A 71,054-nucleotide genomic window follows, 5' to 3' on the forward strand; every position below is an offset into this window, starting at 1 on the left:
GCAGGGGTCTGTGATGCGGTGTTTGTTCTTTACCTCAGCTGCCCGAATCACCCAGCCATTTACGTTGGAGACTTTAATAGTCATCACCAAGGCTGGGGATATTCCTCCACTCGTGCTGACGGCTCTATCTTAGCCCACTGGGCTTCAGCGAATGACCTCTCCCTATTATACGATCCCAAACAGCCAGGCTCTTTTCACAGTGCTAGATGGAATAAAGACTCGTCACCGGACCTGTGCTGGATTAGCACAGTCAACGGCCAAGCCTTTCCCGCTACGAGACACGTTCTCAAGATCTTCCCGCACAGTCATCACTGCCCAGCTATCATCCACATTGGTCTCCAGCTCCCACTGATTCTGTGCTCGGAGAAACTAAGATGGAACTTTCGGAAAGCAAACTGGCGTCTGTTCAGTGGTTCCGGCTGATCTATTTGACCACTTGTGGTGCCATTCACTCTCTTCTTGATGGACATAGGCCTGGGCTCAGGGAGGGACCCTGTCCCTAAGTCAAGGAGGTTGGATTCACTCTCCTGCCACATTCCCAAGTGTGCTTTCTGCAGCCACTAACAGAGCAGCGGCCACTGTGTCCCCCGGGAGGATGCCCTTCATTGTCCACCAGGCAGGGAGTGGGGGCGGGAAGCCACTGTGCACAATGGAGCAGTTCTGGCACCGGGTTGGGGGGTGGGGGGCTTGGATTCCAGTCTCCAAGTGCGTGACCTTGAGCCAGTTCCTCTGCTTCTTTGAATTTCTGGGTCCGGCTTCTCTTTTGCAAAGTAGCACAGAACAGGTCGACTTCAGAGGCTTGTTTGGAAGCATAAATGCTGAGTGTGGGTCAGAGCTGAGTGTGCAGAGATCTGGCTGGAAGCTGGCTTGCCCTTTGTCCCTGACCTGGAGAGGGAACCAGCCTGAGATGGGAATGATTAGTGAGAATAGGGTGTGGAAGATGTAGAGGGGATGGGGAGACCTGGCCTGGCTTGGTTCCTTTCTCCTCCTGAAGTTGACCTTTATCTGCTGTGAGTAGATCCCAGTTCAGAGGTGAATCCAGGTTCCCAATGAGGTCGGGGTCTTCTCTGCTAGCAAAAGACTTGCCGGGGGTGGGGGTGGGGTGGGGGCTTCAGGAATGAACAGCTTCTCCTAGAGGGCAGCTTTGCTGGCAGGAAAGGGCTCACCACATGTAGTCTCTTCCAGCTGCTCTGGGAAGGCTGCTGAGTCAAGTTCTGCCTGTCTCAAAAACAGGTATGGAGATTAGGCCTTCCAGAGCTGGCTCAGCGAGAAGCCCTTCAGAGTGATGCTGACACATGACACATACATTTCTCTGCCCCTGTTCCTCCCATGAAATTAGCCTTTGGCAAAGACATAATTTAAGGTGGCAGATTTTTTGCTCCCCTATAAGAAGTCTTGTCAGTTAACTGTGTGCACTTGTCAGGGGACAGTTGTCCTTAGATCAATGGGAGAGCCCTGGGGACAATCAGCAGGGGTGCTGCAGGGTGGGAGGGGGAGGGAGGCAGTGTTACCCAACAGCCAGGGACTTGCTGGTTTGGGAGTAACAGCCCTGAGGTACAGAGAGGCAGCAGGCACCCTCAGTTTGAAGGTGTGTGTGGGGGGGGGGGGGGGATCAAGGTGCCCTCATCCTGACCTAGTGAAGCCAGCAGAAGGTCTGGGGATCATATTTATTTATTTATTACTTTGACAGGACAGAGGAAAATTGAGAGAGGAGAGGGGGGTAGAGATGCGGAGAAACAGATACTTGCAGCACTGCTTCCTGGCTCATGAAGCTTCTCCCTGCAGTTGATATATGCAAAGGCCTCAAGAGGGGTGGGGAGTGAGGGCTGTGTGGCTGGAATGGGACGACCAGGTGACCAAGGCACAGGTCCTGTCCGCCCCGACATTTGGGTGACTGTAATCCAGAGGAGGCAGCTTCCAGCCGTGCTGGCAACAGAACAGCAGAGGCTGGTGGGTAGGGAAGCCCCCTTGGTCTTGGAGGTCAGCCTGAGGCCCTGGACCAATGGGGCTCTCTGGAGAGCTGGTCACCAGGCCTCTCTCTGGACCTGAGGAACCTTCTATGAAAGAAGGTTCCTTGCTCTGGAACCACCTGGCTGCGGCCTAGTTGTCCTCTTTGATGCTGTTTATCTTGGATTTCTTCAGGGAGGCTGGCTCCCATTCTAGCAGCCCCAAGGCCACTCAGACAATCAGCCCCTTAGCCTTTGCTCCAACAGCACCCTCAAACACCTCCCCTGGAGGAAACAGAAACACCCCTGGTAGCCTTTGCCTCAGGGGAGGCCTCCACCTGGGCTTGGGTTCCCTGACTCCCTACCTCCACTTCTGCCCTGTGCTCCTTCAGGCCAAGCACACAGCCTCCCAGAACTGTTTTTTGCCCCCAACTGCCAGCCTCCTCACTGTGCTTTCTCCAAACTCTGCTTCACCCTCCAGGTTCTGCTCCAGGCTGCTTCCTCCAGGAAGGTCCTGGAGCTGGGCACAGATTAGGGGCCATGTGCATGATAGCTCAGCCCTGGCTTTGGTCTAGAGTGAGATGAGTGCGTTTGTAGATTTTGGGCACATAGAGTGGGGTCCAGCTTCTGTGCCCATAGTGCCCTGTGGGGAGACGATCCCCAACTTATTTCACAGAAGAGATCAGGCAGCTGTGCTGGGGAGGAACTGGCCCGAATTGAACTGACCCACCCCTACTCCACCCCCCCACACACACACACACACTTGAGGGAGAGAAACTGCTCTGTGGGCTGATAGGAGGAAAGAATTCTCTAGAGCCTTATCACAGCAGCCTGTGGTCAGCAGCGGCAGGTACAGCAGGGAGGGAAAGAAAGGAATCCAAGAATTCCAGGTGATTCTAGTGGAAGCAGCAGGGCAGGCAGTAAGCAGCTAAGGGGCAAAACACATGACGCCCCAAGGCTTTTGAACTCCAGGCCAAGAGCTGTCTGTTTGTTTAATTTGCAGGATGCCTCTCCCCAGCCCCAAAGGCCACTTTCTGTGCTGTTGTCATTTTCACCTTGGAGCCTGGGAGGTAACGTGACCAGTCCCTGACCTTGGCCTCCCCAGGGGATCCAGTGACTTGCTTTCACACATTTCCCAGATGCCTACCTGGCACTCACCAGAGCTGTGGTAAAAGGCAAGATTGTCTCCTCAGGACCAGCCAGGTACAGCCGGTCCCATGGAGGGACTATGGAGGTGGGCTTCTGCACTTCTCAAAGTCTTGGAATTTTTGCATTCCTTGGGAGAGGATTTGTAGATTTCAAATGTCATAATGAGAATATTCCCAAAGCTCTAAGCACTCAGAAGCGAGAAGCATCAAAACCTCCCAACTCTGGGAAGACAGCATGGTAATTCTGTAAGAGTTTCAGGCCTGAGGCTCCAAGGATCCCTGGTTCAATCCCTAGCACAATCATAAGCCCCAGCTGAGCAGTACTCTGGTATCCTTCTGTATCTCTCTCATTAAAATAAGTAAATAAAGGGAGTCGGGCTGTAGCGCAGCGGGTTAAGCGCAGGTGGCGCAAAGCACAAGGACCAGCATAAGGATCCCGGTTTGAACCCCGGCTTCCCACCTGCAGGGGAGTCGCTTCACAGGCGGTGAAGCAGGTCTGCAGGTGTCTATCTTTCTCTCCCCCTCTCTGTCTTCCCCTCCTCTCTCCATTTCTCTCTGTCCTATCCAACAACGACAACAACGATAATAACTACAACAATAAAACAACAAGGGCAACAAAAGGGAATAAATAAATAAAATAAATATTTTAAAAAAATAAGTAAATAAATTATTTACAGATAAACCGCTCTAGCTTTCTTGGTCATGGCTTTCTTAGGTTTGTGTTATAATGGGATAGAGTAGATTAATTAAGGAAAAACAGTATAATGAAGAAATAATGGCAGGGGTAGATAGCATAATGGTTATGCAAACTGACTCTCATGCCTGAGTCTCCAAAGTCCCAGGTTCAACCCCCTGCACCACCATAAGCCAGAGCAGAGCAGTGCTCTGGTAATTAAAATAATAATAATGATGATCTCACCTAGAGAGACTGATAATATGGGAATAATCATATATTCCCATATAGTTGATTGTGGAAAGCCGGTCCTTTTTTCATTGTTATTAAAGCAAGTTGTACAAGCTTTGAACTGGAAGGAAATATTACCCCCAAGATTAGGAAAGAAAATAATAAAGGCAGGATGTGAGAGAATGCATTTGCCATTGTGATGGCTTTTAATTAGTGGGATGCATTAGACAGAAGACAGATTCTCAGGCCTGGAAAAAATAAAGCCTTATTATTTTTACTGCAGAAGTAGAAATTCTCCCTTCTCTTCTCACAAGCATCTAGCACAGATCAGCCAAAATCTGATAGGATTTTTTTCATGTATATATTTATTGTCACCAGGATTATCACTGGGGCTTGGTGCCTGCCGCCAGCTTCCACTGCTCCCAGTGACTACTTCTTTTTTTCCTTTTCTTTGTAAGAGGGTAAGAGACAGAGAAGAAAAAAGACAGACACCTGTAGCACTGCTCCACTGCTCCAGGGAGAGAAACACACACACACACACACACACACACACACACACACACACACACACACACACCCCTATAGTACTGTTCCATTGCTCTTAACAGGTGGGGACTTGGTGCTTGAAAGCTGTTTCCTCAGGACATTTTTTACTGAACATCTATGGTGATACCATGGTGAACTCCTCAACTCAAAATTAGTTTCTTGTTTTCTTTTTCTGCCATTTCTCAACAAGGAGGGCCTGTTTCCCTTGACTCCCGCTTGAACTCCTTTTTCCTCCTTTGAATCTCCATATCACTGAATTCCGATCTCCCAACTGTTTTCTTTCTTTCTTTCTTTTTTTTCCTACTCTGCATCATAAAGACTATTAACTACTCTGTGGATTGATTGACTTTTACATTTTACATTCCTGATTGCAAATTTCTAAGAAGAGTGATTCCAGACTTGCTCTGTAGACCTAGTAGTCCTGCCTGTGGTAGAAGGCTCAGTCATAATTCCTGTGCAGGGTTATTCAGCTTGCAGAGAGCACTGAAAGAGCCAACTGCAGAAAGATAGTGGTGGGGTAAGCTTGCTGAGACTTCTGGCTCCACATCTGATTACCGAAGGAGATAGAAAGAGAAAGGAAAACATGCTCACACTGTCCAAGGTTTCTGTGATCTACCCAAAGCAAGAGTTGCTTTGGTCTTTGTATCTGTTCAAGAACTATTTATTTATTTATTTATTGCCACCAGGGTTATTGCTGGGGCCTGGTCCCTGCATGATGAATCCACATCCACCTCCCCTAGTGGCCATTTGTCTTTCTTTTTCTTCCCCTCCCCTGGCCTCCCCTCTCCTCCTGTCCTCTCTTCTCCCTTCTTTTTACTTAGTAGGAGAGAGAGGAATTGAGAGGGGAGGGAGAGAGAAGGAAAGACACCTGCAGCCCTATTTCACTGTTTTTTTTTTTTAATTTTTTTTGTAGGTTTTCTACATCGCTGGCCTCCACCTGGCCACTCTGCTCTCATTCTCCTCCCCAAATCCCATCACCTCTGGAGTTCATGAGTTCAGTTGCCTCTGGGTTCTTTTTTGATTGCAGGAGTTATTCTTGATTGAAATATGACTTTAGCCTTTTAGTTGATGTCCTTCTTTATTTATCATCTTGAGCAAGGTAGAATTCACCTAAAACCGTTAAAAAAAAATCCCCCAATTGGTTGGGGTTAGAAGGAAAGGGAATTTCACCTGCTTTGTCATGCTTGTGTGAGTTCAAGCCTGGCTTCAGGCAGCTCATAGAGCTGTGGTACATTTCCGTCTCCGCTTCTGTCTTGCTCTATCAGAAAAAAGTTAGCTTGGAGCAACAAAGTTGGTAATGATAGAAAGAGAGAGAGAGGGAGAGGGAGAGGGAGAGGGAGAGAGAGAGGGAGAGAGAGAGAGAGAAAGGACAATGAATGACAGGGAACAAGAATGAAAGGTTCAGAGCTGGAGGGATCACTTACTGGGTAGGGCATGTGCCCTGGCATACAGGTGACCCAGGTTCCAACCTGGTGCCACCCGAGAGGTACTACAGCAATGGAGGAAGCTTCAGTGGTATAGTGTCTCCTCCTCGCTCTGTTGCTTTCTTTCTGAATGGAAAAGAAAAAAGTCTGAAGTGGTGACATTGTGCATGCATGAAGCCCTGGTTCCATTCCAGAAAAAAAAAAAAAAAAAAGGACTGAAGGGTTGTCAAAATGTCCAGGCTTCCAGTTACGAGCTGGCTGGGTCATGGCAGTGCAGTGCACAGCTGGCTGACTCTAGTAAACACTTCTGTGTGTGTGAATATTGCTAAGAGAGGAGATGTTAGCAATGCCCATCAAAAGAAAGAAAAGGAATTGTGCCTCTGTGGGGTGATGGATGTTAATTAAACTTATTTGTGGTGATTGTTTTGCAATAAACACATCAGCCAGACCATTGTGTTGTGTACTGTCAATTTAGATAGCGCTATCTGTCAATTCTCTATCAATAAACTGGGGAGAAAGGAAGGGAATGTCATGTATAGGTGACGGAAACTCGCAGTGATGCAGACATTGTGGAAATCACTTTGGTTGTTCCTTAAAAAGTTATACACTGGGAGTCGGGCGGTAGTGCAGTGGGTTAAGTGCATGTGGCGCAAAGCGCAAGGACCCACTTAAGGATCCTGGTTCCAGCCCCTGGCTCCCTACCTGCAGGGGAGTCGCTTCACAGGCAGAGAAGCTCTCCCTCTCTGTCTTCCCCTCCTTTCTCCATTTCTCTCTGTCCTGTCTAACAACTATGATATCAATAACAACAATAAAAAAAAAAAACAACAAGGGCAACAAAAGGGAAAATAAATATAAAAAATTTTTAAAAAGGGTTAAAAAACCAAACAAAAAGTTATACACTGAGAGACCATATGACCCAGTGATTCCACTCTAGCAAAGGTGCTAATTCTCCTAGAACTTGTCCATGAATGTTCTTTGCAGCATTATTGATAAGAGCCTGCAGTGGGCAGCGACAGATGGATAGACGACATTTGGTATGCCACGGTGGAGCCCCATTCTCTCATAAGCAGGTATGAAGAACTGACATCCAACATGGATGAATGCTGACAGCACCCTGCCGAGTGAAAGAAGCCACACAGACAAACCCTCAGGGACCATGGCTGCATTTACATGGGGTTTCCAGAAGAAGCAAGCCCATGGAGACAGAAAGGTCTGTGGATGCCAGGAGTCCACTGTAGTGGATGCCGGAGCCAATTACTGATAGGCATGGGATTTCTTTCTGTGGTGGTGGAAATATCCTAGAAGGAGGTAGAGACCATGACTGCCCAATGTAGTGAAGATACGAAACCCCACTAAAATACATGCTTTAGTGCTCAAGATGGTGTCATGGACAAAATGTTAGACTCTCAAATGTGAGGCCCCCATTGTAAACTCTTGCATGGCATGTGCCAGAGTGATGCCATGGTTCTCTCTTTCACTCCATAATAAACAAATCCGTTGTTTGGGTTTTAAAATTTAAGATTGATTCATTGACTGATTGATTGATGAAAAAGTGAAGATGAAGGAGAAAGAGCCAGGACATTATTCAGGCATATTCGATGCTGAGGATCAAACTTGGGACCGCGTGCTTAAGAGTCCAACATTTCATCCACTGTGTCATGTCCTGGGCCACAAGAAGTCTTTTTTTAGAAGGCTGATGCTAATGAACTTCATCTCAACTTTTTTTTTTTAAGGGACATGATGGGGCTGGGCAGTGGAGCACCCAGGTGAGTGCACAGGTTACCATGTGCAAGCACCCAGGTTCAGCTTAGTCACCACCTGCAGGAGGAAAGCTTCACAAGCAATGAAGCAGTGCTGCTAGTCTCTCTCTCTCTTCGTCTCTCTCTTTCTCTTTCTCAGTTTCTCCTTCCTTCATGCTCCCTTTTCCCACTTCCCTCTCTATTTCTAACTCTATCCAATAATAAATAAAATGAAAAATAAATATAAAGGACTTGTGAACCTTTAAAAAAAGGAACATGACAATGTTTGCAGTCCAGGTTTTGTCACACGGAAGCACAAAAATGACACTGTTTTTCTTTTTTAAAACATATTTACTTATTGGATAGAGACAGAGAGACATTGAGAGGGGATGGGGGAGATAGAGGGAGAGAGACAGAGAGACACATGAAACCCTACTTCACCACTTGTGAAGCTTTCCCCCTGTAGGGGGGGACTAAGGGCTTAAACCCAGGTCCTTGTGCACTATAGTGTGTGTGCTTAAACAGGTGCACCACCGCCTGGCCCCCCACAAATGTCACTATTTTTCTAGCCATACTTAGCAAAGATGTTCAAGGTTTTCTTTGGTGACATAAATGAATATGTACCTAAACAGCAGAAGCAGAGGGAGCCTGGCGAATGGAGGTTGCTTTGTAACTTACCACAGGATTGGTATGATTTCTTTTCTTGGGAGAATGAGTGATCAGAGGGAGGGTGGGGCTCATCACTGGCTTTTCAGGGTCATATTTTGACAGGACAGCCCCCAGCAAGGAGAACATCATCTCTTCCCAGATAACTGGGTCTGTTCCCATCTTCACCCGTTGCTCTGAGCTGGGCACGTGCTGCAGAGATGAAAAGCAAATGGCCCTGCTCCAGCCAAAGAAAATAAACACAAAGAAACCGCAACTGAAGATCTGAGAGGAAGCAGGATCCTGTATCCTGGCTGATAACATCCTTGGGAGCCAGCATGGCCTTTGTATGAGTTTGTGGGAAAGAGAGGGGGCCTAGGACCAGACTGGTCAGAGGTGAGAAGGGCCCTGGCCTTTTTCTTTTTAATATTTATTTTCCCTTTTGTAAATGCCCTTGTTGTTTTATTGTTGTAGTTATTATTATTGTTGTTATTGATGTCTTCTTTGGAAAGAACAGAGAGAAATGGAGAGAAGAGGGAAAGAGAGAGGGGGAGAGAAAGACAAACACCTGCAGACCTGCTTCACTGCCTGTGAAGCGACTCCCCTGCAGGTGGGGAGCCCAGGCTCCAACCAGGATCCTTGTTAGTCCTTGCACTTTGCACCACGTGCCTTTAACCCACTGTGCTATTGTCTGATCCCAGTGCTACCGTCTGATTTCTGGGCCTGGCCTTTTGTCTCTAGGACCTAAGGCCCCACAAGTTGCACCTATTATTAAAGGGACACTAGTGCCCCTCCGATATAAAGGGAGAAATCTAACTTTTCACGGAGCTGAAATATAGGCTGAGATTTTACTACGCCTAAGACACACAGGCCCCCATCCAGGTCCTTGTCTTGGAAGTCCCCCTAGCAGCAAGGGAGTTTGCCGTGACAGTCTCCTTTAGCTTCATTCTTCCGGCCCACCCATTTCTCACTCCCTTCCTCAAGCCATTTCTTGCCCTTCATCTTTGTTTGGACCCTTTGTTTCTTTTCCTCATGGAGGAGGACAGTGAGGAGGACACCCTGGTAGGGCACCTGCCTCTTTCTCCCCAGGAAAGTGCTTTTAGACAAGACAAGGCAGCCAGAGTGTCTGAGGTGGTACAGGAATAGACTGTTCATTCTGCATCTGGCGCAGGACTGCTGTGCCCAGTCTGTCTGTCTCTGACAGAGTTTTATCGACAGCTAAGTGTGATTCAGATTCAAGAGCGGGAGTATAGAGTGTGGCCTTGCTTCCTCCAGTCCATTTGGAAACACTTGGCCTCCAAGTGGCTCTTAGGCTTGAATCTTCACCGAGTTGGACCAAGGGAAGCTGTGTCTTAGGACTCACTTCTTAGGAAGGAGAAGAGGGCTTCCTGTCACTGCCTGGTAGAACCTGCTCCACGTCCTTCCTCCCTTCCCCTCTACCCAAAACGCTGATCAAAGCGCCTCCTTGTGGAAAACTGAGCAACTGGCTGGGAAGTGTACCAGGTCCAGAGAAACCTCAAGAACTAGAGAGGGGTGAGGCCGACCCCTGAGAGGGAAGGTGGGACTAAGCATTAACAACTGGGGGGTGGTAGGGAATTATTATCGAAAGAAGATAGAACCCAGTCAGGTCCAACTGACTGTTGTCAGGCAGAATCTACATTTTGCCTCACCAGTTACTTTACTTATTTTAAGACAAACATGAAACTTCCCTTTTGAAAAATACAACCAACCGTGTAAGCCAAAGAAAACAGGCCTTGAGCCAGAGTTTGAGGCTACAAACATCAGGAAGCCTGATTTATGTGGAAAAGATGAAGGACTGATAAGAGTTCATCCCAGCACATAAACAAGGAACCATGTTGGTAACAGAAAATATGTAAAATATATAGAAATCACAACCATGACCATAGATGACAAGGAGAAAAACAAAAAAGGAGCTACCTTATTCATTAACATCCGAGTTTTTAATTTTTTTTTAATCTTTGCTTGTTGTGTTGATTTAAATTTTTTTTTTTTTTTCTGTTTTAGTTGTCACTGGGACTTCACCTTTCTGGACTTTTTTTTTTCTTCAGATAGAAAGAGACAGAAGAAGAGAGACCACAGACCTAAAATTCCCCACAGCTTAGAGAGGAACCAGGCTTAAATCTGGGTTTGTAAGCAGGGCAAAGCAGCCACCATCCCTATACTGACTTTTTGGTTAACTTTCTATATTAAGCAGATGAATCTAGGAAGTTTGGGTAGAAATTATGGGAACAAAAGCTCAAAATAGAGAAAAAAAACTTTTCTTGGGCTTTGGTGTTGGTGCACCTGGACCTGGGTTCAAGCCCACAATCCCCACTCGCAGGCAGTAACAGTGCTGTAGGTACTTCTCTCTCTCTCTCCCTCTCTCTCTCTCTCTCTCTCTCTGTCTCTTTCTCTTTATCCTTTTCTGTATCCACTTCCTTTCGAAAGTGCCACCGTCTCTAATCAAAATAAATACTTAAAAAAACGCTTAGATTTCTTTTGTAAAAGGTAATATATTTGTCCTTTACTTTGGAGGAAATAATTCACTTTAGTAATGATATATATCCACCAGTTTCAGAGGCCAGTGTTCACAAGGATGCATTTGAGCTTTCTAGGAGCAGATCACACTCCTGAGCTCAAGACTTACTCAGCAGTAGAGTACAGGACTTGCGTGCCTGAGGCTCCAGAGGCCCAGGTCATCTGCCATATGCCAGAGCTGAGCGGTGCTCTGGTTTCTCTCTTACATAAAAATAAATAATTCACATTGCTGGTGGGAGTATAAACTGGTGCAGCCCCTTTGGAAGACTGTTTAAAGAGTCCTTAAACAAATAAAAATGGAATCACCTTATGATCCAGCCTTAACACTCTTAGGCATTTATCCAGTGGACACTCAAACACTAACTAGAAGGGAGAGACGCACCCCTATGTTCATAGCTGCACTGTTCACAATAGCCTAAGAGTAGACGCAGCCTAAATGCCTGCCATCAGCTGCCTGGATAAAGAAGTTATGAGATATATATTCCATGGAGTATTACTCTTCAATCAAAAAAGATGATTTTGTATCCTTTGGGACAAAATGGATGGGCTGGAGGTGATTATGCTTAGCAAAACAGCCAGATGGTTTCACTCATATGTAGAGTCTAGAGTTCTGATTCACATGAACTTGCCAAAAAAAAAAAAATCCAAACAAAACAGAGGCAAGTAAACTGTAAGACTTGTGAGAACTCTGGTAGTTATTTTGGGGAGGCTGGAAGGTAGGGATATGGAACTTTGGTGGTGGGTGTGGTGAGGAGCTATACATTGTCATCTTATAATCTGGTAACAAACTATCAATAACACATTTTTTAAAATAAATAGTGTTTGTCTTAAAAAAAAAAAAAGAATCATACTCCTTAACACAACATGCAAAGCTTACATGGCTTGACTTCTTCCTGTCTGCTGGTCCCCTTTCTCCTCTTCCTTCCCACCCCTGCCCCAATTCTACAGGTTCAAGGTACACACTGGCTGATGCTCAGTTACTCTTCATATGTAACCCCAGGCGGATTGACACATTCCTTGACAGCGTTCAAACAAATGCTCTGTTGTTTGACTGGGTGTTGCATTCTTTTCAAAACTGCCCACTGTAGCAAGGCCCCACCTCCTGCAGACATTTATTTATTCATTATTTGGGGATTAATGGATTATGGTTGACAGTAAGATACAATAGTTTTTACATGCATAACATTTCCCAGTTTTCCACAGACCAATACAGCCCCCACTAGGTCCTCCTCTGCCATCATGTTCCAGGACCTGAGCCCTCCTCCCCACTCCAGAGTCTTTTACAACTCCAATCCAAGTTCTGCTTGGTGTTTTCCCTTATGATCTTGTTTTTCAACTTCTCCTGCAGACATTGAAATGCACCATGCCTCCCCCTTTCTGTCATTCATGCCTGTGACCCACTCAGAGAGATCCAGACTTTGCACTGACACCTCATTCCAGCTCCAAAGAGAACAAATGGCTTCCTGGAGAAGGTGCTACTTGGATTATGAGCATGAGGACAGAGCCATGTTGGGACTGGGATGGGGGTGATAAACATGCACCCCCTTCTCCTGAGTCAACTATCTAAAGGAAAGCCACTGGGAGCATCAGGCCAGTGAACTTCTCTCAGCACTCAGTGAAACAGACCATCTTCGGGTGCATATAGGTAGCTCTAGGCTTGGCTAGATAGGAAACCAAATTGTGGTTCTTCTCACCCTTGACTGTAGTTATTTTATTTTTTTAAGCCTTTTTTTAGTTTTTTTAAAAAATATTTATTTATTTTTCCTTTTGTTGCCCTTTTTTATTGTTGTTGTAGTTATTGTTTTTGTTGTTGATGTCGTTACTGTTAGGACAGAGAGAAATGGAGAGAGGAGGGGAAGACAAAGACAGGGAGAGAAAGACAGACACCTGCAGACCTGCTTCACCGCCTGTGAAGTAACTCCCCTGCAGGTGGGGAGCCGGGGGCTCGAACCAGGATCCTTACACTGGTCCTTGCGCTTTGCGCCATGTGCGCTTAACCCGCTGCGCTACCGCCCGCCTCCCGACTGTAGTTATTTTTATCTTATTAAAATTGGGACCACCCAGCAAATCCCAGCCCTGCCTTGATCTTTGGTGACCGCTTGTATAAGGGCTCATTCAGTCTTGGGTTGCTGTTGCAGATGCTAGCCTGGCTGCAGAATGCTGGAGAAACATGTATAGATGTGTGGACATACACACATTTTCTTTGCTCTGCCAGCTGGCAATCCTAAAAATCTACTTAGTAGATTTGTGGCTGGTCTGTCTCAGCACTTGTTCGTGTGCATTGTCAGGTATAATGTTGGGGACCAGGTTCTCTGCATGGAAGACCCAGAACAAAGGAGTGGGTCCAGGGAGAAAGGTCAGTGGTGGAGCACAGGGCTTGCATGTCTGAGGTCCCAGGTGTAAACCACATATGGAAGAACTGATCAGTGCCCTGGGCTAGCTCTCATAGTAACATTAAATAAGTCACTTAATTGTGGATTAACTGTGGGTGGGCATGCCACATCTGCTTTCTTCAAATTCTGCAAGTCTAGCCTGTTCTGTTCCTTTGACCCAGAACCCTCCCTTCTGTTTCTCACCCCCCAACCCAAATTCCTTCTGTTCAGGTCTCAGTTCAAAAGCTCCCTCCTCTGAAGACACCCCCCCCCACTTTCCTCCTAAATTTAGCTGCTTGTGTGTTTCTACTTTTTTTTTTTTTCAGCGGGGGGGGGGGGGCAGATGAGTTAATGGTTTCCAGTACAGTGATTGACAAATGGGTAAAGTTTCTCATCCTGCTGTAACAGGTGTCTGCAAAACACTCTCACCCACAGCCTGGGTCCTTTTCCACCATCCTGCACCAGGACTCCAGAGTCTCCCCCCACCTTCCCAGAGTCCTTTGCTTTGGTGCACTACAATATACTCCATCCAAATCTTACTTTGTGTTTCCATTTTTTTGTTCTTATTTCTCAGCTTCTGCCCATGAATGGGGTCATCCCATATTCATCCTTCTCTTTCTAGTTTATCCCACTTCATATGATTCCTTCAAGCTCCATCCAAGATAGGGTGAAGGAGGCGAATTCATCATTCTTAATAGCTGAGTAGTATTCTATTGTGTATCTTCTTACACCACTTCCTAACTTTCTCCCTCTCTGACTCAGCTTCCTGGTCAGTTTTCTATGGCCTGTGTAAGCCCTGGATGGTGGGGGCAGATTCTCCTAGACTTTAAAATCCAGGGCCAACCTAGGCCAGCCTGGTAAGCAGTGCATTCTGGAAAGGACAAATGAGTCCTGGAGACTCTACTCCTGCTGAGAGGGAGGGCCAGGGCTAGGGGGAGCGGGTGCTTTGGGAGAGAAGTGCTTTAATTTCAGTCTGGAGAGATGGAGGGGATAGGGTATAACTGTCCTATACAGCACCGTGCTTGAAGCAGAAATGCATGTTGGCAGGAGAAGAGAAGCTTATAGGAGGGGCTGATTCCTTCAGGGAGCCTCAAACAGGGTCTCTGAGGGGGAGATTCAGGAAGGATCCAGCTTCTGCTTCTCTCCCCATCTCCCTGGGTTCCCTTCCCACTGACACCCTCTTCAGTCCTTGGAGGGTGGCTTCTCTTCTCCAGGAAGCCCCCGAGACACTTTGAGAACTGTACTGCAATTAAAGGGACACCCTTCTGAAATGAAAGTGAATGACCCTGAACCTTAAATTGTTTGAGATAATCCGCTGCTGTTTGCTGAATGTTTACAAGGAGCTGATAAAGATAAGGGAAGGTGGACTTTAGCGACTGGGGAGGGGAGGGCTGAGTGGGGAAGCAGGGGGCAAGGGTCAAGGTCCCTGAAGCCCTTTATTTATTTGATTACTGATATTACTATTATTATTTTACCAGAGCACTGTTAAGCTCTGGCTTATGGTGGTGCTGGAACCTGTAGCGTCTCAGGTGTGAAAGTTTTATCTTGCCTAACTATTGTGCTATCTCCCCAGCTCAGGAGCCCTTCATTAAAACAAAACATAAAGATGGAGTTTTGGTTAAAGCAGTGAACACACATTCCATTTCATTCAGAGGGCATGAAGCAATGCGGGGTGGGGTTGGGGGGAGGCAAGCAAGCTTTGAAGGGTGTGGTGTGGGGGCTAAGATGGAGTTAGAGTGGTGCAGCGTGGGGGCGGGCAGGAGTTAAATTGTGAGAAGGGGAAGGAAATGGGAGAGGGAATGAAGATTCAGGAATGCAATGTGTGTGTATGAGATGGGGGCAGAGACAGATATTTAAGGGGTGTGGTCTGCAGAAAAGGAGGAACTATACACATTAGAGCAAAGAACAGATCTCCCCTCATGCCCCCCCCCTCCCCCCCGCCTTCCGCCCCAGAGCTAAAGGTGTCTGAAAGTAGACTGGGGGCTTGAGGGTGCAGTGAGGCGGGCTGGACAGTGCAAAGATAGCGGCCAGCTGTGTCTGCCACAAGCCCGCGATGCCGTGGGGACATGTCCCCACAGAGCCTGGGGGAAGACCTGGTCACTCTCTGGGCCTTGAGGAAGGCGAGTCCGAGCCTTGGAGACCCCAGGCGCCAAGGGAGCTTCGGGGCTGCGCGCCCTTTGCAGCCAAAGCTTGCAGGACAGGTCCGGGACGCTGGCAGGTGCTAGTGTCGCCCTGGATCTCGGTGTCCTTGCAGAGGTTCCTCCAAGTTCCCGGAGCCCCAGCAATCTGCTAGCAAATGCTTCCAAAGCTGCCATTCTGCAACACACAGAGTGTTGCGCACCCTGACCCCCCAGCCTTAAACGAGGTGGGAGGTGCAGCGTTGAAGCCGGGGAGGCAAGGGTGCCGCGTGGTGGGCGTGACTGTGGCGCGGAGGGGAAGAGCAGAAGGGCCAAGGCGGAGTTTGGCCACAGGGCGCAGGGGGCGGTCGGCTGGGTCCGGGCGTCCAGAGCGTCTGCGGGGCCTCTCAGGCTCCTCCTGCTCGCCCGGCCCGGCGCCTGCGCACGGCCTCCCGCGCAGAGCTGACTGTCCCCTGGCCGCCACCACTCGGCATGGGCGCCGCCGGATCGTCCGCGCTGGCCGGCCTGGGCCTCCCCGCGCCGCGCCTCCCCGCGCACCCCGGGGCGCGCTGGCTGGGCGCGGCGGCGCTGGGCCTGGCCGCGCTGGTCCTGGGCACCGCGGCCTGGAGACGGGCGCGCCCCGGGCGGCGCCGGCGGCTGCAGCAGGTGGGCACCGTGGCGCAGCTCTGCATCTACCCCGTCAAGTCCTGCAAGGGGGTGCCGGTGAGCGAGGCCGAGTGCACGCCCATGGGCTTCCGCTGCGGCGACCTGCAGGACAGGTAGGACGGGGCTGGGGCGGGGGCCTGATCCCGCCATAGAGGCTGGGTCATCTGAATCCCCTAGCCGGCTGCTCTACCATTGACCCTTCTACCGGGGAGGTCAAGTTCAAGTCTGATTCGCATTTGGAAAGGTAGATCCCTCCCCATCTCTGCATGGTAGGTTGTCCCAGCGAAAGAAAGGGTCTCAGGGCTGGAGACACCTCACACAGTGGAGCACGAACCTTGCTATGGGAGAAGCCCAGGGTTCCATTCCCCTCACCGCATGGAAGAAGCATAGCAACATCTAACGAAGCTTCATGGTTGGTGGAGCAGTGCTGTGGAGTCTGTCCTTCTCTGTGACTCTCTTTGTCTCTCTTTACGCATGCATGCATGTAGATGAACGGTTTTTTCTTTTTAATTGCCACTTGGTGCCAACGTTACATATCCACAGCTCCTACTAGTAATTTTTTCCCCTTTCTATTTGAATAGGCAGGGCACAGAGAAATTGGGAGGGGGAGAGAGAAAAAGAGACTCCTGCAGACCTGCGTCACCACTGGTGAAGTGTCCTCTGGTTGGTGGGTAGTGGGGGCTCAACCTGGTGTGCAATCCCCGGCCCCAAGATTAACTTTTTTTTAATGAGGGAAAATGAAAGTCCGCAATGAGAAAATTAGACAAAGATGTTAGAAGGTAATTCAAGTGAGGACTTGAACCTGGGAACCAGTTGCCCAGGATGGACTCTGAGAGAACTGCTCTCCTAGTTACTAGTGAGATTATTTTTTACCTTGAGGGGCAAAGAGAGGACAGAAAGAGAGGAGGACCCGGTCTCTTACAGTCACACCACGCTGTGGTTACAATAGCGCATGTGGGACTTGCCCATCTGCTGTGACCTACATGGTTCTTATCTCCATGTGGAGGAGGCAGTTACACTTTATCCTAACACCTCCTCAGAGAACCTTGGCCAGTGTTCCCTGCTCCATCCCCTGGTTCTGCCCTCTGGCCAGCAGAGGTGCAAAAGCTGTTGATGTCCTTTTTCAGCAGGATGTCTGCACAGAACAGGAGTGGCATGAAACTCGAGTTCATGCAAAGACTTTTTGAACTTTTAGCTTGCCAGGCCAGGGAGAGGGTGTCCTAAATGGAGGTTCGGTTCTCAGGTCCTTCCTGGGGACACATATTGGGAGTCGGAGCTGGGCATCAGCCCGTTAGCACTTAACCTGGTACTGGCAGGCTGCATGGCACTGTAGCAGACACACTACTGAGAGAGCAGCTAGGCCTCCTTCAAGGACACCCACTGTGGGGTCCTGCAGGCTCTTCTCCTCACATACCTCCAGGCCTGAGGACACAGGAGGGGACATCTGGTCAACTCCAGAGAGGACAAACAGAGTAAAGTGTTGTGTTGGGAAGATGGGCTGCCAGGTGTGACTCTTGCCTTTGGGGGACCCTAGGCCTCTCTGCTGGAGATAAGAGTGGTCCTCAGTGACGATCAGGGTTACGTCCCCAGCCACCACTTTTGGAACATACACAGTTCATTCTCCTCTTTCAGAAAAGAAAGGTGGGGGGCAGGAGATAGCTCAGCTGGTGGAGAAGCCTCTGACCTTGCGCCAGGCCTGGACTCAAAGCCCTGGTACTCAGGAGAGCACCACGGATGGTCTCTCTGACCTCTCTACCTCTCTTGTATCTCTCCCTTTCACTCTCTTTTAAAAACTGGATCTTGTGATATTGTTCATCAGGTCACGCATAAGTGAGCATGTGAGTTCATTCCTCAGTGCCGTGTAAAGTAAAAAAGCGAGAGGAGAGGGAGTCGGACAGTAGCACAGCGGGTTAAGCACACGTGGTGCAGAGCACAAGGACGGGGTAAGGATCCTAGTTTGAGTCCCTGGCTCCCCACCTGCAGGGGAATCGCCTCACAAGCAGTGAAACAGATCTGCAGGTGTCTTTCTTTCCCTGCTCTGTCTTTCCCTCCTCTCTCCATTTCGCTCTGCCCTATCCAACAATGATGACATCAATAGCAACAACAATAATAACTACAACAACAATAAAAAACAACAAGGGCAACAAAAGGGGAAATAAATAAATAAACATTATTTTAAAAGGGAGAGAGAGAGGAGAGAAAGGAGACAGTATTCTGTCCTTTAAGTCACCCCCAAGGTGAGGTGGCAGGAGCAGCCTAGGGAAGAGTCAGCAGGCAAGAGGGCATCACCTCTGCATCCCTAGGTCTGAGCTGAGTTCCCTTGCTCTCTGCCTGGGAGGCTTTACTGTGGCTTTGTGTCTACCATGAGGGAGCTTTGCAAGTAGGTCACTGGCAGAACCTTCTAGCAGAGGCCACCAGCCACTGTGAGTTTACTCCAGAACGTAAGTGTTCACTCTGCAGACTGCTGTCCTCTTAAAGAAATGGAAGTGGGAAGTGTCCTCCTGTCCACAGATTTTTTTTTTTGACTCCTGTATGTGTGTTTCAGGGGAAGGGGGTTAGGGGCTCCTCCTCCCTGCACCCCAGATGTATAATCTTGCAGAGTATTTTTCTTTTTCAGAGGCAGAGAAGCAGAGTAGGGGAGAGAGAGAAGGGAAGGGAGAGGGAGAATGGGTGGGGGGCGGGGGAGGGAGAGAGACACCATAGCACCAAAACTTCCTTCAGGCTCGAAGCTGGGTTAGTGCTGACTTCTCTCTTTTGCAGATTAGGTCTGGCTTCTTGGTCCCAAAACAAATCCATGCTTCTCTTTCCATAAGTGAGCTCTTTTGCTGATCCTTGGAGAACTTCTTCAAACCTACCATTTCCTGAGAGTCCCATCCTAGACCAGTGGAATCAGAGTCACCAAAAGTGAGGCCAAGCTGTGTAGTGTTGAAGCCTCCCTAAGTGCAGTTAATTAAGTAATTAAAGGATTTTATTTGGGACCATTAAGGAGAGGAGTGTGATTTGAGCTTATTCAGGTCTGAGGATTAGAAAAGTTTTCTTAGGGTAGGGAGACTACAGGTCCCATGGTACTGGGCATGCTCCCCAAACTGCAAGTGGCAGATTCTTGTGTCACTTGTGCAGAGAAAAGGGACACTTTCTGGCTAAGTGAAAGCTGGAAGCGTTTGCAGAGTGCTTTCCTATCCAACTCTGTGTTTCCACAGATGGTCATCTGAATGACTGTGACTCTTCACTTCTCATTGTGCCATTAAAAATCATTTATCTGTTTAACTGTTCATTTCTGGCTTTTTGCACCACTCAGACCTGGCTTTTTGTGCTACCAAGGGTTGAACCTGGGACCTCTGAGCTTCGGGTATGAGAGTGTTTTTGCAGAACCATTATGCTCTCTCCCTGACCCTGTCCTTGGCTTTTCAGCTCTTGGGGCTCCTCCTGACATAACAGAACTGTATCAACTTTCTCTCTTTTTTGAAGAATAGATGTTCAGGGTGACAGAGTGGAGACAGCAGTGAAAGAAGGGACACATATTTATTCTAACTTAGATCTGTCTCAGCGAGGGCAGGACCCCTATTCTCTGTGATGCCAGAGTATGTAGGGCAAAGGATTGGGAGACCTTGACAAAATCCTCCAGCCTCTGGAAGCCTCAGTGTTTCCTTTGCTAAAGAAAGAGGTTTAGCTAGTCACTGTCCAAGACGTTGTGTAATCTAGCTCCCATTATTAAAGAATAGCTGACACCCTCCCATCCGTAGACAAGCAGGAACCAATCTGCTTAATGACAGCCTTTGTTCCCTCCTCCTGAAACTCTGGTGACACAAGTTCAAGTCCCCTGGAATGCACTTGGAGTCCCTGCCTTTGGAGCTGTGCTCCCTAGAGGGGCTCCTTTGTGAGTGCTCTGTGCCTGAGCTTGTTCTATTTGTGAATGTCTGCTCTCAGCACCCTGAGCTTTGAATGCGTCTAAAGTCCACCTGGCAGGAGGCTGGCACGGGCTGACTGGCCTGTTCTCTGGGAAGAGGGCACAGCTGCCCTCCTTGGCCTCACAGCCATGTGTAACTAGATCAGAGAGAATCTGGGCAGACCTTTTCTGCAACCAGCCCCTGATCTCTCTGTGTCTCTGGGAGAAATCCCACGAGGATCCTTCTGTCCTGGACTCTGCTTTTCCCACCTCCGGCTCTCTGTTGGGTCCAAGAACCCCTCTCCCCTCTTGGGACAGTCTGTACATTTCCAAAGGAGATTTTCAGCTGCACAGGCCCAGCTCCCCGACTGAATTTTGGGGTTTTGAACATGCCCTCCATTCTTTCACCACACGTTCAAAAAATGGTAGCACTGACTTCTCCCTTTGCAGGCTAGGTTGGGCTGCTTGGTCCCCAGAAAACCCACACTTCTCCATTCCTTTAAATCCAGCAAACCCAGCTAATCATTCACTCCCTGGGTGTGGTTTGTGGGGAGGAGGTGAAAAACCCCTGCCTGGGTGACCGGGCCTGGAGGGTGCTTGGGGTGTGCACAGAAGCGGCCTCTGCTCTTGGCTGCTGCCTGCCCCGGTGAGCTCGGGCTATGTGCAGGTCACAGCCTGCCTTTGGGCCACTGATTACCAAACCCAGGCACCACCTCTCACTGTAGAGATCTTTGCCTTTGTACACGAAGCTGAGGGTTGGTTGGGATCCCACGCTGGATGGGCTGAGAAGCCCGGGGAGGGACCCACTGTCACAGATAGTGCACAGGCTACTGTACAAATGTCTCGAGGGAGTCTGGTTAAAAGTGGAGGGTCCAGGCTCTGCTAAAACAGGGTCACACTGAGCTCCGCACCTGGGTGTAAGGCTGGAAAACAGGAAGGGGACCCAGCCCAGGGGGAGAGGGCTGTGGCCAAGTAGGCAGGGAGCTGTTGGGTCACAGAATCCACCTGTAGAGCACAGGTGAGTGGGTCAGAGGACATTGGCAACCAAAGACACCAAGCGGGACTTGGTGGGGGCGGGCAGGTGGGGGCGCGCCTGGGTAAGCGCACACATCACAGTGCACAAGGACCCAGGTTTAAGCTCCTGGTTCCCACCTGCAGGGGGGAAGCTTCATGAGTGGTGAAGCAGGGCTGCAGGTGTCTCTCTGTCTCTCTCCCTCTCTATCTGTCTCTCTCAGAAAAATCTCCCTCATACAAAATCAATAAAACACAAATCTTAGCAAACACAAACAACGGCAAAAAATGATGTTGAAATTTATTTTCTCTGTGGGCAGAACACCTTGAAAATAAACACAGGCCTGCTCATAGTGTGCCCCGCAGCCTCCCTTCCTGCTCCCCCTCCCCTCTCCCATGTGGAGAGACTGCAGGTGCTTACATGACATCATGGCACTAGAGCACTGAACAGATTCACACATGCCAGCAGGTGTGGAGCAAGGCAATGCCATATGAGGAGCCGCTTTTCCTACGTGTCACTCATAGTCCTACAAACCTACGTGCATTACTGCTGGCATGAGGGTCTCCCTGAGCATGTCCTGGTTTGTGTCTTGGCAGGTTCTGGCTGGTGATCAAAGAGGATGGACACATGGTGACAGCCCGGCAGGAGCCCCGCATGGTGCTGGTCTCTGTCACGCCCGAGCAAGACCGCCTGGTCCTCACAGCCCCGGGCATGGACCACCTGATTATTCCCACCAAGCAGCCCCCCTCAAACAAGCTTCACAACTGCAGGTGCTGTGTTTGGGGACTCCGGGAACCTCAGTGAGCCTGAACTTCCTGTGGGCTGTTCCCTGCGTTCTGTCTGGCCATGGGCGATGGGTTGATGTTGGGGTTCACCAAGGAGACAGTCGAGACTGTCTTTTCTGGGTTGGGATGGAGCTGGTGGTCAGCTGTGAGCAGGTGAGCAGAACATTGCTTAGTGAGGATGTGTGGGATTTGTCCTTTGAGGATGTGTTTATTGAGGAGGAGGGGCCCACATGATCCAGCTCCAAATCAAAGGGTGTCAACCAGGGACAGGGCAGAGGGAAGTGTGAAAGGACCAAGCCCTGGAGAGGCCTGGATGAAGCTTACTTGGAAGGTTGGGGCTTGTTGACAGGATTCTTCAGATGGAATGTTGGGGTGTGTGTTTAGTAATCACTCCCTGAGAGCTGAGATTCCTTTCAGTTTATGGAACCCCCATACGCATATCTAGTTCTTGACTTGCTGGGATCTTGTAAAAAATTGACTAGCTAAGACTGAGGAGACAGTGGACTGGCTATGCAAAGGACTTCCATGCCTGAGGATGTGGAGTTCCAGGTTCAATCCCCAAGCACTGTGGTTTGGAAATTTCAAACACCGGAGGCAGTATTTTATTGAACACAATTTCAGCAAGCTTCCCAGTTGGCTACTATGAGTTCCACCTGACAAGAGAAAGTGGAGAGGGGTCAGGTGGTGGCACACCTGGTAGGGTGCATACATGACTGTGGACAGAGACTCCAGTTCAAATCCCCAGCTTCCACCTAAGGGGGAAAACTTCAGGAGTGGTGAAGCAGTGTTGCAAGTATCTATCTCCCTCTCCCTCTTTATTTCTCTCTTTCCCTCTTTATTTCTCTTCCTCTCTCAATTTTCTTCTGTCTCTATAAAAAATTTAAAAATAAAAGGAAAAATGGCCAGTCGAAGCAGTGTATTCCTCATGCAGGCACCAAACCCAAGGGATGACCCTAGAAGCAAAAAAAGAATGGAAGGAAATAGAGACTTACCATTATCATCTGTAACAGAACTGTGACTCAAACCCACCCACTTTCTAGGCATTTACTTTATTTGTAAAAGATTTCTCTTATTTCTACATATGAGAGAGACAAGTCAGAGCAGCACTGGGGTACATTCACCGTGGGGAACTGAACCAGAAACCTCTGTCTTGTAAGTCCGATGCTCTGCTAGCTCAGCTGTGTTCCCACTCGGGATTTGCCCTTCCTATCTGAGCACAAGAGGGGAAAGGCTTTCCCACAAGTCATCGGTGTTGAGCACAAGCACTCAGTGAAGAGAACCATCTCAGCTTAGCTGGCAGACAGAACATCTACATGGATGCCTAGTTGGCCCGAGTGGAGGGACAAGGTAGTGGATGTCACCTGCCTCCAAGCTCCCTTGTCCTTGACACCAGGTGGGTTTTCCCTCCCTGCTCTTCAGCTGCTAAACATGCAGGACAGCCAATGAGATTTTAAACTAATTTTCTTTCTCTATTTCTTCCTTCCTTCTTTCCTTTCTTACCCTCCTTCCCTCCTTCCCTCCTTCCCCCCCTCCCTCCCTTCTTCCCCTTCCTCCCTTCCTTCCTTCCTTCCTTCCTTCCTTCCTTCCTTCCTTCCTGTCTTTTTTGGAGCAATTATAGACCAGTTAAGTTTTCTGAAGTTAAAAAGACTTATGAGCGGTTTTTTAAAAAATATATATATATTTTTGCCTCCAGGGTTATTGCTGGGGCTCGGTGCCCGCACCATGAATCCACTGCTCCTGGAGGCCATTTTTCTCCCTTTTGTTGCCCTTGTTGTTGTAACCTTGTTGTGATTATTACTGTTGTTGATGTCGTTCGTTGTTGGATAGGACAGAGAGAAATGGAGAGAGGAGGGGAAGACAGAGAGGGGAGGAGAAAGATAGACACCCACAGACCTGCTTCATTGCCTGTGAAGCGACTCCCCTGCAGGTGGGGAGCTGGGGGCTCTAACCGGCATCCTCACGTTAGTCCTTGCACTTTGCGCCACGTGTGCTTAACCCGCTTAACCCGCTGTGCTACCGCCCAACCCCCTATGAGTGGTTATTGTCTAGAAGAACCAGGCTTATGCTTTGTAATAGAGGAAATGGGCCGGGACATAACTCACTCAGAAGAGTGAGTTATCTGTTTGGGAGACTCAGGACTACTATTTGGGAGACTCAGGACCTGAGCCCTGGCAGCTCATGGGAGCACCGAGGGAGTTCCATGAATGGTGGTGGGTGCAGTAGTGTCTTTGTATCCCTACCTCCCTCTACCTCTCAAAAATAAATAAGTGAATAAGTAAATAAATAAATAAATTGGAAGGAAGTAAGAACTTTAAGCGTGGGCTGTTCAATAGAAATGTAATTATTTTATAACTGAAATAACTGGGTTTTTTTCTCTTTTTTTTTGAAAAGGAGAAAGTTCTCATCCTATTATAGGATATGCTGGATACTGGTACTGTCATGTCATTGAATATTTGAGTAAAAGAATATATGCAATATGGGTGAGGGCACAGAATTTTAGTAGTGAGTGCAGTGTGGAACTGTACCCTGGAATCTCACAATCTTGTAACCTTTATTTAGTCACTAGCTTAAAAGAAAAAGAATATGGGGGTTGGGCAGTAGTGCAGAGGGTTAAGTGCACATGGCGCGAAGCACAAAGACCAGTGTAAGGATCCCGGTTCAAGCCCCCTGCTTCCCACCTGCAGGCAGGTTGCTTCACAAGCAGTGAAGCAGGTCTACAGTTGTTTATCTTTCTCTCTACCTCTGTCTCCCCATCTCTCTCAATTTCTCTGTCCTATTCAACAACAACAACATCAATGACAACAATAACAATAATGACAACAACAAAGGCAACAAAATGGGGAAAAAAAATGGCCTCCAGGAGCAGTGAGTTCATAGTGCAGGCACCAAGCCCCAACAATAACCCTAGAAGCAAAAAAAGAAGAAGAAGGAGAAGGAGGAGAAGGAGAAGAATAAGAATAAGAATATTCTAAGTATAATAATGAAACAGACTGGACCTGTTGAACAGTCCACAGCTTTAGAAATACTTGCTGTAGAAAAGTCTCATACTCTTGGGTACCCAGTGGAGAGCAGACCTCCCCAAGATTCCAGAACAGGCATTTCCAAGTTATGCCATTTGTTGGCTGAGGCCCTGCCACTTTAAGAGAAACTGTTACCAAGCTTTTAAGAATGAAAATGGGACATATTATCTGGAGTTGGAGTTGGGAGTTTTGCCAGAAATAACCTTTAAGCCTACAAGGCCGGGTAAACATAGTCAGGGAGGGTCTGGTTCTTTCTGTTTTGCTTCCAGGGTTATCTCTGGGGCTCAGTGCTTGCACTTCTTTTTCTAGCGTTTGCCCTTCTTCCGTAGCCAGTCAACAGCATCAGGTTGAGCCTGATGTAAAGTTTCGAGACCTCCTTTGAATCTGGAGAGGTGGCAGTCGTTGACTATGTGGGTCATAGTCTGTCTGGAGCCGCAGGGGCAGTTCGGGTCGTCTCTGGCTCCCCAGCGATGGAACATAGCGCCGCACCGGCCATGGCCTGTTCGATAGTGATTGAGGAGGGCCACTATGAATCCACTGCTCCTGGAGGCTATCTCCCCCCCCCCATTGTTGTTATTGGATAGGACAGAGAGGAGGGAAGATAGAGAGGGAGAAAGGTAGGCTTCTCTAGACCTGCTTCACCACTTGTGGAGCAACCCTCCTGCAGATGGAGAGCTGAGGGGCTTGAACCGGGATCCTTGTGCCGGTCCTTGCGCTTCACACTATGTGCGCTTAACCTGGTGTGTTACCACCTGGCCTCCTAAAGTCTGCTTTGTGATGTGTGTCCCCTGCTCACTGTGCTGTGAGACGCTCCTCTCTCCTTAAAGCATCAGCCCCCACCCCATTCCTTAGCTCAGGACAATACCCCTCCACTCCCCCATTTTGCCTCATTGATTTTAAAGTCTGTCCGATGGGTAATGTAATAGAGCCTGTTTGAGGTGGAAGGCTGGCTGGTTGAGCAGTTTTAGAGGAGTGGTAAAAGATGAGAGAGGACTGGGGCATGACTTGGGGACCAGGGGGCCCAGCACCTTGGCCATGTTAGGCTTGTTAGGAATTCAGAGTCCTAGGCTACAGGCCATTTATATATTTGAGTAAGATGCAGTGACTTGGTGAATTGCAGGCACAGTAGCTCATGAGCAATTTCTTCTTGGGGCAGATTCTCTCTCTATTTCAGCTTTGGCCGATGGGCCACTCACTCACCCTCAGACCCCAGCAGCCTAGCTGTCCCATCTTTGCCCAGGAAAGTGACCTTGGCTCCTCTGACCCTTCCAGGCTCTTTGGTCTCGACATCCAGGGCCGGGACTGTGGCAACGAGGCCGCCCGATGGTTCACTGACTATTTTAAAACGGAAGCTTACAGGCTGGTTCAGTTTGAAGAGAACATGAAGGGGAGACAGTCATGGAAGATTTTCCCTGATTTTGTGCAGAAATACCAGGTGAGCTCATGGAAGCCACCCTGCCTTCCCCCAGTCTTGTTCCAAGGATGAGCAAATGACATGCGACCCCCCCGCCCCCAACACACACACACGGGAGAGAGACCAGCAACTCAGAGTCACTTACCACCTGAGCTGAGATGCTTATTTTGTTAATTTGGGGTGGGGGAGGCTGGGAGATGGCTCATCCAATAGAGCACACACTTTACCATGCACAAGGCCCTGGGCTCAATCCCCAGGCCCCACATGGGAGAACCTGCATGGGGAAAGCTTCATGCATGGTGGAATGGTGCTGTAGTCTCTCTCTCCTGTCTCGTCTGTTGGAATGAATCATGCAGCAAGAACCCTGGTAAAGACAGATAGATAGACGGTTTGATTTTATATGGTTTTCATGAAAGAGAGAGCCTACATCCTTGTTGAGAGCTCGGCCCTGCCCACAGTGCCAGGAATCAATGAATTTCTCATGCTAATCTTATGTTCTCCTGTTACTTCCCTGAACCTCATGTTCATTTTACTGTTTATTAGTAACTTAATAGTACCTTGCAAAATGGAGAATTTCAGGGGTGTCATTTCACACCCAAACTTGGTAAGTATAAGTCACTGTCCTAAACCAAACTCGTGTGCCCACTTGAACCAACTACCATAATTCTCTCAGAGGCTGAGAGTTTGGTGACTTTTCTTTTTTGTAAGTTCATTTGGTTTTGTCATTTATATTCCACATATGAGTGAAACCATCCAGTGGTTTCACTTCAGCTTTTTCCATCAGCTCTACTTGTTTCACTTGGCATAACCACCTCCATTCCATCTGCTTTGTCTCAGTACACACTATGTCTGAGTACCCTGGTCAATGCAGAGATCACTGGGAGGAAGGAAGGGAGGTTTACTTAGAAAGGTTACCCCACACAGAGCACCTGAAGTGCAGGCTTGCAGACTGAAGCTCTGCCTTCTTCATAGTTTATTTTTTTCAGAAGCCTCCTCCCTTCTGCCTCCAGGGCCTCTCCCATGAAACGAACCTTTTGCAGGGACGTATCTTGGGGGAGACAGCTGTTTGCCCCCCTTGGGTAGCCCACAACAGCACCTGCCTGCTACCTGCATTTGGTTGGTTTTGCTCCCACTTCTGGCTCAGTTTGCTCTGGGGTGGGGCGCCTTGCGAGTGTGAGCTTGACACCCTCTGCTCTCCCTCAGGTGGCCTACCCGGACTGCAGCCCCGTCCTGATCATCTCGGATGCCTCCCTGGCTGACCTGAACACCAGGCTGGAGAAGAAAGTCAAGATGGAGTATTTCAGGCCAAATATTGTGGTGACCGGCTGCAAGGCTTTCGAGGAGGTCTGTGACTCCCTGCTTTTACGTTTAGCTGAGCTGTTCAGGGTGCTAATGGAGCTGTTAGCCTCTTATGCCAGCCAGCATCAACTCAGAGCCCTCAGATGTTCAACGTCTCAGTGTCACCTTGACCTTGTGAAATTTACTTTTCAGCTGCCATCCGTTTACTGGCCTCAGGGGGCGCTGCTCAACCCCAGGACCAACACAGCTCCAGCTAGCATGATTCTGGACTGCTTAGGCAAAACTAAGGGGGAAGCAAGACGACAGTTCAGCCACTCCAGTTTCTTTCCAGTCCCTCTGGGTGGGGGTGAGTGCTTTCAGAGATTTGATACTTTGTGACGCTCCAGGACCCCACGTGAAGGCACAGAGGACACAGAAGGTTGTGAGCTGGGCCTCTGGAGACCCCCCTGCAGGAGCCTGAGTGCTTCCTCATAGACCCCAGGTGCTCTCTCATGGGCTGGCTCCATGGAGCAGATTCCATTGTGGTCAGAGGTGCTGGGGATCAGCCAGACACTAGGTGGGCAAGGTGTTGTCTGGCCCGTGGGCAGCAGTGACAAAAGCAGGGTGTTTGCTGGGTGCCCAGTGCTGACCTGCTGCTGGCTGGTACGGACTGCTTTATTGACTCCTCACTATTAGCTGCAACATCTGTGTGATCTTCCCTGTTGGTAAAGAAATTGAAGCTTGAGAGGTGTAAGTAGGGCACTAACATTAACACCCAAGACCTGTAATGCCAGCTTCTGAGGGCTTGAGGTCCTGAGTCTGATCCAGGGCTCCCACTGGTGAATTCTCAGGGGAGAAGTACTTCAACACCCTCTCAATTAATTTGTTTAAAAAGATTTATTTTGTATGAGATGGGGGTGTGTGGCTGGGCTGTGGCACACCTGGTTAGGCACACCTATTACCAAGCACGAGGACCAGGATTCGAGCCCCTGTGCCCCACCTGCAGTAGGTCCACTTCATGAGCGGTGAGCAGGTCTGCCGGTGTCTATCTTTCTCTCTATATATCTCCCTGTTATCTCTAAATTTATTTATTTTTAGTTTTTAATTTTTCCCATTAGTAGACCTAGTTTATCGTCATTATTATTGTTAATATTGTTGTTGTCGTCGTTGTTGGATAGGATAGAGAAAAATCAAGAGAGGAGGGGAAAGTAGAGAGGGGGAGAGAAAGGTAGACACCTGCAGACCTGCTTCACCACCTGTGAAGCGACTCCCCTGCAGGTGGGAGGTCTGTGCACTTTGCACCACGTGCGCTTAACCCACTGCGTCACCACCGGCTCCTTCTCTCTCTATTTTTATCTGTCCTATCCAATACAATGGGGAAAGAAAATGGCCACCAGGAGCAGTGGATTCTCAGTGCTAGCACCCAGCTCCAACAGTAACCCTGGAGGCAATAAAAGAAGAGAGAGAGAGAGAGAAAGAACACCAAGGATCAAATCAGGAGCCTTAGCTGTGCACATCCTATGCTCTGTAACCTGAGCTATTCCCTGGCTGCCCCTCCCAGTGTTTAAGGTCCCCTTGACTTCCCTCCTTGGGTTGTGACTAACTTGTTAATGTGGCTCACAGAACTCAGAGAAGCTTCTGACTTAGCAGAACTCTGGCTTCTCATGAAAGGATGTGCAGCCAGAGGTCACTCGGCAGGTGGAGTATGTGACTTGCCCTGTGAGGCCTCGAGTTTGACTTCAGGTTACACATATATTGGCCTGCTGGTCTGATCTCTCATTCTCTCATCAATCTTCTTATAAATGGGGGGAGGGGGAGGTTAAGGAGGAAGAGGAGGGGGTGGGTAAGAAAGAGGAGAAGGAGGTGATGGATGAGGAGGGAGGAGTCAGAACATCACTTTGGCACATTCTATGCCAGGGATTGAACATAGGAGCTCATGCTTGGGAGTGCAATGCTTTATCCACTGCTCCACTTCCCCGGCTGCTAAATTAAATCTTAAAGGATCAGGGACAGGGACAGCCAGCTGAGGAGATGATCAGGACAAGATAGGGGCCTTCTCTGCCCCACTCTACCAGTGCCAACCTGCCTCCTTGGTTCACCAACCTGGAGGCTCCCTTCACCCACCCATAGACTTTCTACAGTGACCTCATGGCATAGGCTTGACTGGCTAATATGTTGGTCATTGGCAACCGGACTCCACTTCCAGCCCCTCTCCCCTCCCTAGAGGTCTGGGTTCAGATCTGAAGACCCAGCCATCGGATCACTAGTCATAGGAGCTCGACTAGCCACCAGCCCCACTTCTTCAGTGCAGGTTCAAAAGTCACCCCATTATCAAAGGCCCCCTGCCTGGAATTTCATCCTAGGGGATTCTAAGGGCTTTGGGCGCACTGTGCCAGAAATGGGACAGAGACCAAAGGCCTGTTTGTGATCTTAGGTCACAGCACCAGAGAGCAGACTTAGAGGGGCCCCAGGGACATTGATGGACCCAGGAGGGCTGGGGGAAGAGGAGACAGGAGAAGTGACCCCTAGGGGCTGGCTCCCAGGTGGGCAGCCATCCTGCAGAATGGCTTGGATTTTATTTTAATTTTTATTGACTTTATTGGATAGAGACAGAAATCAAGTGGGAAGGGGAAAGATAGAGTGGAAGAGAGACAGAGAGACAGCTGGAGCACTGCTTTACCACTTGCAAAGCTTTCCCCCTGCAGGTGGGGACTGGGGCTCGAACCTGTAGCATGTGTACTCAACCATATGTATGGCTTGGGTTTTGCGTTGTAGGGAGAAGTGGTAATGACATAAAGGAGTCACTGAGCTTTGCTTTCAGTGGCTTCCAGGAATCATTTAGCTCAGGCTTGTGTGTGTCAGGTGACTCTGAGCACCTTCTAGAATGTGTGTGGACTGGTAGAGATGCCAGGGCCATGGTTGTCACCAGGCCTCATTTGAAACCTACCTGTGATTGGTTAAGAGGCCTCTTTTCCTCAGCCTCAGCCCAGGTGAACTTCATGCAAAGGCTCCTGGAAGAGTAGGTGCTGAGGGAAGGTGGGGAGACTAGGAGATAAGGAGGGTTCCGTCTTTCTACCCTGGGATAGATACAGATTTGGACAGACCTGGAGTTCCTATAATTTAGTGGGAAGAGGGGCTAATAACCAAGAAATAACAAGGAGAACATTAGTTGCACACCTTGAAGGCACAGGTGCAAGTGGGAGCCTGAGGTTTGAACCAGCTCTCTCCCAGGGCTGGTTTCTTGAGGTGTCTGGTTTCTGGGGTATCTTGTGGGGTGGACATATGGGTAGAGTCATTCAACCTGCCAGATACCAAGTGAAATCAGTGTATTGTTAATTAACACACATCAATAACAACAATAATAATTGCAACAACAATAAAAAAACCAAGAGCAACATGAGGGAAAATAAACATATAAAAATATTTTAAATAAATAAATAAAATGGGGGTCGGGTGGTAGCGCAGTGGATTAAGCGCACGTGGCGCAAAGCACAAGGACTGGAGTAAGGATCCTGGTTCAAGCCCCCGGCTCCCCACCTGCAGGGAGTCGCTTCACAGGCGGTGAAGCAGGTCTGCAGGTGTCTATCTCTTCCCCCTCTGTTTTCCCCTCTCTCGATTTTTCTCTGTTCTGTCCAACAACGACATTAATAACGACAACAATAATAACTACAATAACAACAACAAAAAACAACAAGAGCAACAAAATGGAAAATAAATAAATAATATTTTAATAAATAAATAAAACTTTTTACATATATATAAATAGCATTGGGAAGATATCTTTCTCTGCTTGTCAGAGCACAGAATTTGCATGTCTGAGGCTTGAAGTCACAAGTTTAATCTCCAAAGCTGTGGTCTCTCTCTCTCTCTCCTCACTCATTTTTTTTTCATAGTACATAAATAAATATTTAAAGAAATAAAATAGTTTTCTTACATAGGATAAGAGTGATGCTCAGAAAATAATAGACCAATGGTAGGACTCTTGTGAAAGGAATTTTGGCCTCATGAACTAATTTAAATATATGTATTTTACGAAGTCGGGCAGTAGCACAGTGAGTTAAGCACTGGTGGCGCAAAGCGCAAGGACCGGTTTAAGGATCCCCGTTCGAGCCGTCGTTGTTGGATAGGACAGAGAGAAATGGAGAGAGAAGGGGAAGACAGAGAGGGGGAGAGAAAGACACCTGCAGACCTGCTTCACCACCTGTGAAGCGACTCCCCTGCAGGTGAGGAGCCACGAGCTTACGCCGGTCCTTGCACTTTGCACGCTTAACCCGCTGTGCTACCGCCTGACTCCTATTTATTTTTTTATAGAGAATGGAACAGAGAGACTAGAACACTGCTCAGTTCTTGCATAAGTGGTGCTGGGGATTGAACCTGTTGCCTCTGTGGCCATATGCAAATTCCATGCTCTGATAATCTGAGCTGTCTCCCAACTCCTAGTTATTTACCTTTAAAGAGAATGAGACACAGAGAGACCAGAACATTGCTCAGCTCTGGCATTAAGTGGTGTCAGAGCTCGAACCTGGGGCCTCAGCCAGGAGAGTCCTGTGCTCCAGCTGAATTCTCCCCCCAGCTCTCTGACAACTTTCTTTGAGAGGCTAACATTTGTCTCCATGGAAGAGTGAATCGCCTTGATATTCATTTCAGTTGAAGATCTTACGTCAGGACAAAGAGCAGAACAGGTTGCCCTCATTCCTGCCTGAAGAATGTTTGCTTTCCTCTGACTTGTGAAACCAAACCTTGGGCCAGTGTAAGCCTACTGGTGAACCCTGTCCTCTTGGGCAACTGGTATGGGGTGGGGGAGTGTGTGCTTTTTTCTTCCATAATAAAATGCTCAAAACTTCAAAGGAAGTCTATTAGTTTTGTGCCTGTATTGTAAGGGGCCTACAGAAATCCCAAGAGGAACACTCACTTTTTTCTGGAAGAGTCTCTGGCTGTGTAAGTCTAAAAATTCCTTAACTCTGAAGCAGCATGAGTGTTGCTGATTTATTCTTCCTTCAGTGAGGAAAGCTCATAGTTCAGGCCCTGATGGTCTACCTAGCCCAGTCACTCAGTCATAACCCTTTCAATTAGTGGGACCATACTGAAATATTAGGGTGAAATGATAATGCACATAAACGTTGAATAGAGCAACTAATAATAATAATAAAAAAAAGCTAAACATAAGTAAGGAGTCCAGGCCATTACTGATTAAGCAAATCTGAATCAGTTGTGCAGTATTTTCTCTCTGTGGCTAAAGTACTTTATGCTTTTCCCATGCGGCCCAGAAATGTTAGAAGGAATAATCCCTTGGGCTGGTGTGTTCTGAGGCTACAGAGCAGAGCAGTGTGGTTTTAAAATGACAAGAGTTTGTTTGTCTGACTTGTCTTATCTCTGCCATTGGCCACTGTGGGGGTGTTGCCTCCTGAACTCTGTCCTCTGTCCTGCTGAGCAGCAATTCACACAATCTGGGCTGTGTCTTGTTATTCTCATTGCTCACCCCCACCTCCATGATGGAGCTAGGGAGCTAGGGAGCTAGGGAGCGGCTCCGGAAAGCCCTCCCTGTGGTATCTGTTGCTCTTCAAGAACAGTGGATTTGAAGCCAGGCAGCTGTGGTTGGAAGCCCTACACCCCAACTCTGGGAGGTGGGGCCTTCTAGAACTACCTTTGCAGCTATTGCTGCCTGAGCTGGAGTGGTGCTCTGGCTTCTCTCTCTTTCTTTCCTCCTTCCTTCCTTCTTTCCTTCCTTCCTTCCTTCCTTCCTTTCTTCCTTTCTTTCTCTTCTTTTTTTTCTTTTTTGCTCCATGTGCACTTAACCCACTGCGCTACTGCCCAACCCAATTTATTTATTTATGTATTTGATTTTTAACCAGAACACTGCTCAGCTCTGGCTTATGGGGGTGCAGGAGATTGAACCTGGGACTTTGGAGCCTCAGGCATGAGAGTCTCTTTGCATAACCATTATGCTATCTATCCCTGCCACTTATTTTTTTATTATATTTATCTATTTATTGGATAGAGACAGCCAGAAATTGAGAGGGAAGGGGGTGATAGAGAAGAAGAGAGACAGAGAGACACCTGCATCTCTGATCCACCACTTGTGAAGCTTCCCCCTGCAGGTGGGGACCGGAGGCTCGAACCCAGGTCCTTGCGCACTGTAGTGTGTCTACTTATTGCATTTATATATTGTTGGTGTTTTTATTTTCTTTATTTATTATTGGATAGAGACAGAGAAAAATTGAGGGGGGAGATAGAGAGGGAAAGAGACAGAGAGACACCTGAAGCTCTGTTTCACCACTCATGAAGCTTTCCCCCTGCAGGTGGGGACCAGGGGCTTGAACCCAATCTTTGCTCACTGTAATGTGTGTGTTTAAGCAGCTGTACCACCACCTGGGCCCCTTTGGTTTCTCCCTCCTTCCCTCTCTCCCTCTCTCATATTCAATAAATAAAATAAATAAACCTGCTCATTATATTTATTTATTTAGCCTCAAGGGTTATCACTGGGGCCAGATGCCGGCACTAAGAATCCACTGGAAGCTATTATTTTTTCTATTTTTTTATTTTATAGGACATAGAGAAATTGAGAATGGAGGAGGCGACAGAGAGGAGGGAGAGAGAGAGGGAGGAGGGAGGGAGGGGGAGAGAGGGAGGGAGGAGGGAGGGAGGGAGGGAGGGAGGAGGGAGGGAGGGGGAGAGGGAGGAGGGAGGAGGGAGGGAGGGGGAGAGAGAGAGGGAGGAGGGAGGGAGGGGGAGAGGGAGGAGGGAGGGAGGGGGAGAGAGAGAGGGAGGAGGGAGGGAGGGGGAGAGGGAGGAGGGAGGGAGGGGGAGAGAGAGAGGGAGGAGGGAGGGAGGGAGGGAAAGAGAGAGAGGGAGGGAGGGAGGGAGGGGGAGAGAGAGAGGGAGGGAGGGAGGGGGAGAGAGGGAGGGAGGAGGGAGGGAGAGAGAGGGAGGAGGGAGGGAGGAGGGGAGAGAGAGGGAGGAGGGAGGGCGGGGGAGAGAGGGAGGAGGAGGGAGGGGGAGAGAGAGGGAGGGGGAGGGAGGAGGGAGGGAGGGGGAGAGAGAGAGGGAGGAGGAGGGAGGGGGAGAGAGAGAGAGAGAGGCCCCGACCTGCAGACCTGCTTCACGGCTCATGAAGCATCCCCACTGCAGATGGGGAGCAGGGCTCGGACCTGGGTCCTTGTGCAGCCTTTCTGCATGATACTGTGTGTACTTAACTGAGTGTGCCACCTGGCCCCCCAAACCTGCTTTTTTTTTTTTTTTAAACCGGGACACAGTTTCTATCTTCTTCTTCTTCTTCTTCTTTTTCTTTCTTTTTTTACTTTGGAGCCTTTGGCTTAGGAAAGTCTTTTTTTTTTTTAATTTATTTTCCCTTTTGTTGCCCTTTTTTAAAATGGTTGTTGTAGTTATTATTGTTGTTCTTATTGATGTCGTTGTTGTTGGATAGGACAGAGAGAAATGGAGAGAGGAGGGGAAAACAGAGGGAGAGAAAGATAGACACCTGCAGACCTGCTTCACTGCTTATGAAGTGACCCCCTCCTGCAGGTGGGGAGCTGGGGGGCTCGAACCGGGATCCTTATGCTGGTCCTTGGACTTCGCGCCATGTGCGCTTAACCCTCTGCACTACCGCTGGACTCCCCCAAACCTGCTTTTTTAAAAAAGGAGACAAGCAGCATGAGTTCGACACTAACTGCAGGTCAGCCTCAACCTCATGTTTACTGCCGTTGCCCGGAGCAAGCAGAAGGAAGCATCTAGAAATGAGCTTCCTTTCTGAAGCAGCCAGAGGGGACCTGGGGGCCTTGTGGTGACATTGCGGGGACCATATGTGTCTCTGTCTCGGGATTGGGGGCCTTTCCAGCAAGAGTCTCATGTCTCATGTGGAAGCTTCTCTGACATGCCCCCTTTGTCAGGAGCGCCGAAGGAGACCCTCGGGCAGATCTGTCTGCACTGAGGAACACTCCAGGAGGGAAATTTGCTGCAGCGCCTGGCTAGAGACTGTGCTCGCCTGCCTGGACGTCCTGCCCTACCTCCATCTCTGTTACCTGCAATACTTGCTGAGCCTTTGGGTAGTTTGTATCTGGTATTCCCTTAGACTAGGCAGCCTCTGGGGAAGGAATGTAAACTTGCAGAAGGCCTTAGGCTAATATCCTTTCATCCTGCCTCAGTTTCCTGGGCCAGTCCCCATGACCCATTTCCGGTACAGCTGGGTTTACAGAAGAAACACATCCCAGAGATACTGTGGGAAGGCAGGCCTGCCCAATGCTGGCTGGAGAGAGACTTCTTACACATTCACGATGGAGCATGTTGCTTCTCTGACCTGTTGCTCAAACACGGGTCGTGAGAAGCCAGGGGACCCTGTAACCAGATGGCAGGAGCTACTTCATGGTTCACTTCTAAAGCCTTTTGCAGGTGAACTTCATTCGTCCTGAGTGCAAAAGCAATATTTTCAATTCCTTTTTTAATCTTTTAATTGATTTATGTTTAAAATGTTTATTATTGGGAGTTGGGTGGTAGCGCAGCAGGTTAAGCACACGTGGCGCAAAGTGCAAGGGCCAGTATAAGGATCCCAGTTCGAGCCGCCGGCTCCCCACCTGCAGGGGAGTCGCTTCACAGGTGGTGAAGCAGGTCTGCAGGTGTCTGTCTTTCTCTCCCCCTCTCTGTCTTCCCCTCCTCTCTCCATTTCTCTCTGTCCTATCCAACAACAAAGACATCAATAGCAACAACAATAATAACTACAACAATAAAAAAAAAACAAGGGCAACAAAAAGAGAAATAAATAAAATTTTTAAAAAATGTTTATTATTACTAATTTAACATGGATTTGCCAAGATATAGGATTTCAGGCATGTAGTTTCAATCCTTAACGTATAGATCATTTTTAAAGATTTATTTATAATAGGAAATTGAAGTAGAGGGAGAGGAAAACCAGAGCACCACTCTGGCACATGTGATGCCAGGGACTGAACTTGGCACCTTGTTCTGGAGAGTCCCAGTGTGCCACCGTCCAGGCTGCTCACTGTGTGCTGTAACATATTTTCCGGGAACAGTTCGAAAAATACAGAGACACTTTCTGGGAAGACAGCATAGCAATATCCCAAGAGACTTCCATTCTTGAGGTACAAAAGTCCCAGGTTCAATAAACCAGGGCTGAGCAGTGTTCTGGTTCAGAGTTTAAAAAAAAAATCAGCAAAAGTAGCCTGTGATAACAGCTTGCTGTGCTGATAGAACTGTGCATGTGATACTGTCTAGCTGGTGTTAGAATCCCTTTCCTCTTTTTTATTTTATTTTTTTATTTGCAGACACAGCTGTCTTCACCTATTCCTTATTAGTGCATTTTCCAGAGTCCCGTGGAAAGTTGCACTTCTGGGAAACCAGTGATCCTAGGTGTATGCCCCCATTAGTGTGCACATGAAGGAAGTTTGGCCAGCAGGTAGAATTTGCTTCAATCAAGGACACTTACTTCCTGCAAGCTTATACCTTGGAATGTTTATGTTGGGCTTGGCCAAACATTACTGGTGACTTGGTAGGTGCTAATCTCCGAGTTGATGCTAAGATTACAGAAACGGACTTCCTGCCACATTGCAGGGGTCTCTGGATTAAGTAGGTCAGGGGCTCTGTAGATAGACTTGGGGTGCCAATAACTGATGTGACATAGTGACCCCACTTACAGGATCCCAGAGAAAGGGACTAGGAGTGTTGGGAATGTGTACAGAGGTGGATTCAATTATAGGAAGGTTCTAATGGGAAGCCTTAGAGGGGAGTGATGACATTTGATAACGGCACATTAAGTAATACTATTGCTCGTGTGTGTGTGTGTGTGTGTGTGTGTGTGTGTGTGTGTGTCTGTGTGTGTCTGTGTGTGTCTGTGTGTGTCCAAATGAACCTGGGGTCTCCGTACTGCTGAGCAGTCTCCTGTCTTGTATTTTTCATTCTGTTTCTTTATAGAGAGAGACATATGAAGTTGGGAAATTGTTCCCCACCCAGCTCCCTAACTACATTATCCTAAAAAATCATACATTTGAGCAGATGCTTCTATGGACTTCAGCAAAGCTGTCAGATGAACACACACCCTCACTTGAGCTGTCCTGTGTCCCCACAGCAAGCTTTCCAGCTTTGTGCCTGGGGAAAGAAGGAGCAGTGGGGAGGTTGGGGACCTGAGTCCCAACAGTGGAGCAGGGTGACATCTGGTGGTGGGTGACATGTACTGACATCTATCTTCAGCCCTTGAAGACAACAGCAGTCTTGTGAATCAACATTCCCCCAATAAAGACATACTGAAGCTGGAGTTAAACAAGCAAACTCCAGACAACTGTGTCTTTTTCCTCTAGGACACCTGGGATGAACTCCTGATTGGCAACGTAGAGATGAAAAAGGTTTTGGCCTGTCCCAGGTAAGCCTTCTGAGACAGGAAATCCCTGGAGGCGGGCGTGTGCGGTGCACCGTCTTCCCTCGCCTAACCCTGGGTTATCACCTGACAGGTGCATCATGACCACTGTGGACCCAGATACCGGCGTGATTGACAGGAAGGAGCCGCTGGAAACCCTGAAGAGGTGCGACACCACGTTCCCTGTGTGCTTTCCGCAGAGTCCCCTTCCTAGGCTGGGCAGGGTGCTCTGAGCTGCCTCCCCACTTCCCAGGGATTTGTTCTTTGGCTTTTTTTTTTGGGGGGGGGGTGAGGAGATGGACCTTCTGATGCTTTTGATCCGGTTCTAAGGGCATGCTATTTCCTGTCTCATATCTCTTAGATCAATTTCTTCATGACATTTCCTAGAGCATTTCCAAATTAAGATCTCAAACACTCGATTCCCCCCCCCCCCAGCTCAAATGCCTGTTAGATAATATTGAAATCGTGTAAGAAAACTATTAGAAAATAATGGCATATAGTGACATCTTAATCTGGAAGCTGTTTTTTTTAAATGTCCGGGTGTTTTGATTTTGATATTTAAAGAATCAGGGGCATGGTGACCTAGCTGGGTGGGTGCCAGTTTTGCCACTGAGGACTCAGGTTCAAACCTCCAGCTCCCATGATACTGGGTAGGGCTGGGGGTGGGGAGGTGGGAGGAGCTTCAGTGCTATGGAGTCTTTGTTGTGTCTGCCTTTCTCTATCTGAAAAAGGCCAGTCTGAGCAGTGATGCCTGCAGAGGAGGCGGTAAGAGAGACAGAGAGGGAGAGAGAATTTAGAGCTGACTTTGTCAAGAGAGATTGTGTTTTGTTTTTTTAATTCTGCTACTTTTAAATTTTAAAAAATATTTTTTATTTTATTTCTGATTCAACAGAGACAAATTGAGACAAATAGAGAGAGAGAGAGACAGAGAGACACTTGTGGCCCTGCTTCACTGCTCATGAAGCTTCCTGCAAGTGGAGACCAGGGGCTTGGACTGTAAACCCCATTGATCTGATCTGGGGTCCAGATTCAGCACAGGAGCCCATGTAACCTCTGCATCCCTGCGGGTCTGAGCTCACATTCTGTGGTCACAGCTGGGAACATTCTAGGCTGCACTCATTTCAGGACCAGTCTTCCTCAAGTGACAGAGTATGTTGACCCAGCCTCCCTTCACAGAGTGGGGCAGTCCCTACCAATGTTGATCCACATTGAGGGCAAGATCCTGTCATGTTTTTTGCTTCCAACTGAAGCCATGGGAAGACTGTAGGCTCTCAGGAGACTATAGAAAAGCTGGGGTGACCTGTGCTTTGATCAGTTACCAGCAGGCCGGCTGCTGGGGAGCAGATCTGCTGGGGTGGAAGCCTGTGTTTCCTCGAGCTCACTCACCTTATGACACTCACCTTATGACGTGGATTCTTTGCTGCTTCCAGCTACCGGTTGTGCGACCCCTCTGAGAAGCCCATTTACAAGTCATCCCCGCTTTTTGGAATCTATTATTCGGTGGAGAAGGTTGGAAACCTGAAAGTTGGAGACCCTGTGTATCGGATGGCTTAGTGGGGCTTTGCTGGAGGACACGGTAAGATGCCAGCTGTGCTTCTGGACTGAGAATCAGCCTTGGAACCCGCCCCCACGTGGGGAGGCCCCTGCGTCCTGGCTGCTCTCTGCTGGGCACTGGGAGAATGAGGGGAATGAGGGCTTTGTGTGCTGACCTTGATACTTGGAAGCGAACCCGGGTCTGCCCCCTCAGTGGTCTGTGTCCTTCCTGCCTGCTTTCCCTGGTATGCTCGCCCTATCTCTTCTAAAGTGACAGTGATAAAATTCTATTATAAAAGCTCTGAGCAGCTCCGTAGAAAGACAGATATCTCTCTCTCTCTCTCTCTCTCTCTCTCTCTCTCTCTCTCTCTCTCACACACACACACACCTGTTATCTTCTTAACTTTTTTGTTTTGCCTCCAGGGTTATCATTGGGACCTGGTGCCTGCACTATGAATCCACTGCTCCTGGAGGCCATTTTCCCCATTTTGTTGCCCTTGTTATTTTTATTGTTGCTGTTGTTGTTTTTGGGTAAGACAGAAAAATGGAGAGAGGAGGGGAAGACAGAGATGGGGAGAGAAAGACAGACACCTGCAGACCTGCTTCACCACCTGTGAAGTGACCCCTCCCCTTCATGCCATGTGCGCTTAACCCTCTGCACTACTGCACAGCCCCTCTTCTTAACGTTTTATGGGGCCAGGGACTTGTACATGCATTTTTTTAACACTCTGAAACCACTTGTTCATTCAGAGAGAGAGAGAGAGAGAGAGAGAGAGAGGAGAGATACCACAGCACCAGGGCTCCCTGCAGTGCCAGTTTTCCCCCCAAGTTTTGACAAGCTTTATACCTGAGCGGTGGGCATTACCAGGCACGTGTGCTTTTGGGCAAGCTGTTTTTCTAGCCATATGCCAGAACTCCGTGGGAGAGTCCATTTTAATGTGTGTTTTTTTTTTTTTCCACTAAGGTAATTCTGCAAAGGGCATATCTTCTCTTTCTTGCTTTTTTGTTTTTTGGCCTCCAGGGTTACTGCTGGGGCTCGGTGCCTGCACTGTGAATCCTCTGTTCCTGGAGGCCACTTTTTTCCCTTTTGTTGCCCGGGTTGTTTTATCATTGTTGTGATTATTATTGTTGTTGTTACTGATGCCATTGTTGTTGGATAGGACAGAGAGATATCGAGGGAGGAGAGGAAGACAGAGAGGGGGAGAGATAGACACCTGCAGACCTGCTTCACCGCTTGTGAAGCAAACCCCCTGCAGGTGGGGAGCCGGGGGCTCAAATTGGGATCCTTAGGCCAGTCCTTGCGCTTTGTGCCATGTACACTTAACCCGCCCGACCTCCTACTTCCTGCTTTTTAACCTCAATATGTGACGGCTACATGGGTGTTTGCATTGTTTATGACTGGTGGAAGGAATGTCCAAATAATCAAGAATTCTTACCATTCAATTCCTCAGGCTTCAGCATCTGGGACATCAAGCAGGACAGTGGCCATATTCAGGAATCTGATCACCAGTCTCGGACCATCCTGATCGTAGCCGGGTGTCTTCATTTCTGATTTTCTGGAGTTAAGCGTGCTCCGTGTTAATGCAAGGAAATCAAGAGGTGATGGGGGGGGTTGTGAGAAGGTACAGAGGTTTTAGGTAAGGAAGACTCTAAATAAATATGATTGCCTGTGAGGTCATCTTGAATATCCTCATAGCTGTGCCACTTCTCTAAGCCCTGATGCTAATCATGAAGAGAAAAAAGTGATGTTTAAAAAAACTAATAAAACACCAGCAGTTTCCTTTTTTAAAAGAAATGTTCACATTTAAAAATACTTGTCTGTCACCCTGTATATTAGGAGCATGAAACCCACAGGTTTCCCGACAGGCCTCTCTGTGTTCACACACTCACACATCCTGCTGCCAAAGCCACTTTGTCTGGCTCTTGAATCCTGTCCGGTCTTCATAGGTGTGTTCTGACCTGGCTTCTCTGGAGCCAGGGTGTCCTTGAGGAAGGGCATTATCTTAAAGGCCACATTTTAACATTCTGCTGGGTGTGTGTGTGTGTGTGTGTGTGTGTGTGTGTGTGTGTGTGTGTGTGTGTGTTTATCTGCCAGATATAACACCTGAATTCCAGGATTCCAGGAATCTGGGATAAAGGAGAGGGTGGGAGCTGAAAATAGGAAGGAACTGTGAGAGGAAGATGCAGGAGGAATGAACACACTTTTTCCCCCCCCTTTCTCCTTCTTCTTTTAGTTGCAAATGATAGTTTTGTAACCAAGAGAAATGAACTATTTTGGTATACCTAAACAAAAATTCTTACTGACACCCTGCCAGTGAATGAACTTGCTCTTCCTTTTGTGGCTGCTTTGATATTAATAAATGGGAACCTCAGGTGTATTTATCCGTTGATTTTTTTTTCCTCCCCAAAGCACTGCTCAGCTCTGGTTTATGGTGGTGTGGGGCATTGAACCTGGAACCTCAGAGCCTCAGACATGAGAGTCTGTTTGCATCAGCATGCTGCTGCCTACCCCTGCCCCACTTTTCCTTTGATTTTGATTAGTTGGCTTGTAGGGTTCTTCTCACATAGCTTCTTACCGGGATCCATATTAAAGGCAACCAACTGAATGGGAGAAAAACACTGGTAAATCATTTGCCTAGCAAGAGTTTGGTATAGTAAAAAGATAAACAACTTTGAAGAACTTATATAACTCACCACAGCAACAATCTGATTTAAAAGTGGGCAGAGCTGTCTTGAGAGGTAGTACAGTGGCCAGAGTGGTTGGACTTAATAGCATGAGGTCCTGAGTTCGATCCCTGGTGTTGGCACATGCCAGACCGGTGCTCTGGTTTCTCCCTCTCCTCTCTCATATTAATAAATAAATCCTATTATTTTTACCAGACTACTACTCAGCTCGTGGGAGGTTCCACACTCCCCCAAAGTGAAATGCTGGCTCCCACAGAGAGGGGTTTCTGTAGCCAGTGGGTATGTGGGTGACTCTTAGTCTCCCATGGGACAAAAAGGCAAGAGGCCGCAGTGGCCCCAGACTGGACTGACGCACAGAGGTGCAGTGACGTCAGAAGCACAAGTGAGGCAGAGAGAGTTGAAAACAGAGCTTCTGTTAGTGAGCAGAGCTCAGTTGCTATGAGCAGACAATAGACCGCGATGTCTGTGGTTGATTTCACTTTTTAAAATGGGTAACTTGATTTTTAAAATATTTCATTTATTTATTTGGTACAGATAGTAATCGAGGGGGCTGGGTGGTGACACCTGGTTGAGCACACATATTACAATGTGCAAGGACCCAGGTTCAAGTCCTGAGTCCCCACCTGCCGGGAGGAAGTTTTGCAAATGGTGAAACAGGTCTGCAGGGGGTCTCTCTTTCTCTCCCTCTCTATCTCCCCCTTCCTCTCGATTTCTGGCTGTCTCTATCCAATAAAGATAATTAAAAAAAATTATTTATTTTCCCTTTTGTTGCCCTTGTTTAATTGTTGTAGTTATTATTGCTGTTGTTATTGATGTGCCGTTGTTGGATAGGACAGAGAGAAATGGAGCGAGGAGGGGAAGACAGAGAGGGGGAGAGAAAGACAGACACCTGCAGACCTGCTTCACCGCCTGTGAAGCAACCCCCCTGCAGGTGGGGAGCCGGGGGTTTGAACCAGGATCCTTAAGCCGGTCCATGTGCGCTTAACCCACTGCACTCCAGCCTGACTCCCCTAAATATTTATTTTTAAAGTTTTGTTTATTGGTCCTAGCAAAATAGCTCACTGCTTTGCTATGTGCACACTCCAGTTGTTTTTAATTTATAGAGGGATTAATGGTTTAAAGTCACAGTCGACAGTAAATACAATAGTTTGTACATGCATAACATTTCTCAGTTTTCCACACAACAATACAACCCCCACTAGGTCCTCTGAAGGATCTATCTTCTCCTCCCCACCAACTCGAATCTTTTACTTTGGTGCAATACACCAACTCCAGTCCAAGTTCTGCTTAGTATTTTCTGATCTTCTTTTTCAACTTCTGCCTGTGAGTGAGATCATCCCATATTCATCCTTCTGTTTTGGACTTATTTCACTTGATATGATTTCTTCAATCTCCATCCAAGATGGGCTGAAAACAGTGAGATTACCTTTTTTTTAAAATAGCTGAGTAGTATTCCCTTGTGTATATAGACCATGACTTGCTGTTGGACACCTCTACAACCCAGTTTTGAATCTGGCCCCTATCACATTAAAGTTTCTTGCTGTAATTTCTTCTCTTATTTATTATTACCAGAGCACTGCTCAGCTCTGGCTTAATGGTGGTGTGGGGAATTGAACCTTGAACTTTGGTGCCTCAGGCAAGAGAGTCTCTTTGCATATTGGAAAAAAGTCAGCCTGCAGCAGTGAAGCCCCAGAGATGACAGAAAAAGAAACAAGAAAGGAAGGAGGAAAACTTTTGTGTACAATTTTAGCCAAAATTAAATAGGGAAGATTGGTGAAATAAGTGCCAAGACTATGGATAGTAGAGTCTGGGTGGCAGTTTGGGCCTTGCATTGCACTGTTCTTTCTCACTCCTTTTATGTTTATTTTAAACGTTCACAACACAAAATGGAGGAGAGGGGCCAAATCACTGCGAAGAGTCACAGAGAAAACTGCAAAGTGCTGAAGGAAATGCAAAACAGCATATATGGTGTTTGCTCTCAGCTTCCCTCATTGTATTTTAACTTAAAGGTAAATGGAGACGGGAGGGGGTAGCTAGCTTAATGGTTCTGCAAACACTTTTATGCCTGAGGCACCAAGTTCCCCAGGTTCAGTCCACAGGTGTGGGGAGCAAAGGCTGGGAGTGTAAACCAAGGTGTCAGTGGGGGTGAGTTTTTAGGAGTAGACCTCCTGTGGGTCCTTGTGATGGAAGCGGGGATGCTTTGATAAAGGTGATTTGCTGCTGGTGTTGGACTGTGCGGAGCTAAAGGCAGAAGGTCCCTCCGTGGCCTCCACCCCCATCAGCCTCTGTCTCCTGATAATTGTGTCCTCTCTGCAAGTCACTTGGCTTCTTGGTTTCTTTGTAAAATCTGGACCGGAGTTAGCCCTCACCGGTTGGTGAGGACAAGGCAGTGACCTTGACAAACAGACAGAAATGCTCTGGGTCACAACCATGTCACTGTGCTTCTGGGTGGCCTGGGTGGATGACAGTGACGCCACCTGAGAGAAGCCCACGGGTGCCTGCCTGCTGTTGCTTGTGGGGGCAGGTGTGTGTGTGCTGTACAGAGCCTCAGAGCTGCTCACACCCTCTCTCCATGGGCTTCCTGGTGTGGGGAGTGCTGGGTGGGGACCCCACAAGGACCTGAGTATGGACCCTCTCAGGTGGGCAGCCCTGACTGATGAACAGCATTTGACAGTGACTGTCTCCATCACCTGGACCCTTCAGCTTTATAAACCTGTTTTTTTTTGGAGTAAGTTTTCTCTCTCTTGTTTTTTTTTTTTTTTTTTTTGTCTATTTGCTTATTTTATTTACTTATTGGATAGAGACTGAGAGAAATTGAGGAGGAAGGGGAGATAGAAAGGGAGAGAGACTCCTGCAGCCCTGCCTCATCGCTCACAGGCTCTCAAGGCTTCCCCCCTGCAGATGGAGACTGGGGACTTGAACCTGGGTCCTTGCACACTGTACCATGTGCTCAATGAAGAGTGCTCCCACCTGGCTCTTATACACTTGCGCTAAGAGAAGTGAAATGACTGCTTAGAATGGAAGCATTTCAGGCTGGGGTGACAGCATAATGGTTCCGCGAAAGATTCATGCCAGAGGCTCCAAGGTCCCAGGTTCAATCTCCAGCACCACCATAAGCCAGAGCTGAGCCGTGAGCTTTCTCTGTGTGCATCTTTCTTTCTGTGTCTCTCTCATTAAAAATAAATATAATAAGATCAGGGGGCTGGATGGTGGCGCACTTGGTGGTTAAGTGCACAAAGTACTATGCAAGGACTCAGGTTCGAACCCCTCCCCTCCCCACCTGCAGCAGTGATGCCTCACTGAAGCAGGTCTGCAAGTCTCTTTTTTCTTGCCTTCTTCCCCTCCTCTCTCAATTTCTCTCTATCCTATCAAATAAAATTGAAAGAAAAAAATAAAAAGAAAAAAATGTCCACTGGGAGTAGTGAATTTGTGGTTCAGGCACCAAGCCCCAGCAATAACCCTGGAGGCAAAATAAATAAAATATTGAAATTATTTCCTTTAAAAAATTGAAATGTTTTGAGATGGAAGCTTTGAAATGAATGTATTTGTATGAATACCAACATAAGTATAATCTATGACTTAAATTATTGACACATTAGAATTTTTATTATAATTATAAAGTATTTTATATTGCTCTTTACACATATTGTTTGACATGAAAATGTACAACATTTAAAAAATATTGAATCCATGTAGGAGACAGTGTACTGTATCTGTTCTCCTCAACAAGGTGGGTGTGCACATCAATTTATTGTTTTTATTTTTTAAAGTTCGATCATTCCTTTTTAGAAGCATTTTCTTTATGTTTATTTTTTATTTTAAGGCTTTCTTTTAAATTTGTTTATTCATTTATTCCCTTTTGTTGTCCATGTTGTTTTATTGTTGTAGTTATTATTGTTGTTATTGATGTTGTTGTTGTTGGATAGGACAGAAAGAAATGGAGACAGGAGGGGAAGACAGAGATGGGGAGAGAAAGACAGACACCTGCAGACCTGCTTCACCACCTGTGAAGCGACTCCCCTGCAGGTGTGGAGCTGGGGGCTCAAGCCGGTATCCTTATGCCGGTCCTTGTGCTTTGCACCAGGTGCACTTAACCCGCTTCACTACCTCCCGACTCCCGTTTCTTTATATTTTTACGATTGGATAGAGACAGAAAGAAGCTGAGTGGAGAGGGGGAGATAGAGACACCTGCAGCCCTATTTAACCACTCGTGAAGCTTCCCCATTGCAGGTGGGGACCGAGGGCTTGAACCTGGGTCCTTTCACACTGTAATGTGTGCGCTTAACCAGTGTGCCACCACCTGGCCCCTTTGTAATTTATTTAATATTGGTTTACAAAAATATAAGCTTTCAGGGGGTTAGTTTCACAGCTGTATTTTAGTTAACCTCTTGCAACACTTCGAAATGTCCACCAGATGGCGACATCAACCGTGTTTAGTCAGATCCTACATCAATCATCAATTTACAACAACTTGCAATACCTAATTTTTACCACCAGAGGGCGCTGATTATCTAGTTTAGCCTTTTGGGAACCCTGCCGCAGGGGCAGCTCAGGGAAATAAAGGTGGGATGAGAGCTGGGGAGGGGGCTGATGGCCCCCAGCCACACCTCTGGGGCTGAAGGGAAGCCCTGACAGCCTAGGCTGACCGAGGGCTACCTGGCCTCTCGTTTCCCCTTTTCTGTTCAGTGACAGTGGAAAAGACTACCACCTGCAGGCCAGGTGACCACACCTGTGTGGATATACCCCCTTCCTCACTCTCGCCCCGTCCCACCCCCACGTAGTTTAGGGGCTAGGCCCCCCCTTCCTGAGTGTCCTGATGGTGCAGAGGGAAGACTGTGCGGTGGGACCCCAGCTGGGCCCTGTGCAGCCTCCACACACCTCCTGGAGGTGCTGTTCCCTCAGGCGTGTGTGGGGATGGTGTTGTCAGAGCTGGGCACTGTGGCAGCTCTGTGTTCAGGCCTTGACTCCCCTTCCTCTCACTGCAGCCTGTGCATCTGTGTGCTATTACAGAACAGACGCAGGAGGGCCAATCACCCCTCGTCAGCCGACATTTTACTCTGGAAAACCCAGGGGTGATCAGAGTGGGACATCCTGTGCACCTGTTGAACCAGCAACTGGAAAGAGATGCATGAAATCGATGGGGCTGGCTTTAGTGGATATCCTCAGAAAGCGTCAGCGACTGGAGCTCAGTGTGTTGGGACTGACACTATAAGCGTTTTCTTGAGGCCTGTGGCCACTGTTTTTTTTCCCTTTTTTGAGGGGTGGTGGCGGTGGTGTGTGGGTGGCTGAAATGTGTTCAGTGTCCCAGTGCACAAAACAAAGAGACGTACTCTTGGTAACTTAAGTAGACTCTGAGAAGTCACTCAGATAAGAGTCTGGAAGTCGCACTTCCAGCAACCGGGGAATAATTCCTCCATCCTCTTCTCCACCTGTCAGAGTGCCAGCTACCAGCGTTTCACTCCTTCTCAGTGAAAGCAGACAGACGAGGAAGAGTGGCTGAAGGGGGAGAATGTTCAGCAGTGTTTTGATGCCTCTGTGCGTGGGACACGCCATGAGGATGAATGACTCCCCACGGAAGCTCTTCCTCTCCCTCTCTGCTTCTCTCTTAGAGTCCCTGGGTGATTTTTTTTCCTTTTCCTTTTTTTTTTTTTTTTTTGAATTGCCAACAGGGTTATCACTGTGGCTCGGTCCCTGCACTACAAATCCATGGCTCCTGGTGGCCATTTTTCCTTTTTTTTTTTTTTAATCTTATTTTATGTGATAGGACAGAGAGAAGTTGAGAGGGAAGGGGAACATAGGGAGAGAGAGAGAAAACTGAGTAGTTTTTGAAGGAGCATCAAGGGTCTGGGCATCAGAAAACCTCTGTGAGGCTAATTCCCCACAGTGGCTCCAGGCTGTGGCCCTGTTGCTTCTCAGGCAGCGTCTGTCAGCCCTGTAGGCTTAAGAACACCAGAAATATCACTATAGAAAAATTTTTCTTGAGATTTATTAACAAACTATTAATAAAACTGGGACTACCTGATGCAGATGACAGTGGTGACAGAGATCTGCTAGAGGTCTAGGCCCATCATGTCTGTGTGGGAACCCCAGATCTTCCCGACTAGGGCCCCTGCTGATGGGGTGGCCTGATAGTGACTAAAGAGTCATCATTAAAGTATGCCAGTCTCTTGCCCTTATTCAGCTTTCTTAGTCCTTACTTTGATAAGGTTAGCTTTGGAGTGATTGAGGGACATCTAACAGGAGGAAGGTGAGGAGGGTAGCTAGGTCTAAGTAGAAACTATTTCATTAGGAACTTTATGGTGTCTTTTTAGGTCTTTCTGCTTGCTTGCTGCATTTATTGACTCACTGCAGACTATTGTGCACTTTTGCTTTAAGGTATACATTTTCCCCTAACTTATAGATACATGTATGTAAGCCCTACCTCATGGGCCCTGGTCTATATCTAGGTTTTGAGGTTTGTTAAGAAGTTCACCACCTGAAATGGAGTTAGGCAGTCCTATGAGCTAGGGAAGGTCTCACCAGAGTAATGAAGCTGGAGAGTTGACACTCCACACCTGAGGTCTCTGGACACACGTTCTGAAGTGAAATATGTCGAGGTGGTACTGGTTGCATTGATTGGGTTGGGCTCAGCAGATGCGGTATCAGCTGGTATCAATCGAGAGAAACCTGCAGGAAAGTGAGCCCCACCCTCGAGGTTCCAGGACTGGGAGAAAATGGGCTTTATAGAGAAAGGGGAAGCTTCCTGCTTTCTTAGGGTTTAAGAAGGCAATAGATAGTTATTGCCTCCCTCACTGAGTCCCTTAATCTGCCCTGACACACAGTCGGCCACTGAGCCTTAGCCCTGTACTGTCCTTGGCTTTGTTCCTTCTCATTATCCAGATGTGCTTCTAGATGGAGCATCGGCCCAGACTCCAGCCCGGGCCTTACAGGGACAGCCCGTCACCTCGGTCCCCAGGAGGTACCACCCGCAAGGCTCACTGAAGCTCTGAAGTAGGGCCGTAGGGTCCCCTCAGCCCACATACACCTGGGCCATCATCAGGAACTAATTAATGTTGCCCACTCTTCTAGAGATGGGTGAGTGATTCCGGACAGCGTAGGGGCTACCTGCAGTCAACAAGGGGAGGGATCTGCCCAGTGCCTTGAAATGTCCTTGGGACTGGGCTGACAGAAACACACCTGAGGGAGCTGGGTGGTGGCTCACCGAGCTAAGTGCATGTTACCATGCTTAAAGACGGGGCTCAAGTCCCTGCTCCCCGCCTGCCGGGGAGATGCTTTACATGTGGTGAAGCAGGTCTGCAGGTATCTATTTTTCTGTCACCCTCCCTGTCTCCCCCTCTTCTCTCATTCTTTCTGTCCTATGGAATAAAATAGAAAAAAAAGTGACCACCAGGAGCAGTGGGTCTGTGGTGCTGGCATGAGCCCCAGCAATAACCCTGGAGGCAATACACACACACACACACACACCCCTGAGCTGTCCCTTCTTTCCTTGCCAGCCCTGTCTTCAGAGGAGGAGACGCAGGCCACAGCTTTGGTTGATCCTGTTCTCACTCAGACACAGTCAAGGGGGGACTTTGGCACTACCTACTCTTCCTCTAGGCTCAGAAAGAGGAGGTACCCTCGTCACAGCATCGTTAGTCTTCCTGGATGGGCTGTGGATTTGGTGAAGGAGCCAAGGAGCTGGGGAGTGACCTTCTAGCCCGTGTTTGCTGGGAGCCATACTGGCGGGTGGCTCAAGTCCTCACCCTGGGCTGTTGACCAGTAGGCTCTGGTCTTTGGTCATTTCCTTCTGCCTTCACAAACATTCTGGACTGCTCTTTCCCCTCCCCCTAGGGAGCCCACACGCTCTGTCTCTCAAGCCCTTCTCCAGACCCACCGAGCATGCTTGACCTGTATCTCTACCAGTTCAGATTCCAACCTTGATGGAGTCACACGGGACCAGAGTCAAGTCCAGCTCTTCCCTGTCTCTTTGCCTCCCTCTGGAATTTGCTGGAGCTCTTGCCAAGGAGGCTCTGTTGCCATGACCCTTTCTGATGAAGACTCTCGCACCCAGCAAAGTATCGAGGTGGTTGCATTTACTTGCCTGGGGGCCGGAGGAGGGGAGGAGTGTCAGGTCTGGATGACTTGCCCAGCAATTAAGGAGTTTTGTGAGGGGAGGCCAGGGACGCCAAGGACAGCTGGAGAGCTCTCCTTTGCAGGCCGCTCTGGTTAACTTCAGCCGGGAAAGCTCTCTGTAAACACATGAATAATTGATCGTCAGGCGCTCACGGAGCTACCGAGGATCTGAGCCCGCAGGAGTCACTTGCGAGCCATTCCCGTCTCTGGATGCCATAACACTGGAGGAATGATGGCCCTTGCTCGCAGATTCCTCTGCGGCCGGAGTTGCCAAGACCGAGGCTGTAATGGTTTGTTATGATGACCTCTGCTATTCCATTAGGCTCAATTGCTTTAAAAAATGATGTGTGCATACTTGAGCCGTGTTTCCTACCCTTTGCGCTGACCTGACATCATAGTTTATATTACCAAATGTATTAGTGGCAGAGGAGTGTTTGCATGTCTCGGGGACAACTTTTAACAACCTTAATCTGCCCGGAGTCCTCATAAATATCAATGTATTGGTCAAACAGATCTCGTTAATGTGGCCAAGATAAATGCAAGTCTATATTTTAAGGCAGCTGAAATCCCAGGCAATATTTTTGGAGACCCTCTCTCTCTTTCTTTTTGGGGAGAAGAGGGGTTTAAGAGATCTTGTCCACATGTTATGTGAGGGCCTGTGCTCCATCCCCCACCCCCCACCCCCACCGCCTGGAGCGCGTCGGACAGCAAAGTCTGGGGATGTCAAGGGAGATGTTTGCATAGTTTCTGGATGGCGCTGGGGTGAACCTCAGTTCTCCACGCCTCTCCCTGTGCTGACTTCTGCTGCTTCTGCTCAGAGGCCTCTGGGAAGGGAACCAAATGGAGATGAGTTTCTGTTTCCAGCACATTCTCCCAGATTATACCACCTGCTCAAGTTTTAGATACATAAATCCTCCTCCTCACGTCCCAGCCCCAACATCTTGTTTCATGTGTGTGTGTGTGGTGGGGGGCTGTCTACCATTTTGCACCACCCCAACTGAGGATTCCTATGTTGGCAGAAGCCATCCCAGGGCCCAGAAAGCAGGGTGGTGTGTCCTGCTGCATCCAAGGGTGGGCCTCTGTCAGCAGCGTCCATGCTAGAGGCTTGTGGGGCATAAAAGACAGAGAAGAACTTCCTGTTTCAGGAGCTCTTTGGGGTCCTGTAGACATGTGGAGGGCAGCTAGGTTTGAGTTCATCTTCTCAGGGGGAAGTTCTTCTTCCCAGGCCTCGTGACACTGTGCCCTGAGTGACCGCCTGGTGGGTGCTGGTGGTGGCTGGTGAGAGCTGTGAGTAAGCCTTCTGCCCCGGGAGACCTCCACCTTTCTGAGTCTGTCATGGCCACTGACTGGCTTTAGAAACTTGATATTTTGGTGTTGTTTTTGTTGTAGTGGTCACTAGAACTTTGCTACTCTGGGTTGACTTTTTCAGTTAGAAAGAGAACAGCAGAGAGACAGAAAAACACCACAGTCCCGGAGGTTCCTTTAGTGTGGTGGGGAGGCCAGACTCCGACCTAGCTTGTATGCGTGAACAAAGAGGTGAGCTATCCAGGCGAACTGTTTTGCCTGGGAACGTCTCTGGGCCTGGGAGCTGGATTTATTTCTTCACTTCAGTGAGTAGAGAACAGAGCTGTGATCATCTTCTGGCTGGTTTGCACTTTTCATTATATATATAATTGCCACCAGGGTTATCACTGGGGCTTGGTGTGGGCACTGTGAATTCACGAATCCTGGCGGCCATTTTCCCCTATTTTTTCTTTCTATTTTGTTTTCTTTTCTTTTATTATTTGACAGTATAGTAATTAAAAATAAAAACTGAAATAGGCAAAGCAGCAAGATCAGCTGGCCAGGATGGTGGAGAGCTAGGAGTCTTTAAGCTAAGACTCGTTACACTCGTTACATGTGTCCAGGTCCCTGGGGGAAATGGTATGGTGGATTCCTGGGAGAAAGAGAACAAGGCAGGAAGAACTCACTGGAACTGAGAGCAGGAACTGAGGAACCAGAACAGAGAGCTATTTCCGGCAGTTACACCCGCTTAAAAAACTTCCAACACACACACATTCCCTTGTGTGTTGGCATGAGTCCGGTGTGCTTGTCAGGCTGATGCCAGCTGTGTGCTAATTATGTCCCAATGTCCAGTATGCATACCATGAGCTGTGCTCCCAATGTGACAGAACAGAGGAAAACTGAGAGAGAAGGGGAGATAGAGAAAGAGAGAGAGAGACTTGCAGACCTGCTTCACTGCTCCTGAAGTATTCCCCCTGCAGGTGAGGAGCAGGGACTCAAACCCAGATCCTTGCACACGGTGATACATGCACTTAACTGAGTATACCACTATCTGGCCCTTGGTTTGCACTTTCCAAAAGCCTATTATTTATATTTGTAAAGTCGCTTATTTTTATTGCCACCAGGGTCCTCACTCAGGCTTGGTGCCTTAATGAGAAATCTACTGCTCTCATTGATCATTATTATTACTGTTCTTTTTTGCTTGTTTGCTTTTTTTCCTTTGATAGGACAGAAAAAGAGAGAAATTGGGAGGGAACAGGGAGACAGAGGGAGAGAGCAAGACAGACACCTGTAGTACTTCGGCACTGCTCTTGAAGCTTCCCCTGCAGGTGGTGAGCAGGGCCTTGAACCCAGGTCCTTGTGCGTGGTAACATGTGCACTCAACTGGATGGGTGACTGTCAGACCCCCATGTTTACTTTTTATTTTATTTTTAAATATTTATTTATTCCCTTTTGTTGCCAATTGTTTTATTGTTGTAGTTATTGTTGATGTCATCATTGCTGGATAGGACAGAGAGAAATGGAGAGAGGAGGAGAAGACAGAGAGGGGGAGAGAAAGACAGACACCTGCAGACCTACTTCACAACCTGTGAAGCGACTCCCCTGCAGTTGGGGAGCCAGGGGCTTGAACTGGGATCCTTACACCAGTCCTTGTGCTTTGCGCCACCTGTGCCTTAACAGCAAGGCTTCTTGCCTGCTAGATTCCACCACTCAGGATAGACTTAATATGGGTTGGTGGAGCCTGGGCCTAGAAGGAGGGCCCCACACTCTGCCTTCACCTTGTTGACTTGTACAGAGACCGAGGGGGAGAGCGGGGGATATCACAGCCTCGCTCCACTGCTCCTGAGACCTCCCCTGGCGTGCTCCTGTGGGTGCCAGGGCCCAGAAGGTGTGCTCTGCCAGGTGAGCTGTCTCTCAGCTCTGTGGGAGACCGCACACGCACACGCACACGCACACACACACGCGCGCACACACACACACACACACACACACACCATGGATAAGGACATGATGAGTAAGCCAGCATGCTGTGTGCATGCACGACGTGGAACACTGGCCAGCATCAGGAAGGAAGGAAGCGGGTGACATGAGGTACTGGGGTGGGTGGACCTGGAGGGCTTAGGCCCAGTGACATGATCAGAGCACAAGGATACATCCTGTGCTGTTCCCTTCCCATGAGGTACCTGGCCTAGTCAGGGGACGAGAGGCAGAGTGGTAGGGCCAGGGGCTGGGGGAGGATGGTCAGCTAGTGTTTGATGGGGACAGAAGTTTAGTTTTGCAAAGACACCAAGAGTTCAGGACAGGGGTGGTAGTGGGGTTTGTACAGTAGCAGGAATGCTCTCGGTAGCCGGTGACTGTTCACTTTTTTTTTTTTTTGGCTGTCTTATTTATTTACATTTTTATTAGTGATTTAATAGTGATTCAGGACTGTCCACTTAAATGTGGTTAAGAAGGTGGATATTTTTAATTTTATTTATTATTGGATAGAGACAAAGAGAAATTTAGAGGGGAGGAGGACATAGAGAGACAGACACCTGCAGCCCTGCTTCACCAGTCATGAAGCTTTCCCCCTGCAGGTGGGGACCAGAGGCTTGAACTATAATATGTGTGTTTAACTAGCTGTGCCACTGCCTCACCCCAAGAGGGTGTATTTTAAGTCATACGAATCTTATCACAATGAAACAGTGCTGATTAAAAGGAATTTTTCATCTTTATTTATTTATTGGATAGAGACAGCCAGAAATCCAGAGGGAAGGGGGTTATAGAGAGAGAGAGCAAGACAGAGAAACATTTACAACACTGCTTCACCACTTGCAAAGCTTTCCCCCTGCAGGTTGGGACCAGGGGCTCAAAATCAGGTCCTTGCGCATTGTAACGTGCATTCAACCAGGTGCGCCGCCACCTGGGCCCCTTAAAAGGAATTTTTTTTAACAAGGAAGCACATCAGAGACTGGGAATTGAATTAGTACAAGCTCCAAGGGCTCCGCTTCCAGGAAATTAGTACAAGCCCAGGCACTGCCTACAACACCAGCAGAGCTTCCAGCTGATGGGAGAGAAGGCCTGGACGTGCATGACTTGAACTCATCTTGACTGAGGATCAGTTCGTGAAGCTGCAGACTGTGAGCTCTTGCCTGAATGTCTTTAGACTTCAACTTGCCATCTTGGTCATGGGATGTGCTAGTAATCGATAAGGAGAGGGGCGACCTTCTGGCTGTCGGCGTTTTGTTTGGGCAACTTGAGGCTGTCACAGGACTCCACTGTGAAAACTCTGGTGTGTTGGCCCCTACATGCTCCTGCCCAGGGCAGCACAGACCCTGTTGGCACCAGAGAGAACAAATGAGCGTGTGTGTGTGTGGGGGGGGGGTGTCAGTGTGGGGGAGCTGAAGTAGCACTGTCGTGGGAGTTTGCCTTTTCTTGGGACACAGCGGAAGTGGCCAGGTGGACGCCTCCAGAAAACACTGATGTCCTGGTGGCTGGTCCAGCCTTTCAGGAAACAAGAGGGGGACTTCTTCTTCTTCTTCTTCTTCTTCTTCTTCTTCTTCTTCTTCTTCTTCTTCTTCTTCTTCTTCTTCTTCTTCTTCTTCTTCTTCTAGCGTTTGCCAGGGGGACTTCTCAAGGTGCTAAACACAGACTTGCTACAAGAGTCTGGCAACCCCTCCGAGGTCTCTGCTCTGCTCTGGAGAGAAGCTGGCTTTAATGTGTCCGTTGCAGCTCAGCTCACAACAAAGGAGCTGGGGGACATCCGAATGGCGGAGGGATGGATAAAGGGGCTATGGGCTGGGGCTGGGGCTGGGGCTGGGGAAGACAGCATGATGGTTCTGCAAAAGACTTTCAAACTGATGCCCCGAGGTCCCAAGATCAAGCCCCAGCACCACCATAAGCCAGAGTCTCTCTGTAGCTCTCATTGAAGTAAATAATGTGGCCTGTCTACATAACAGAATTTGAATCAGCTGCAAGGATTGATGAGCCCTTGTGTTCTGCTCCAACCTGGATGGAACCAGAGGGGAGCATGTTGAGTGAAGTCAGTCAGGAGGAGAAGGGCACACACTGGAGATCCCATTTGTATCTGGGATGTAGGAAACTCAGCCAGAGCACAAAGTCAAAGGAGAACAAGCCTCTGGGGACATGCATTGCCAGCATAGGGGACATTAGTGTGTTTTCCTCTCTGGGAAGGGCCAGGAGGCCGACCCTGCCAGACCCTGTTCCCTCACCCCAGTGCTGCCTTCTGGTTCTGTGGACGCAGCTTCTTGGTCAGACTCAGAATGCTCCCTACCATGTCCGTTTTTCCTTTATGCCCCTAAAGCCTGCCCCTTCCTTCTGCACCCACTTCCCTCCCTCAACTGGCTAAGGAGCAACCCTGAGGAAACCACACTCCCAGGGTTTATTACAGTTGTGATGACTCAGACAGATTCAAAGCCCAGAATTTAATGGAAGTTTTCCTAATATTCCCTGGGGACTTAAAGGACTTTTTCCCACAAGCCATTAAAGTCGGATTGTAAAAGCACAATTTTTTTTTTTTAAACCAGAGTGCTGCTCAGCTCTGACTTATGGTGGTGCCTGGGATGGAACCTGGGACTTCTGAGCATCAGGCATGCAAGTCAGTTGCAAAAAACCCCTGTGCTATCTCCCCTGCATCCTCCTTGCTTCAAAGGAGAAGTTTCTCGAATTCCAAGTTCTGGTGGTAGGAAAGGCAAGGCACTGGCCCAGAATTTCCACACTCTTGCCGCACCTGCCCTTTCTCCCTCCTTCCTCTTTCTTCATGTCTTGGGGCAGAGCTAAAAGGGAGTGAGTTCATGTCTTGGCTCCTAATCTCTCTGTGTGACTTTGTTTCCCCGGACATGAGACCAGGAACTCTGGTTTCCCAGCACTCTGACAGCCAAATCCTCTCCAAGGAGGACCCCCCACCCACCCACCCACCCCAGGCAGTTTGGAGAGCAGCTGCCAGTCCCAGAGAGGAAGCCAGGCAACCAGAACTCTTGTCAGGAAGTACCGGAGACAAGGTCACTCCACTGCCTTGGACGAGCCCACTTCACCTCCCCCAAACTGCAAATGCTTCCTGGGCTTCTTGTGCACACCTGCTGTCATTCCAGGATGTGAGGTGTTGCCAGGCATTTGGCTGAGCTTTCTTCTTCATTTATTGTTATATTTATTTATGAAAGAAAGTATGAAGGAGGAGAAGAGAGGACAGGAGAGGGAGAGGAAGAGCAAGAAAGAGAGAGAGAGAGAGGGAAAGACCAGAGCACTGTCTATTTCTGGCATAAGATAGTGCCTGAAGGGGACTGGGTGGTAGTGTAGCGGGTTAAGTGCACATGGCGCAAAGTGCAAGGTCTGGTGTAAGGATCCCAGTTCAAGCCCCTTACTCCCCACCTGCAGAGGGGTCACTTTATGAGTGGTGAAGCAGGTCTGCAGGTGTCTGTCTTTCTCTCCCCTTCTCTATCTTCCCGTCCTCTCTTGATTTCTCTCTGTCCTATCCAACAACAAGGGCAACAAAATGGGAAAAATGGCTCTCCTCTCCCCTCTCCAATGCAGGCATCAAGCCCCCATTGGAAGCAAAAAAAAAAAAAAAAAAAAGGACAGTACCTGGAGTTGAATCTGTGGCAAGTTCTGCATTTTAATAAGGGTTGTTAACTTCCTTTCTTCCTTCCTTTCTCTCTCTCTCTCTCTCTCTCTCTCTCTCTTTCTTTCTCTTCCTTCATTTCCAAAGTCACTTTGTCTTAATCTGGAAAAAAATAAGTCTGCCTGGAATGGTGACAACCCAGTGAAGACAAGAAAGAAAGAAAGAAAGAAAGAAAGAAAGAAAGAGAGAAAGAAAGAAGTGAAATAGGACTCAGTCCTGATAAATCATGGTGTGGGTCTGGGTCAAAGACAAAAGTATGAATGAAGTGAGCTTGGCATCATGGTAGCATCTGGAACCCAGCAGCTGAAAAAGAGCTAAGATATAAAGCAGAACAAATTGTTGACTAGGGAAAGAGAGAGACAGGCTGGGAGTATCAATTGACCTGCCAAGACCCATGTTCAGCGGGGAAGGCACCCCACAATGATCCTGGGTCCATACTCCCAGAGGGATGAAGAGTAGGGAAGCTATCAGGGGAAGGGGTGGGATACAGAGTTCTGGTGGTGAGAATTGTATGGAACTGTCCCCCTCTTATCCTGTCATCTTGTCAATATTTCCATTTTATAAATTAAAAAAAAGTGTATGAATGAGACTTACCCAGGTGGTTTGACACCTTTGTCTAATTTGCAAATCCTACAGGGGTTATCTCTATTTTCAATCATTTAATGATTTTTTAAAATATTTTATTTATTTATTTATTTATTCCCTTTTGTTGCCCTTGTTGTTTTATTGTTGTAGTTATTATTGTTGTTGTCGTTGTTGCATAGGACAGAGAGAAATGGAGAGAGGAGGGGAAGACAGAGAGGAGGAGAGAAAGATAGACACCTACAGACCTGCTTCACCGCCTGTGAAGCGACTCCCCTGCAGGTGGGGAGCCGGGGTTCGAACCGGGATCCTTATGCCGGTCCTTGTGCTTTGCGCCACCTGCGCTTAACCCGCTGCGCTACAGCCCGACTCCCCATTTAATGATTTTTTTTTTTTTACAAATAAACCTTTTTAAAAAATTATTTTACTTGATAAGACACATGGAAATTGAAAGGAAAGGGGGAGAGAGACAGAGAGAGAGACCGAGACCTGCAGCCCTGCTTCCCTGCTTCCCTGCTTCCCTGCTTGTGAAACTTCCCTCCTCCAGGTGGGGAGTTGGGGCTTGAACCAGGACCCTCACGCATGATAATGTGTGCCCAGTCAGGTGAGTCAGTGATTGGCCCCTTACTAATTAGTTCTCATTTCTGATGAGCTAGTTGTAGGTAGGGGGCCAGTGAAGGTCCTATCCCCCAAATGCCACACATGCTTCTGTGCCCCACGCTCAACGGTCTAAAGTCTCTTCTTTAGAAGAGACCCTCCAAACCATCCCCCTTCCCACAAACTTCCATCACTTAACATACTGGAGAGAAAGGAAATTCAAGATTTCATTTTGCCTTTTATGTCTACCCTTCCCTTCTCCTGAAGAAAAATAAAATGCAATGAGACGAAACCTCAGAGATCTGTAAGAATGAAAGTGTCGTCTCTCAAAATCAAGGTACATCATTCATTCAGAGAATGCCCGGATGAGTCACATAACCCACTTAAAGGACAGCTGTGAAAGATCTTGTGTGGAGGAAAAACCAGTGGTTTGTGGGCCTAACCACCCAGTTTCTTATCTCCTTTGTAAGTAGGGAGCTTGAGAAAGACAACTCTCTCGGGGCCTCGGGGCCTCCTCCGCATGAAATGAGAAGTGCTAGTGGAATTTCAGAGTAACTTTTGGTTATCCTGGGCTGTGATGCCTTCGCTGAGACCACTTAGACTTCAGGAAGAAATGAACATCAACAAACACATCCTCCAACTTAAGCTTCCCCCTACTGGCAAGGCCAGAACATGCCTCTCCAGGGGACAGAAGAAAGGGATGGCCCAGGGAGCCGTGCGGTGGCGCAAACGGGTTAAGCGCACATGGCGCAGAGCGCACGGACCAGCATCAGGATCCTGGTTTGAGCCCCCAGCTCCACACCTGCAGGGGAGTCACTTCACAGGCGGTGAAGCAGGTCTGCAAGTGTCTTATTTTTTTCTCCCCCTGCCGTCTTCCCCTCCTCTCTCCATCACTCTCTGTCCTATCCAACAATAGCAACAGCAATAATAACAATAACAACAACAACAATGATAAACAACAATGGCAACAAAAAGGGAAAAAAAATAAAAAGAAAGTAAAAGAAAGGGATGGCTCAGTGGATGTCCCACCTCTTGGGCATTAAGGGGTTGGTGCAAACACTCTGAAATGCAGCATAAAACGTGCTCTCCAACAAGAGCCCAGCACCATGATACTTGGCATGCCTATCTGGATTTCATGCTTTTTGAGGTGGTTTAGCACACAACACCCTTGGACTAGAACTGCAGAGATATCTTCTAGGGAAAGCAGAGATGGGGTGGGATTTGGATGAAGGACTGGGAAAAGGTTGCCCCTGGAGACTGGCCAGCGGTCTGGCACCACCAATAACTTTGAGTCCATAAAATCCTTTTCCTCTGGGATGAAAACCTCTATATTTGTTGCTCAGTGGGCCCCATTAATCGTCTTATTCAGAATTTCCACTCCCTGTGGCACACTGTGTTCGGCCCAAGAATCTGTCATATGTCTTGTACAGCTGGAATATTGAATTTCAGCTATTAGAACTTGCTTATTATAAACAAGGCAAAGAGACACCAACCCGGGTACCAAACAACACTTGGAAAGTCACAAGCCCATGTTTCCATCCTAAGTGTTTTGAACATCAGAGGAAGGTTTAGAAAGTTGCTGAGGGCTGGGAGTAGATAGCATAATGGTTATGCAAGGAGACTCTCATGCCTGAGGCTTTGGCGTCCCAGGCTCAATACCCTGCACCACCATAAGCCAGAGCTGAGCAGTGCTCTGGTGTTTCTCTCTCTCTCTCTGCATTTCTCTCTCTCTCTCTCTGTGCATTTCCCTCAAAAATAAAATAAAATAAAGTTGCTGAGGACCAGAGGGTGATATACCCAGTTGAGTGCACATGGTACCATCCACAAAGACCCAGGTTAAGTTCCTGGTCCCCACCAGCAGGGGGAAAGCTTCATGAGAGGAGAAGCGGTGCTGCAGATGTCTGTCTATCTGTCTATCTTCCTCTCCACTCTCAATTTCTCTCTATCCTATCATAAAATAATAAATTAAAAAAGAAATAGTTAAAAAAAAAGTTGCTAAGGAGACCTGCACATATTGTGAGGAAGTGGCTTAGAGCAATTCCACATTGAAGGGGGTTTGCTTTAGCAAGGGGGGAAATTAACTGCTTGGAAAGCTTCCTATTCCACAAAAGGGGTCTGGATAGCATGGGCTACTTTCCTGCCCCAGCACAAGCTTGGGGAACTGAGAGGGAGGGAGGGGTCTTTCTCTGGAGCAGAGAAAGACTGTGGGCATGGTGGCAAGGGTAGGAAGCAACAGCATGGAGCAGAAGACGACGAAGTATCGAGTCAACTGGTCATAGGGTGCCCAAATGTTGGATGAAATGCTACTCGGGGTGTGTTTTTGAGGGTGTCTGTGGATGGAGCTGGTAGTTAGACCGAGTAGAACAGACATCCCTCCCTGGTGAGGATGGACTTCATTCAAAGACTTGAACAGAATAGCACACGTTGAGAAAAAGGAAATTCCTCCCTTGGGGCATGAGCTGGACTCTGGTCAGTCCTCATGTCTTTAACCTGTGGAATTCCAGCCTACTTGGGAGTATGTATCCACCTGCCAACGCCCATGTTGAGCGGGGAAGCAATTACAGAAGCCAGACCTTCCACCTTCTGCACCCCATAATGACTCTGGGTCCACACTCCCAGAGGGATAAAGAATAAGAAAGCTATCAGGGAGACAATTGGATACGGGATTCTGGAGGTGGGAACTGTGTGGAGTTGTGCCCCTTTCAATTTATGGTCTTGTCAATAGTTCCATTTTATAAATAAAAAATTAAAAAAAGAAATTCCAGCCTACTTTACTGGACCTTGTACACTGGCTTCCTGCTTCTCAGTCCCGTGGACTTGAACTAGAGTTACACACTGGGCTTCTTAGGTCTCCCGTCTTGCTACTTGTAGGTCTTATTTATCAGGTTCCATCAAAGGAGTCAATTCTTTTTTCTTTCTTTCTTTCTTTCTTTCTTTCTTTCTTTCTTTCTTTCTTTCTTTCTCTCTCTCTCTCTCTCTTTCTCTCTCTTCCTCCCTTCCTTCCTTCTTTCCTTTCTTTTTTGCCTTCAGGGTTATTGCTGGGGCACAGTGCCAGCACTACGAATCCACTGCTCCTGATGGCCATTCCTCACCCCCCCCCCCATTTTATTGGACAGGACAGAGAGAATTGAGAAAGGAGTGGGAAATAGTGAGAGAGAAAGATAGAGTCCTGCAGACCTGCTTTCCTGCTTGTGAAGCGTCCCCCTTGCAGGTGGGGAGCTGAAGGCTCAAACTTGGATGCGTGCGCTGTCCTTGCACTTAGTACTATGTGTGCTTAACTGGGTGCACCACTGCCCAGTCTCCTCAATTTTGTATAATCATATCTCTCTCTCTCTCTCTACCTATCATCTATTTTTCTATCTATCTATCTATCTATCTATCTATCTATCTATCTATCTTCCTATCTATCTATCTATCTATCTATCTCGTATTGGATTTATTTTTCTGGAGAGCTCAGGCAAAAGGCAGAAGAATTATGGTTGGAAAGGGCTTCCCCTGGGTTCTTTTCTCTCCTTTCTGCCTACTTGGTCAACACATAGTCGATTCAGGACAGGAACTAATCTTGCATCACGAAAGCAGCAGAGTGGGCTCAGAGGTCAGCACAGAGAGAGACAGACTCTGGAAAGAAGTGGAATCTATGCCAAGATGGAGGGTTTAGTCACTTCTTGTAGGAGGAGGGTTGTGTAGTGTTTGTAGAGGGGTGGAACGTGGTCTTGAAATACACACTGCTCTTCCCGACTCACTCAGGGGCGTGGACTCTAGACCTGGTTTTGAGTGTCCAGTGGATGTGAGGTCAAAAGGGAAAAGTGAGGAACACCAATGTCATGAGACAGCAAAGTCCCCAAATTCAGCAGCTTACACCAGAGGAAACAAAAGTAGTGAACCGGGAAGAAGAGAAATGTAGAACAAGCACAGTATCTATCTTCAAAGCCCTGGTAAAGAATATTGGAAACAGGAAACTGGAATGAGTTCTTTCTCATAACAACTTACAAGAATATTAAGAATATGATCTAACTGCAAATACTGAATATGAAAAATGATAGTTGAAATAAAGAACCTAGTAACTGTTGAAAGTACTTTTTTCTTCCCTTAATTTCTTCAAAGTATATGACCACTTCAAACAGAAATCATACTACACCCGGGGTTTCAAATATATTGAGTGTAGCACAGAGGCTGGAGTGAAGAAGCACACTGTTGATATGCTTTTATATTTCATGCAAAATTAGCACTTCTTATTAGCTGAGGAAGCATTTGTAATCACTAAGACAACCACTAAACAAAAAATGCTGGGAGTCGGGCGGTAGTGCAGCGGGTTAAGCGCACATAGTGTATAGCGCAAGGACCGGTGTAAGGATCCAGGTTCGAACCCCCGGCTCCCCACCTGCAGGGGGGTTCGCTTCACAAGTGGTGAAGCAGGCCTACAGGTGTCTATCTTCCTCTCCCCCCATCTCTTCCCCTCCTTTCTCCATTGCTCTCTGTCCTATCCAACAATGACAATATCAATAACAACAACAATAACAACAACAAAACCAAGGGCACAAAAAAGGGAATAAATAGATAGAAATATTTAAAAAAATCTTTTAAAAAAATTTTTAAAATGCTGTTCTTTTTTCTCAAGATTGTCTTGGCAATTCTAGGTCTTTTCTGGTTCCAGATAAACATTTGTAGCATTTGTTCTATTCTCCTAAAAAATGTGCTTGGGATCTTGATGGGGATAGCATTAAATTTGTAGATGGCTCTGGGTAATATATTCATTTTGATGATGTGAATTCTTCCAACCCATGAACATGGAATATCTTTCCACTTCTTTGTGTCTTTTTCAATTTCTTTGAGTAGTGACTCGTAATTTTCAGTATACAAGTCTTTCACTTCTTTGGTTAGGTTTACTCCTAGATATTTTATTGTTTTTGTTGCTATAGAAAAAGGAACTGATTTCTGGATTTCAATTTCTTCTAACTTAGTGTTTGCATAGAGGAATGCCACTGACTTTTGAATGTTAATTTTGTAGCCTGACACCTTACTGTATTACCTGATGATTTCCAAAAGCTTCTTGCTGGATTCCTTAGGTTTTTCCATGTATACTATCATGTCATCTGCAAATAAGGAGAGTTTGACTTCTTCTCTTCCAATCTGTATGCCTTTAATTCCTTGTTCCTGCCTGATTGCTATGGCAAGAACTTCCAACACTATGTTGAATAGTAATGGTGATAGTGGGCAGCCCTGTCTATTACCTAATCTGAGGGGAAATGCTTCCAGTTTTTCACCATTGAGTATGATGTTGGCTATAGGTTTGCTATATATAGACTCCACTATCTTCAGGAATTTTCCATCTATTCCTATTTTTTGTAGTGTTTTGATCATAAAGGGATGTTGTATTTTGTCAAAGGCTTTCTCTGCATCTATTGATATGACCATGTGGTTTTTGGTCTTGCTTTTGTTGATGTGGTGGATCACATTGATTGATTTACGTATATTAAACCAACCTTGCATGCCTGGGATAAACCCCACTTGGTCATGATGAACAATTTTTTTGATATACTGCTGTATCCGGTTGGCTAGAATTTTGTTCAATATTTTCGCATCTATGTTCATCAGAGATATTGGTCTGTAGTTTTCTTTTTTGGTTGTGTCAAAATGTGTCAAAATGCTTTGAGGGAAAGTTGTAGAAGCAGCGGAGGAATTCAGGATAAAAATGATTTAACCTCAACAAGGGCAACAAAAGGGAATAAATAAATAAAATAAATATTTAAAAAAATTATTTAACCCACATAGCGAAAGCAGAAAAGGATAAACAAGGAAATAAATAGCCTATAGGGGAAATGAAATGCAAAGAGAAAATGGTAGGCTGGAGTCTAACACCTCAACAAATAAACTAAGTCTAAGTGGACTAACTTAGTAGGCAGAGTTTGGCAGAGTAGACACAAAAAGCAAGAGTCTTGAAACTTATTGTATAGTCCAACATCTGATTTACCTTAGCAAATGCTCTTGAAGTTCAAAAGAATGTGTGGTCTACAGAAATCAGTGAAAATGTTCCAGGGGAGTCGGGCGGTAGCGCAGCGGGTTAAGCGCAGGTGGCGCTAAGCACAAGGACCAGCGGAAGGATCCTAGTTTGAGCCCCGGGCTCCCCACCTGCAGGGGAGTCGCTTCACAGGCGGTGAAGCAGGTCTGCAGGTGTCTGTCTTTCTCTCCCCCTCTCTGTCTTCCCCTCCTCTCTCCATTTCTCTCTGTCCTATCCAACAACAATGACATCAATAATAACTACAACAACAAAACAACAAGGGCAACAAAAAGGAGTAAATAAATAAATAAATAAATTTAAAATTAAAAAAAAAATTTTAAAAGAAAATGTTCCATAACTGTCACTTAGATTAAAGTATAATGATAATATAGTTCAGGATGTTTGCATGTATGCTTAATAACAGTTTTATTTCCCTGCTCCATCAGTTTTTGAGAGGTAAATATATGTCCACTTGTGGATCCATAATACACATATTTCTTCTTCCTCCTCTTCCTTCCCCCTCTTCTTGCTCCTCCTCCTCTCCCTCTTCTGTTTGCTACCAAGGCTATACTAGGGGCTCCATTTCTGCATGGCTCCACCATTCTCAGAGGCCATTTTTCTGTTTGATAGAAAGTGACAGACAGGAGAAATAGAAAGGTAAGGAGACACCTGCAGCACTGCTTGAACACTCTTGAAACTTCCCCTCTGCAGATGGGGACTAAGGGCTTGAACCTGGGTCCTTGGGCATGGTCACATGTGTACTCTGATGAAGGAAGGAGTCACTATCTTGTTGCTATGTGCCTTTTATAGATCTGTCCTTACATGTATGTATGTTTAGCAGTAGTATGTGTTCCTGGTGAATTCACCTTTTCCTGAGTATGAATGTCTCTCTTACTGTCAACACTGCGGCTTGCCCTGAAGTCTATTTGCCTGATATCAACGTAGCCTTTTAAACATTCTTGTGTTGATCGCATGTGTTGCGCATCATCAACTGTTCTTTTAGTTTGAATCTGTCTGTGTTCTTATGTTGAAGTTGCCTCTGTAGTAGATAGAAGAAAGTGTAATCTCGGGGCCAGGCAGCGATGCACGTGGTTAAGTGCACACATTACAGTGCACAAGGACCCAGGTTCTAGCCCCCTAGTCCCCTACCTGTAGGGGAAACACTCCTAAGTGATGCAGTAGGGCTGCAGATGTCTCTCTGTCTCTTTTCCTTTCTCTTCCCCCTCTAAATTTCTCTCTCTATTCGATAATAAATAAATAAAATATTTATTTATTTTCCCTTCTGTTGCCCTTATTTTTGTAAATTGTTGTTGTAGTTACTATTGTTGTTGTTATTGATGTCATTGTTGGATAGGACAGAGAGAAATGGAGAGAGGAGGGGAAGACAGATGGGGAGAGGAAGATAGACACCTGCAGACCTGCTTCACTGTCTGTGAAGCGACTCCTCTGCAGGTGGGAAGCCGGGGGCTCGAACCGGGATCCTTATGCTGGTCCTTGTGCTTTGTACCATGTATGCTTAACTAGCTGTGCCACTGCCCAACCCCCATAAATCAAATATTTTTTAAAAAAAGAAATTTAAAAACAGAAGAAAGTGTGACCTCTCTTATGTTCTCTCTTTCTATCTGAAAAAAAGTCATCCTGAAGCAGTGAAGTCATGGGGACTACACACACACACACAGAGGAAGAGAGAGAGAGAGGGAGAGGGAGAGGGAGAGGGAGAGGGAGAGGGAGAAAGAGAGAGAGGCTGGTGTTCCAGATAAGAGAAGATTACAGCAATATGCCAATAATACATGGAGAGGACTGCGTAAGAAGAGATGGTCCATGACGCGCTGAGGAAATAATATAATGACTTTGAAAAAGAATCTCATGATCCCAGTTCAAGCCCCCTTCACAGGCAGTGAAGCAGGTCTGCAGGTGTCTGTCTTTCTCTCGCCCTCTCTGTCTTCCCCTCCTCTCTCCATTTCTCTCTGTCAGATCCAACAATGACGACATCAATAACAACAATAATAACTACAACAATAAAACAAGGGCGACAAAAATAAATAAATATTAAAAAAAAAAAAGAATCTCATGCCTGAGTGTATAAGGTCCCAGGTTCAGTCCCCAGCACCACCATAGATCCAAGTTCAGCAGTGCTCTGGAAAAAAAACATGGAGTCAGAAAAAAATGTATTATATATATAATTTTATGTAAGGTCTTGTAGACCTGCCAGCCTGCTGATAAGATGAATGAGAGATGAAACGGCATCTCCTTGTACTTGCTTCATGCCGACTTCTGTACATATTATCTCTAGAAAGCCCCAGTAGTACTGAATCAACAAGCAAAGGTGTGTTAACATTGAACCTGAAACCATCTCCTCTCCACCTGCTGACCCCCGGGGTGGTTGTTCAGTTGCCATTGTACTTGACTTGCAAGAAACAAATCAATTGAAAGCATTTTGCCAAACCTTAGCCTGGCTTATTCTCCCTTTTGTGTTCCTCATCAGCAACTCAGGATCCGAATAATGAGAAGTAGATGTTCCCACGGACAGTCAAGGATGCAAAAATGCATTGTTTATCCTGTCGGGAGGGAAAGAAGAGAAGAAACAATAAAACCAAACTATTATGAAGCTTGGGAGAAGATGGGGGCACAGCAGGCCTTTTGGCTGAAAAGCGGATTTCCCTAAGGCCACTCAGCCAGGTCCTTACCAAGCATTTGTAAGCAGAAGACAATGGTGAGGGCCCAGTCCCAATGAAAGGCCAGAGGAGAAATATGCTGTGATGGAGACAGGAGCCAGCAGTGCCTGGTCCTCTCTGAAAACAAACAGCCCGCTGTGGGGGGAGAGAGAACCAGAGCTAACCCAGGTTTTGGCTTTTTTTTTTTTTTACCTCCAGGGTTATTGCTGGGGCTCAGTGCCTGCACTATGAATCCACTGCTCCTGGAGGCCATTTTTCCTATTTTGTTGTCCTTGTTGCACTTGTTGTAGTTGTTATTGTTGTCATAGCTGTTGTTGTTGTTGGATAAGACAGAGAGAAATCTAGAGAGGAGGGGAAGACAGAGAGGAAGACAGACAGACACCTGCAGACCTGTTTCACCACTTGCGAATTGACCCCCTGTAGGCCCGGAGCTGGGGGCTCAAACCAGGATCCTTATGCCTGTCCCCAACTTTGTTTTTATAGCTCCCATCCTGAATTGTTTTTCTTGAAAATGAATGGAGTTCTGGGAGCTGGGAGCCCTAACTGTTCTCTACCTCACAATCACACCAGGCAGGTCTTCATCAATATCCCCAGAGATTAAGGGGTTGGGGTGGGGTGCCAGGTGACTCAGTAATGGGCCTTAGAGAGGAGAGCACGTCACTGGGGATGACCAGCATTTGTCCTGAGAGTCTGTCTCAAGTTCAGAGGACAGGGTGTGAGCTGAGCTCCAGCAGGGAGCGAGGGAGAGAGAATTCAGGTCTGGGTGTGTGGGGGGGTGAGGGGAAGATCTTGAGGGTCAGTGTGCTGGCTCCATGTGTTAAGTGCCTCCTCTCTGGTTTTCACCAGGCCCGCCACAGGGTCTACACTGCCCACTGCTGCACACAGGTGGGAGTACAGGGTGAGCTCTACAAAGCACAGGCCTCTCTCTATCCATCTCTGCCCTGCAAGCTGCAACCCAGACTGGTCCCGCCTAGCCCATTCCTGCCTTGCACTGCCCCCTGGTGGTCACTGGTGGGAGTGAAGTTGTGAACCCTGTCCTGCAAGGTGTTAGAGCAAAGGACTGGTCACTCAGCATCAGTATGTGCTGTGAGAAGCAGGACATTCACATTGCGATCAGACAAAAGACACTGTGACAGGTGCACACAGAAGAAACTTATAAGATCATTTAATCCTGAAATGCTGCAGGGAGGGAGTTGAAACTGCAAACACCTGTGTCTTCACAGGGGCCTACACCCAGCTGCCTGTCATTGCGGAAGTCAGTGAAAGGAAGCGCCCCCAACTTGCTCTCATCTGTCAGAGAACTAAATGGACTGAAAAAGAGTCCAGCCAGCAAGAGGTGGCCAATAACTTAGTGGCAGAGGTTTTGGTTGGCAAACCCGAGGCCCCCTGGATTGAATCCCACAGAGAGTAAGAAAAATTTTAACATTGCAACTATTTAAAGCACATGTATAAATGTTGTAGTGAACTTCTTTTAAAAAAATTCATAACCGTTCTGTGTGCATCTTCTTAAACCAAATCCGCTGCAAGCCACCCAGTGTTTGATGTTGACACTTTCAAGCACTTTCTACAGTCCACTGGGTTGAGAGTAAGGTGGAAGGACTATTTTCTCATTGAAATTCTAGATACAATTAAGCGAAAATGGAAAATACCTTCCTGAAGTACTCCAGTGTGCTGTGAAACTTATAGAAACAAATTTCTCGGTGTGTTGGGAGTGTAGGGGATTTGGTAGAGGTTAGAGGGCAGAGGGCAGGGGTTAGAAGGTAGATGAGGGCCCTGAGATTCATGTTCATGACCATACGTATTTGTGTATTTTTAAGGGTTGATGGTTTCAATCAAAATACAGCAGAGAGGACCAGGCAGGAACACAAACAGAAAGTAAATACTGAAATTGTTAAGTGTTGTATCTGTTTATTAACTTGAGTGAGAGACAGCCAGCCCCAGGGGCCTCTGATTCATGGGATTGAACTCAGGATCTGATGCTTCAGTGATAATCTGTTTAAATCTGAGAAATGCTCGTCACTGGTTATGAAGGTGCATGAGATTGAGCCTGGGACCCAGGAGCCTCAGGCATGAAAGTCTTTTCTATAACCACCATGCCATCTTCCCGGGTCTGGGCTTCATGCTTTTAATCCCCAGTTCTGGCCACTGTGTCAGCAGGGAGGACAGAGAGTAGAGGGCGGAGTGTGTGTGTGTGCAGGACCATCCACCAGCCGCCAGTGCATTTTGGCCTTGGGTCAGTGTTTCTCACAGATTTCATGGGAAAATAGTGACATTTATGATTTGGCTATTAGTTTTTAATTATCACGGTTTCCCTTCTGTCCCATTGTTGTTTACAGTCGAGACTTAGTGAGACATATTAAGGAGCTAGAGAGGAAAAGGCCAAGGCTAACGCCTCATAATTGGAAGGAAGCAACAAGTCTGAGCACATTTCAAAGCCAACGCATAGAGTCAGCGTCTCCACTGGAAGATGAGTCCATCTCTAAAAAGACTTGAGCAACTATATCTTACTCATATTTCAAAGCTTAATTTTATTATTTACTTGGTTGCTTCTTAGGAGAGTGACCAGATCACTGTTCATCTCTGACATATGGTGGTGCCAGGGGCCTTTAGGGCCTCAGGCAAGAATTGCATGCATTTTAATTCAACCAAGGAATAATAATAACTATTATGATTATCACTGGAGTTATAGATGGGGCTTCGTGCCTGCATGATGACCCCATTACTCCTGACGGCTCTTTTACTCTTTTTTGATAGGGCAGAAAGAAACGGGGAGAGGGAGATAGAGAAAGAGAGACACTTGTAGCACTGCTTTACCACTTATGAAGCTTCTTCCCTGCAAATGGGGACCGGGGGCTTGAACCTGGATCCTTGTGCATGCTAATGTGTAAACTCAAACAGGTGTGCTGCCACCCAACTCCCAAGGAGCATTAACTTTTTTTTTTTTTATTACCACCAGGGCTATCACTGAGGTTCAATGCCTGCAAGATGAATTTACTGCTTTTGGTGGCAATTTTTCTTTCTTTTTTCCTTTCTTTTCTCTTTTGTATTATATAGGATAGAAATTGGGAAGGAAGGGAGAGATAGAAAGGGAGAGAGAAAGAGAGCCACCTGCAGCACTGACTCCCTGCACGTGAAGCTTTCCCCCTGCAGCTGGGGAGCACAGACTTGAACTTAGACCGTTGGGCATGTTAAGGTATGTGCTTAACCAGGCCACCTCCGCACAGTCCTTTATACTTTAAAATTTTTTATTTATAAAATGGGAATATTGACAAGACGATAGGATAAGAGGGGGTACATTTCCACACAATTCTTCCCACCAGAACTCCTCATCCAGTCCCCTCCCTTGATGGCTTTCCTATTCTTTATCCCCATTTTAAAAAAATTTTATTTATTTATTTATTTATTTATTTATTTATTCCCCTTTTGTTGCCCTTGTTGTTTTATTGTTGTAGTTATTATCTATGTCATTGTTGTTGGATAGGACAGAGAGAAATGGAGAGAGGAGGGGAGGACAGAGAAGAGGAGAGAAAGACAGACACCTGCAGACCTGCTTCACCACCTGTGAAGCGACTCCCCTGCAGGTGGGGAGCCGGGGACTTGAACAAGGATCCTTTTGTAAGTCCTTGCGCTTTGCACCACATGTGCTTAAGCCACTGCGCTACTGCCTGACTACCTTAAAATTTTTTAATGAGTAAGAGATACAGAGAGAAAGAGAGAGACCAGAAAGACACTGTCTGGCTCTGACTTACAATGGTTCTTAGGATAGAATCTGGGACCTCAGAGCCTAAGGCGAGAGAGTCTTTTGCAGAACCACTATGATATCTCCCAGGCCTCAAGGGCATTGGTTGCTTTTTTCAAGGGTTATCTATTGAGAGTGCTCTTTGTTGTTCTTTGCTTGCTTTGATTTGCTGTTTACCATGCCAACACTCTTAATCCAAGAGGGCTTGGACAATGACAGAAGGCTGAGAAAGCAATTGAGGGATTTCAATCTCATCTAGAAAACAGCCGGCATTTCAATATCTTTAAACAGCTGGTGCAATGGTGCTGCCAGAAGAACCAGCTTCTGCTCTACAGTTAACTCTGATGGCAAGCCAGCTTTTGCTGAACAAAAGCAAAAAACTGACCAAGAAACACCACCATACTAATCAAACGCTGGTCTTTCCCAAGCCCC

The 71,054-nt window shown here is 47.5% G+C and overlaps 1 protein-coding gene across 1 annotated transcript; it reads left to right on the plus strand.

The window, feature by feature from the left end:
* The first annotated feature begins 15,759 nt into the window (after positions 1–15,759).
* MTARC2 (mitochondrial amidoxime reducing component 2) lies at positions 15,760–41,711 on the plus strand. The gene is made up of 8 exons (XM_060178464.1): positions 15,760–16,158; positions 21,540–21,713; positions 26,021–26,183; positions 27,366–27,506; positions 37,745–37,806; positions 37,895–37,966; positions 39,231–39,376; positions 40,785–41,711. Exons 1-7 carry the CDS (start codon positions 15,872–15,874, stop codon positions 39,352–39,354), a joined length of 1,023 nt encoding a protein of 340 aa, XP_060034447.1. The 5' UTR covers positions 15,760–15,871; the 3' UTR covers positions 39,355–39,376; positions 40,785–41,711.
* The last annotated feature ends 29,343 nt before the right edge of the window (positions 41,712–71,054 follow it).

The sequence above is a fragment of the Erinaceus europaeus genome, chromosome 19, assembly GCF_950295315.1.
Source record: "Erinaceus europaeus chromosome 19, mEriEur2.1, whole genome shotgun sequence".
NCBI classification, from domain to species: domain Eukaryota; kingdom Metazoa; phylum Chordata; class Mammalia; order Eulipotyphla; family Erinaceidae; genus Erinaceus; species Erinaceus europaeus.

Coding starts and splice junctions, on each gene's coding strand:
- MTARC2 (XM_060178464.1), top strand. CDS start 15,872: ATGGGCGCCGCCGGATCGTCCGCGCTGGCCGGCCTGGGCCTCCCCGCG. Junction 16,159..21,539: donor TGCGGCGACCTGCAGGACAG/GTAGGACGGGGC, acceptor GTGTCTTGGCAG/GTTCTGGCTGGTGATCAAAG. Junction 37,807..37,894: donor AAGGTTTTGGCCTGTCCCAG/GTAAGCCTTCTG, acceptor ATCACCTGACAG/GTGCATCATGACCACTGTGG.